Here is a 72,089-nt window from a genome sequence, read left to right as displayed (position 1 = left end):
GCTTTTTCTATGTGACCAGACAAACCATAGTTCAAGAGCGTCAAACTCATTTCATACAGAGCGCTGAAGTTAGCATTCATGGTGCTTTCTGAGGGCCGGAAGTGACATCATTAAGCAGAAAGTGATGTCATTAAACGGAAAGTGACATCATTAAGCAGTCGATGGCCAGAAACAAGCACTTTGTTCTCACACAGAAACTCATTTGCTGCAAATGACAGAAGAGAAAATGTGCAAATCTTGTTTTCAAGACATGAGAGAGCCCAATTATCATGCTGGGAGAGCCCAATTATAACAGGGGCGGATAAATTGCTTCCAGGGGCTGTGTTTGGCCCACGGGCCTTATGTTTGACACTCCTGCCATCATTCTGAGAAACTGCCAGGTTTTGTTTATACAGCAGCCATTTTCAGCCACTGTGCCGTGGCACACTGGTGTGCCGTGAGTGGTCCACAGGTGTGCCATAGGAATTTGTGAGGTCATTTATAAGTAGGGCCAATGGGAGATGTGAGCCTCCCATTGGCAGCATGGTGCGCCTTGTCAATTGTCAAAAACCTGATGGTGTGCCTTGACCATTTTAGTGCCTTGTCAGTGTGCCAGGAGATGAAAAAGGTTGAAAATCACTGCTATACAGCGATCACCTTTACAATGTCTGCCCACAGAGGGAGAACCTTAAGGCTTCACCTGGGTCATTCTTCCTCTCAGAGTAAAAACAGAACTGAGCAACAAGCGACCAGCCATTTTAGAACATGAACATAGATGTCCGTGTGCCCAGGTTCATTTACCTGCATGGGAAAGGCAGCAGCCCTTTCCTTAGCAGTGCAAAATATTTTGTCAGGGTGGAACCCTCAGTCACAGGGATTCAAAGAACGTCCCTTCAGGGCACCACACCCCAGCTTCACCTCAGACAAGTTACATGAAATGGCCCCTCAGTTTTCTGTGTGTGGGGACAGTGTCCTGTGTGAGGACAGTGAGGCCATTTGAGCACTTCAGTAACAAAGGGACTCTTCTTTTGCTTTCCTCAACTGAAGGACACTCAGCTCCCTAACTTCACACGCCACACTCTCTGCACTAAGTGCCTCCCTACTAGAGTGAAGGCAATGAAGCTACAGACTGTTTTAAGGAGCTTTTAGGAGTCAAAGGACCGGGCCAGAGAGAACTCCCCCAGAGATCCCACAGAGGGATCCTTTTCAGAGGGTCCTGGGAAATGTAGTTCCTTAGGGCCCAAACCTATCCAACCTTCTAGCTCCAGTGTAGCCACAATGCAGCCCCCTGGTAAGGGAACCCATGTTCCTATACCTTAATAAGGCCCCAGTGACTCTTCTCCACCACAGGATGCAGCGCAAACCCCACTGGCACAACTGCACCAGCCCTGGAAAATTGGATAGGACTGGGTCCTTAGGCTGCAATCCTAACCACACTTTCCTGAGATTAAGCCCCATTGAACAAAATAGGACTTACTTCTGAGTAGATCTGGTTAAGATTGTGCCCTTCAGGCCCAATTCTATCCAATTTTCCAGTGCTGGTGCAATTGTGCCAGTGGGGTGTGCGCTGCATCCTGTGGTCACTGGAGCCTTCTTAAGGTATAGGAACATGTGTTACCTTAGCACAGGGCTGCATTGTAGCTACACTGGAGCTGGAAAGTTGGATAGGATTGGGCCCTTAGTCTTCTTTCTGTAGCCCCGAAGCCACATTAGACAAATGAAGGGGGAGGACAGGGTGCCCAGATGTCATAACCACAAAAGCGGACAAGGCACCCTAAAATGTACGTCCAAGAAAAATGTAAGACATGACAAAATAAAAGCTCAAAAACACTTATCTATTGATTTCATGTGGTTAATTAAGACACTATATTACTTATTATTAAATTTAAAACTACCGTATATACTCGCCTATAGGTTGAAAAATTCATGCCCAAAAATGGAGCCTGAGATCCTGAGTCGACTTATACCTGGGTCAATGCAGCTTTGTTTGTTTATTATTTATTTATTTTTCACATTTTTATACTGCCCTTCCTCCAAAGAGCTCAGGACGGTTTACACAGCTGCTCCTCCCCTCCTTCTTGTCCTCACAACAACCCTGTGAGATAGGTCAGGCTGAGAGAAAGTGACTAGCCCAAGGTCACCTAGGAAGCTTTGTGGGGGATTTGAACCTGGATTATCCAGGTCTAAGTCCACCTCCCAAACCACTACACCACCTTTGTCTCCCTCCTGGTTTGGAGAAGAAGGGAAATGCCTCCTTTTCTTCTTTTGCTGCTGCCTCAGGACATTCCTGGCAAGTCATTTGCAAAGAATCCCCCCCCCCCCAAGTTTAGGGATCTGGTTTTTAAAACCCAGGATGGGATCCTCATTTCCATCTGAAACAAGGTTGCAGGCTGCAGTGCACCAGTACTTAAGAGTAACACCCATGGAAAGCAGTGGGTCTGCTTCTGAGTAAAGAGGGTCGCAACTGTGCACAGCTCAGTCCTTGTAGCTCATCTCCCTGCTGTGAACTGAACTGCACATTCTCAATTGCATGTTTTATGTTGCATGTTATATGTAGAGCCTCTGGCTTCACACACCAGGCACCTTAAATAAGGATTTGACTGATGGTTCTGCTGGTATGTTGTTTACAGGCACAACACTTACTGTGACAGTGTTTACACAAATGTTGTGAAGACCAGAATTTTAATGAACAAAAATGCATCTTATGATCTTTTATTGTATTTTTAATAAATTAGAAGCTGTACAGTTTTTAGGTAACAATTACTGGAAAGTTATTTTTCAACATCTGGCTTCAGGTAAAATCAGACAAAATTATAGTCAGACGCCCCCTACGTTTAACCCCCGACTTATCCGAGGGTCATAGAAAATCCCATGATTTGGGGCCCAAAACCTGACCTCGACTTATCTGTGAGATCGACTTATGGGCGAGTGCCTGCGGTATGTCACATGTAATTTATTACATACAATGTATTAATTATAAGAAGGCTATGCGCTGCCTTCTCATCTGAGAGATGAGATTTCATTTCCTTCTCATCTGAGAGAAGGAAAACTCTGATCCCAAACCTCCACGGCCTTGTGGCTACATCTAGTTATGGAAAAGGCTTCAGGGGTCAACCTCAAGGCAAAATCCAGAGCCGGAGTCCCTGAGGCCGTTCATGGCTGAACACAGTCACGTTCTGGCAACTCCTGCAACACCGCTGGAACCAACCGTATTGGCTTCTGCCTTTCCATTGGACCATTTCAGTGACGTGGAGAGGGGGGATTTGCTGCATGGGTAACAGTCTATCCTCCATATCTACTTTACCCAGGCTTCGCGCACTGGAGAGGACAATGTTCCAGAACGCTATTCAGAGCGTGATACCATAGTCTTCCGAGACTGAAGGATGCTAACAAGAAGAAGCGCTGCCTGCTCACAGGGAAACGGAGAACATTTAGGGCACAATCCTAACTAACTTTCTAGTACAGGCAATGCAACACCGAGGTGAGGGAACAAACATTGCCTTACCTTGAGGAGGCCCCCATAACTGCCCCCCAACTGCAGGATGCAGCACATGCCCCATTGGCACAGCTATGCCAGTGCTGGAAAGTTGGTTAGGATTGCGCCCTTAAGTTCTTTTCCTGGACACGAGGCTAAAAAAGAGGACATGTGTCTGGTCAACCTGGGGGAGGATAAACATTTTGCCTTGTTCACATTTGCAGCTGACACCCAGAACATCTTAAGGATTTAACTGCTGTTTGTGGCAATGGTTTCACATGTGTGATTGAACCCTTAGCTATTGAAGTGCTGATGAGTTAAGCCCAAAGAGGGCACAAGGGAGGGGGCAGTGTTTGCAACAGCTTGCAAATGACCTCTTTAGTGGAATAACTAAGGGTAATTTATTTTCTAAAGAATACCATTTGTTTGGAGTATGTCACCTGAAAGAATCACCCTTGGAGCATTTAAAAAGCCACTTCTTAAGCATTTCTGATGATGGAATTCAGAATTAGCCATGGTGACCAAGGAAGTGTAGAATCTTCTTTTCTTTCTTTTAAAATGGTAACTCCAAACATCCCCAGAACAATAGTCATAGCTGTTCTCTCTGGAATGTTCCACACCCTTTTGCAGAATATTCTTCTTCTTTGTTTTTTTAATTGTTCACCTTTCATCTGATGCCAAGCCTTGCACAGGACCAGCATGGAAGCCCCCTTCCCCAAGTGTCTTCTTGATGACTCATTGGGCACTACTGCTGGTAGAGAGCCAGATCAGGAGGAAAATATATTGGGTGTGAATCTTTGGGCAGTTCCTGACCTGAATGACCCCAACACCACTCCTGAAACTGCAAAACTGTGGTCCAAGGAGCATCAGGTTGCTAAGAATGCTAAGATGCTCCTGTTCTTTTAAGAAGGTTGAACTGTGTTGTGTCTGTCATTGCTAGAATAACAATTAATTGCTCATCATTGCTCATCTATCTTGAGAGGGCAGTCAGGTAAAAGAAACAGGGGAGGAGTACTGAATTTCACATATGATTTAAACCAAGTAACCTGTTTTTTGGATGCAGGCTTCTAGTAATAAAGAATTAATTTTAAGGAGGGAGCTGATCAGGAGTTTAGCTTCTACTGAAATCTGTGGAATGTAAAGTGCAAAACTTTGACTGGATCACATCCACCATAATTTTAGAAAGCACTTCCCCCTTTTTTACCATTAGAAAGTGTGCTTTCTGATTCTTTTGGCCTCAGGCAAGTTTCCATCTCAGTTTGAAACATCTGCTTTTAGCTGACCAGACTTTAAAGATTAAAGCAACCATACAAACTGTTCATTTTTCAGAGCTATTTTTTCTTAGAGTCTCTTCCCAAGATGGCATCTCCCTCATCACACACACACAAATCACATAAAATATATAGTAAAGCAGCCTCTTAACAGCTCTGAGACAGTTTAATTTTTGATTTCCCCCAAGCTTAACATCTGATCAGCCATATGTTTTGAGTCTTTTTAGCTCATAGAGATCACATAACAAGTCATAAACCTGCATGTTCTGGAGCAATGTGACTGGAGAAATCAGGAACACCAGAAAGTCATGGGTCAATGATCCATACAACAATAGAATAAGACATGTCCCACTGAAGTACAAATTTGTTAAAAGCCTGAGAAGTTCTGTGGAAGTTTCCCTCTGAGTAGAGAAACACAGTTTTAGTTGCCAGAAACATAAAGGATGGAATTATCAATAGAAGACAACAGAAGTAACAATAAGGGAAAAAGAGGAAGGGGTGTTACAAAGAAAATGTCAAAGCTTTCTAATGCTGATAATTACAACACAGTTATTGGAGTAATACACTTTAAAACTGTCAATTTTAAATTTTATTTTCTATAAAATTATATATTATGTGACTAGGATGGTGGCTTTTAGGGTTGCTTTACCTACATAGCTTTTTATCATTTTGGGCATGTATTTTAATGTTGTTAGCACCATCAACATATATGGTATTTATAGAGAGAGAAAGACAGATCCCTGCTCCAAGGACTCACACTCTAGTTATTGCACGAAAGACACCACCAAGGGAAGCAGATGGAGGCAGGGATAAACAGGGGAATTATATGCCATAATTTCAATTCTTTGTACTAAAACTTAGTGACAGTAGGCAAAGACAGCTTACAGACTCTTATTTGAAAAGGACGTTTCTTTAGGATCACTTTTAAATGACAAATAATTTCACAACAGGCAAGAAATTAAAAACATTCTGCAATTGTTCAGATCCTATAAGAAATAAAAGTATATTGTGTATTTGCTTAGAGAAGGCATTATGAAAAGATCTTCAAATTGTATTTCCATGTTTACTGACCTCAAAACCCAGCTTTTTTGACTGTCGTGTCCTGCAAACACTTATACAACTGAATAAGCTTACTCATGCAAATAGTTCCCCTGAAGTTAGTCAAGTGCATAAGCGTTTGTCAAATTGGGCCCTAAGAGAACTAAACACAGCTCCCACTGGACCCCACCAATACTGTTTGTGTATGTCAGCCAGAGGGAATTTCCCAGGAGTGATGCAAAACTCTCCTCTCCAGGGACTGAGCACACATTTTATGCAGCACTGAACTAACTCATGCCTGTTCAAGAAATTCAAGTCCTAAAGCCTGTGTTCTAAATGGCTAAGCAATTTTCAGGTTAACCTTGTTTTCCATTTTGGCTTTTCCTCCCCACTTTTCTTCCAGAATCACATTGCTTTTTCAGGAACCAATCCTCTCCAGTTTTCCAGTGCTGATGTAGCTGTGCCAATGGGGCATGTGCTGCATCCTGCAGTAGAGGGGCAGTCACTGAGGCCTCCTCAATGTATGGGAACATGTGTTCCCTTACCTTGGGGCTGCATTGTGGTTGCACCAGTGCAGGAAAGTTGGATAGGATTGGGCCCTCAGTCCCTTCCAACTATCAGCCAACTAGGCCTTTTTGACCATAATTTTGCAGCTCCAAGTAATGCATCATCAAAAAATGGCAATACAGGTGCAGCCACAGATTTTTTATCTGCAGATTTGTCTCAACGCAAATGGGGTGGGGTGCCGAATGTCACACACTCCTTTGCCCTGTGCACCTCTAGCTCCATTTCCAGGCAGCCCAAAACACTGCAAAAAGGCTCCACCTCACCCAGGCAGGTAATAGCCCTGGAAGAGGTTCCCCTTGCAAAGGAACAGTAACATTCCTGGAGCCCCTGAGCCAGCTAAGGCTGAAGGGGGGGGGCAAGAACCTCTGTAGCCAGAACACATGCATCAAGGTGGAGGTCTCTCACTCACTCACTCTCACACACGCGGGCAGAGGCAGGTGGGGATTGCTTTAGAAGAGAAGAGGGGATTGCTTTAAAGAACCTAGGGAGTGTTTGCCAAATTCCCCCCCCCCCCATGGTGCAGACTATCACAAAGCCTTCCCACCAAGCAAAGCATGTGATTTACAGCGCAATCCTCTCCACACTTTCCTGGGAGTAAGCCCCATTGACTGGAATGGGGCTTACTCCCATTCCATTGACTGGAATGGGGCTTACTTCCAAGTAGAAATGCATAGGGCTGGACTCTTAAAAGATCAGCATCCCACCTGTGAAAGAAGTGGGGCAGCTGGCAACAGGGAGGGCTCATGAGAGGGAGGAGAGGGGATTTCTTTAATAAACCCAGGGAGTGTTTGCCAAATTTCCCCCTCCCCCCCATGATGCAGGCTCTTAGGAAGCCTTGGAGAGACAGGTGAAGGTAAGCAGAGAGCAGGACTACAAGTCCCAGAATACTCCAGGGCGGAGGAGTTTCCATGATGGTGGTTGGGAGGGTTGCAGGAGCAGCAGCAGTGAGGAGGAGGACCTGCAGCGCTGTTGGGAGGCTGCCTGGGACACAGAGGCTCCCCAAGCAAGCTCACCATTCTAACTGTGAAAGAAGCAGGACAGCTGGCAACAGGAGGGCTGAGTACGGAGGGGAGGGGACTGAGAACAGCTGCCTTAGTTTCCTTCCAACTGGAAGTGTCAGGCTGCAGCCTATTTGCTCTATGGACTCAGCACAACGTGTTTTTTTGTTAATCGTGCTGAGTCACGGAATGGAACTAATGCGGATAAATAGGCTCTACCTGTACAGTATTTTTAAGAAATCCACAAATAAGAGAAAAATTCAAGTTTCACACTACATTCCCTCTCTTGACATAGCTTGATGTGCCAAGATCCCAAAGTACATGTCAGTAAGTTGGAAAATACTGTATTGTGTTTCTGTATTTGTATTCACAGATATCCAATGCACACACTAAATTCCAGGAGTAACATCAGGGGTCAACTGGGTCAGGCACTGGCCAAGAGCCCACTTGGCCAAGTCAACCTCTGAACTTCAGTAGTAGTGGTAGTATCCAATATACCAGTGTTATTCAAACTGTTAGACGTGGCTCTTTAGGGCAGTGCCAGGAACTCACAGGGGAGGCATGGGATGTCCTCTCGCAGCAATACAGTCACACCCCTGGGCAGAGTATGAGCCCATCTTCTTTTTTTCAAAGCAGAAGAAACAGGAGTTGCTCAGTTGCCAGAGTGGCTGCTGCCACCCCGCCCTCTTCTGAGCATGCTCAGCTTGCAGCCCGTAACCCTCGTTGATCCTTGTCTGGTTGGTTCCTAGTTCCCAGCCTGGGATTGCTTCTCATCAAAGTGAAATCTCTTTTCAACCTGTCCCTCTTCCACTCTGCCCTTTTGATCTCCAAACCTTCCGGCTTTCCTCCCCCTCCCCAAATAAAACACTTCCTATTTTACCAGTCACCAGGGGTCTTAAAGTGGCTTCCATGCAGTTGGCAAAGGGGGAGGGGAGAGACAAGCACACACTTTACTTGGCCAGGAGCAGAAAAAGGGTACTGTTTTTAAAGTGATTTATTAATCTTGTTGTTTGACTGAAGAGGAGAGGCTGTATTTTTAAAGTGATGAATCTTGCTATTTGAAGGGAATACTTATCAGTCATTGATGAAGTGATTGCCAGCCCAATCCTATCCACACTTTCCTGGGAGTAAGCCCCATTGACTCTAATGGGACTTACTTCTGAGTAGACATGCATAGGCTTGAGCTGTGCATCTCCTAGTATAGGAGACAAATCAGCTTCCTAACCAAACCCTTATCAGCTCTGATATATTTTCATGGTCTATTTCTGTTTTTCCTACCTGCTGCTGGAAAAATTTATTTCATTAAATTAATAAAGGGTTCAATCCTATCCAAGGTGAATGGGAGAAATGACTAGTTGGATTGGGGTCCACAGGGGTGTGCGAGTATAACATTGGTCAGACTGGTTGTTCACAAAGTTCATTTGATTAAACAATTCTATTAGTATGCTTACAAAGTTTTAAAAAATGAGTCCTCCTGGACCAGACAAAATCTCCCTACTCCAGCATCCTGTCTCCAACAGTGATAAGCAGCTGATCATTTATAAAGCATGTATATTGCTGTGTATTAATAATATATTTTTAAGATCTGCATTTAATTAATGATATGATTTTATATAATTAATATTAATATAGTTAATATATATTTAATATTTAATATTATATTATAACAAATATAATATTATAATATTATATTTAATATAGTTAATATTTCTGGCCACTTCCTGTTTAATGATGTCACTTCCAGCCCTCAGGAACATGATGGGGAGTCATGGCCAACAGCCACGGGGGTCAAGGGAGCCACTGGCCAGAAAAGTTTGAGTACCACTGCAATATACCATCAGCAGACATGTGAGGGAACCATGGGTGGGGACCAATGCAGGGCTTTGCTCAAAAGCCCCCAGCAATGTGATGCTAGCTCTGTTCAATTCTTACAAAATATTGGTTAAGTAAATAAAACTGGCTGTGCTGCCAGTGTGTGCTGCATCCTATGTTGGGGAGGAGGGGAAACCCTGGGCAGCTAAGAAATAATCTTTTTGACTTGCCTCTCTGTAGGCTGCCTGGCCACCAATGGGTCTCTTTGTAAGTCTGAGGAGACATAGGGGGCAGGTTAAGCTGAGAGAAGGGGATAGGATCATGGCACAAGCTAGTGCTGTCAAAATCTACCCTCTCCCACCCTTGAACTGCTCCTTTCCCAGATCTTCCCCCAAACCACTCTCAACATGCTGCCACTGACACATTATCTGCTACAGTGGGGCTTCTGCACATTGCTATCATGCATGCAGATCCTCTGGCTGTTTGCATCAGCAGTCCAGCAGCACACAACAGTGGCACACCTTTTATGATGTTCATCTGGGACTTGGGAGGCAATCCTATACACGCTTACCTATTGTGGGCTTTTGGCGGTTGATTTTGCAATCTACTCCTATGAATGGCATCATAAGAGGTGCAGGTTTGTGGAAGCATTCAAAACTGCCTGTCAACATATGTGCATGTAACAAGTGTGCAATCCATGAAAAAAGATTCCACATAGAAACAAGTGTGCAATCCATGAAAAAAGATTCCACATAGTGTCCAGTATAGTGTACTGATTATGCTTGGAAATATTAAAAAATTAAAAGACAAAGGGCGCAATCCAGCCCTTGCCTTGGGCCAGCGCAAGTCCCTTGTGCCGGCCCAGAAGGGTCACAAATGTGCCATAAGGCACGTTTGCGCCTTCTTGGGAGGAAGCTGGGCTGGCGCTCAGAGACGCACCAGACTGCAGAGACTGACGGAAGCCTCCACACCAGCTTACTCCAAGTGCCTTGCATGGGCATGGCTGTGCCAACGCAAGGCTCTGAGGTAGGTGAAGGGATGTGTTCCTGGGAGGGGGGATGGTGGGCAGCCTCGGAGGTGGGCAGGCAGGGAGTGGGAGGCAGGGCTGGGATCTGGCAATTATGCTGGATCCCAATCCCTGTTCCCGGGGAGAATGGAGTTGCTTCAAGCTGCTCCACTCTCCTCGGACTTGCACCACCTCTTGAGGTGGCACTAGTCTGAGAAGACCCATAGGGGCAAGTGGCCCTTACCCGGAGGTAAGAGGAAATGTTTCTCCTTGCCTCTGGCTGAGCCGCTTATGATCCCTATCCTGCGCTGGATACAGCGCAAGCCTCTTGGCTTGCCTATTCCAGCGCAGGATAGGATTTCGCCCCAAAACTAACCCAATCCTAGGGACTTCTCTCACTATCAGGAATACAAGGGAGGTTGAATTATTGCAGTGCTTTTGGCAAAATTTTTTGAAGATACTTGGTTAAACACTCCCAATGGATCCTCAAAGTAGCACAACTTCCTCGGTGACAGCAAAGGACCAAAGAAAAACAACATGATGCAAGAGGAAAGAGAAACTCTGTCACACTAAATTTCTGAGAAAAACAGACGATGAACACAGCAAAAGAATGAGGTGTGTCGACACACTACCAAAAGGAAATGGAAGCTGGAAACGGAACGCTTTTATAACAAGATGACTGCTGACAACACTACAGAAAGTGGATGACAGCATTTCAAAGTCAAGACATTCTACATCCTTGTTGATGTGTTTACAACACAGATGAAAGGAGAGTTGTGAGATTTCACAGAGAAATATCAGATGACACCTTTGACGTTGATAAAGTTATTAAAACATTTCCTTGGATAAAACCATCAAGGTAAACTTTATCATTTGCATACTCAATCTAGAGCAGTGGCTCATGGTCTTTTACCTTTCTGTTCTAATTCATATGACATTATATGGTATATTGAATTCTTTATTTTTGAAAAAATATTCCCATACCAACAGAGGTTTTCAATATAATATGCTGTCTGTTAGCGCCCTCAATCATAAGATTTTCTCCACCTGTACATATGATGATGCCCAAACTGAACCACAAATCATACTCCTGGATTTATTTCCTGAGGTCTAAATTTTGAAAAAGAAAAAAAAAACGCTATGGCCCCTACCTAATTTCAGAAGGAGAGTCAATAGCCAGCATATTTGCTGACCAGGAAATATTTCTGATCTTCTCTGGTGCTTTAAATCTTCCATAGGACAACTTCCTCTCCTTTGCTCCCTTGCTCCCTTTCTGGCAGCAAGGCCAGAAAACAGTACTTATCAAACTAGTTGACATGTAACTCCCCTTCCCTTTAAGTTCCTTCTGCCAGTAAAAGAAGACATGGGCACCTATGATTCTTGTGTGTTAAGAATACTGAATTTAACTGTCTTTGAGAGAGATCTTAAACCTTGAGTAAAATCTACTACCTGAAAATGGGACCCTTGTGTGGGGAGGGGGTGGAGTTGCTGGTCTCCAATCACTATGTAATATTATACAATTCTTTAGACTCTCTACCTTGTGCAGCATCTAAAATTAATCTCCAGTTTTGCCAGTGCTTCTTTATCTTAGCTTCTTCTTTTTGCCTCACAAGGGATCTGCACTTACTGCAGTAGATGGATCTGAGCAGCAGTAAGATTTTATACTGGGAGAATAGTCATTTTTGCTTCTTTGGTTCAGTAGTGCAAACCATAATCTATTTTGTGCCTAGCAGAGGCTAATCAAATTGAAGCTCCAGCCCTGAACATACTTATCTGGGGAGTAAATTTCATTAAAGAATAAGACTTCGTTCTCTGTAGACATGCATAGGATGGTTCCAAGTGTCTCTATAAAATCTGTTCCCTGCCGTTTTAAGACTCTTACCAACTGCAGACTTTGGATTCATCCACTACGCCCAGCTTTATCTATCCCCTGATCCTTGGTTTGTTTTGCTTAACATCTGACGTGAAAAAGTGTTCGGGAGAACTTAGATGCTTGCTCGCTGGCATTTTACTTGGTCCTCCAGGTTTACTTTCTGATTTTTTTTTCCTAATGGCCTGACATGGCTACCTATCTTTTTTCTACCATAGGTTTCCAACAAATGAGACCATGTAGAGAGACTGAGGGTTCAGTTCAATCCCCACAAGCCCATAGCACACACTACTGCTGATGGACCACATGTTGCATGGTATAGGGATGACCAGATAGCCAAGGAAAGGTGAAATTTTTCTTACTTACCCCTGCATAGGCTGCCAGACCTCAAATGAGTCTCCTTATACCTACACCAGCTATTTTGCTGATGTAAGTCCAAGGAAAATCAGGGGGTGGGAAAAAAAGGGATAGGATCTCAGTGTGTGCTGCCGCCGCCAAAGTCCTCTCCCTTCTACTCCCAAGCTGCCCCCTGCCTGGTCCACTCCCCAACCTGTCCCCCCAAGCTGCCCACAATCTTCCCCTGAACCACCAACAACAACCTACCTAGTCTGGTGGGGCGCCTTGGAGCCACGTTTGTGTGTACTGGGCCTCTGGCCATTTGTGCTGGTGGCCCCAAAGCACATGACAGCAGTACAGCTTTCCAACTACCAGCTTGGGGCTTATAGTGGTGGACTGCAAGATCCCTGGATAGGATTGGGCTGCCAGATTGCAAACCTCTGCAAAATTGCTTGGGAGTAAATTCTATAAATCCATTATGTTACACCAGCAATGCAAGAAGATTTCCCTGCAAATATTTAGGACCAAATTGCTCAAGTTTATGTCACCATAATTTCAGTAAAATAAATAACTAAATCTCATTTCTTTATCCATTACCATTTTTTAAACAGATGTAATACTGTCAACAGACGACTCCCTGCACACCTTGCAGGGAGATTGTAGAACCTAATTACAATGCACAATGATTTGAAAATGCAAATGTTATAAATGTGCTGCTTATATTATAAAGAAAATAAATGCTACCTTTGAAAACTGCATGTTCCAGATGTTTGTGTCTTGATATAAATTATTTAAATACTAGTAGTGAAAACTCTGAGAATATATACATGATTCATGTCACTTTTGATTACAGCTTTATTTGAAACATAAGGCCACCATGTAGCATTTTGTAACTTTGTTTGTATTTTTCCTTTGCTTATAGTTTTATTTCAAACTCTTCTTTTCTGTATGTGAACCAAGTGCCACAATGAACTGCAATAGACCTGTATCTGAAGTTTTCTTGCTTCCAAACTATGTGAATAAGAAAGTGGGAAGGATGAATGAGTCAGAGAACAATAAAGTCAGAGAACAATAAAGCCCAAATGAGCACAGAGGTTAATAAACAAAAGCCCTGAAGAAATTGTGAGTTATAGGCTAAAGATAAGGAACAGACAGGTCACATCACATCCCTGGAAACTCTTTATCGAAGTGATCAGGGCCAACCATGTTACCAAAAAGGGCTGTTTTGTATAGGGGAATAATTACACTGCCCTTATTGGAAACTTCAGGACCATAGGCTGGATAACAAGACGGTGTAATGCAGAGAAATTCCCTTTTAGCTTAAGGAGGAGAATGAAAGAAAGATAACTTTTAATAAAAGATTATATTTTTATTACAAAAACACACAGGTAAACATAATGCACATGAAAAATGATGAGTCTTGGTCCTAGTACTTGCATCTAGTGTACCTAGCTTTATGGTGGTTGCATGTGAAAAGTATTTGATGCATCCCAGGAAATTAGAAAGGGAACAGTTGTAGGGAAGGATTTTAGGGGTCCCTGGTCTGCCAAACCCAGTTGTTAACTAAAGATGGGGAGAGAAGGGGAGAAAAAAAGGGGGGGAAGAAAGGAAAAAGTCCCAGACGCGAGATAGTTACCTGACTTGTAGAGCAGTTGGATGGGGGGGGGAGAGTCCTGTGGAGGACCCTCTGACACGGAGGGAGAGCCAGAGAGAGAGCATATGGGCAGAAGCCCTCTCTTAAAAGGGGTTTTTTTCCAGACCTGGAGCTGACCTGGATGACCTGGATGTGACCTAGAGCTGACCTGGATGTGCTTGCTTACTACACACAGTGGGGTACTTGGAATATATAAAACATTGAAAGGATTATCAGCAAAATTCAATAGGGTCAAATGACTGTCTTCCTAGCTGGGGGAACTTACACAATACAGTAACCCAGGAAGGCAGTTCAAATTTGCATAGAGTACTTAAACGGTGATTGAGTTAAAACAATACAATGAATAGGAGACACTCAAACAATGATTTACTATGCCAGACTTCTTCCTAGAGAAGTGGAGGTTGTATCTTCCTAGAGAGGTGGAAGTTGTATCAGCTTGTGACTTGACCAGAGTTTTTGGAAATGTGTGCTGGGAGAGGTGTGGCCTGCATGATGTTTTAGTAACATAACCAGATATAAATCACAACTAAGGAAAAAGGGGATTTTCACGTAACAACCAGACCTCAGTTCTGATCAAGTGGTTATTGCATCAACATAAAGAAGAAAGAGGTTGTAGGGGACAAAAGGGCATCAAATTACAATATCTGAGGAGGATATAAGCTGCAAGATCCAGGAGGCACATGAGGATGTCTCTCTACAACAACTTCTAGAGCTGTTGTGTGTTCCAGGAACCTCCAGTTCTGCTCCCAGATTTCTCTGACTGGCCATCAGTAGCCAAGCAGGCAATTATTGCTAGCCATAACCAGTTTTACAGAGACTTGTGGTTTGAATGCATGCCTATCAATAGTGTAATCAATGAACATGGTGCTGTTCCTTATCCCCCAATGGTACCAATACTACCCAAATTTCAAATGCTGACGCAGCCATGTCAAGGGGGCATGTACTGCACAAGGGAGGGGGGAGAGTCATAGATTACCTCAGGTCTGCATTGTGGCTGCATCAGTTGGATAGGATTTGGACCTACTGGTAATTCCCACACTTGCATTTTAACCAGAAACATCCTGGATTAAAATTTTGTAGAAATTTTGTTAACAGTTTGTAGAAATGTCAGTGTTTTCCTCCAACTGGTGCGTTTCTTTCCTGCAAAAGGAATCTTCATTCCTTTCATGGAAAGGCACTTCACTAGGGCACCTGAACTGCTGCTACATACAGCACATAACATTTCACTTCAGTCAGAGTTATTAGCTGAAAAACTAACCATGAGAAATTATTTCATAGCAACAGCAACAATATTTAATCTTTTCAAACAATCTTTTCAAACAGAACATCAATGCAATGAAATTCAGATAGATTTGTAGGATGGAAAAGAAACTGTGTTGACCAACATACCAGAACATTCTACAAGAGTTAGATGCTGCCAGGGAGAAATATACAACAGAAAATCAATTTTTCAAATCATAAATGACTTTGCATAGTACATGCAAAGCAAACAAAACTACTTTTACGGGTACAAAGCACAATCTTCTGAACAAGATAGATAGTGGTTTAGAATCTTTGGGATTCCAGCCCAAAATATTCCATTATTGTGAGTCTCACAGTTAGGTTAATGAAAGCTGGGTAGAGATTATACATCACTAATAGCAAAATCTGTTATTTTGAGCTCCCTCCCCCAATGCTGTTTATAAACACCAATGGTATAATTTAGTCAAACTTAGGCACTTTTAAGCATATGCTTAATTCTCTTCCACTGAAATCAATGGGGCTTAAAAATATGTAAAGTTGTATTGCACCATAATTCTCTCTCTCTCAATCTCTCGCGTGCGCTTATAAGGGCTCCTAATGGCCCTTGATATTTGATCTTGTGTCTCTGTTTTCACAAAATTAAATACTGTGCCTGACTACTGTATGACACCAGCAGATATCCATTCCAATGGTCTTTACCATTATTGATACTATAAAGAAGGCAGGCCATATTGCATTATTGAATAGTGATCATAAAGTAGAATTCAAATTAATTGAAACTAAAGAATCACATTTCACAAAGGTGGTGCACTGGCACATCAGTCCTACAGAAGAGAGTGTTGCACAAAAGTACAGTATGTGGCATTAACAAGAGTGGGGAAAATATGGGAAAGGAAAAGATAGCTAATGGACAGCACTTGCATTATAGGGAAATAGTTAGGGATGCCCTCAATGAAAACTACAAGCCCCAAGCCCTGCCCCCAGTTTTACATAAAGCATAGTCTTCCTATAGCCTCCTGAAAGGAGTAACTAAGGAGTACATTAAAAAAAACTAAAAGCACTAGGATCCTTCTGCTCTTTCTGTAATTCAAGCAGTGCTAACGGTCTCACATGGTCCCACATGTGTTATCATAAGGACTACCTGAATACCATACCTTTGCCTGCATATTTGTTATTGCATAGCAAAGGATTCTTAGATCAGTGGAGCCATGGTGCTCTATATACCCCTTGTCAAGCTGAATGTGTTGCAGTAGCCCCAGTGCCCAAACCACTATTGGTATCGCTATAAGAAAAAAGGACACCCTAAGGAAAGAAAGAAATGTTCGTGTGACCCTGAAATGTCAAGCACTTTTTGAGAACATCACACAGGCAAATGATTTATTAATTGCCATTATAATATAACAGGTTCATTATTTGCTATTAGGGTACTTCATGTAATAAAAGTGCCATTGCAATCTCAACTACTGCTATATTTCTTTTTCCTTTTATATTTTGTGTTATTGATACTTCTGTGAATACAAAAGGTTCTTTGCCATTTTTCTTTTCTCTTTGGTTCCTGTAATCTATTGCCCCCACTTGCTTTTCTATTATTCTCTGAATTTCTATTTTCTAAATTCCACCCTCTCTTCTTTTATCTATAGGATAACCTTCAGCCTATATTCTAAGTAGGTGCAGAGGCTTCTGTAGTGGAGGGATTTAAGACAGACATGTCTCCTTGGGCAACAGAAGCAGAGACAGCAGGAGATTCAAGGAAAACATGCTGTTAGAATAATTCCCTTCAGAGAAATCACGATGCCAAACCATTCCTTCCAGCTACCTCTCTCACAGAGAGAATATTTATTCATTGGTAGATGAGGTTCAGGAGACAGTCCACATTAGAATTTGAATTTTTAGCTTCTGCTGAGGTTTCTGAGTTTCTTGGGAAAACAGTACTTAGATCAGTACAATAAGTGCCAAGAGTTTAATCTAACAGTTCAAGTACTCTTACATCCCAACCCTATGCAAAAGACACTCTGAGGGAACACATGTTCTATTGGCACATGTTCACAAAAGTGCAGTAAAGTACTCTGGGACAGCATTCTTAACCAGTGCACAAGCAGTAAGGCCAGAGCCTTCTTGCTGGCGCCAGCAGTCTTGGGGATGCTTGCCAGACCATATATATCCAGGGCAGTGGTGGACAGAGCAGAAGGAGGGTGGAGAGGAGTAGAGGGGTAAGCAGATCAGGTGGTGTGCACTGTATCCTTTTCCCCTTTTGGGGCCTGATCCGCCTGCACAGATCAGCTCGGATCTGCACCAGCAGTATAGTGCAGGTCCAAGTTGGCCCATAGTGGTGAATGGGGCTTACCCAGTGGTAAGGGGACAAATGTCCAGCAGCCAAAATTCCCCCCACAGGTTACAACATAGCCTGTGCCAGTGCTGCTGCATCACCTCACAGAAATTTAGTTCAAAGCATTTGCTATTTCAGCTGATCGCAGTCTTTGCATTTTTTTTGAACATTTTCCTCTACCAAACAACTTTACAGTCTCTTTGGGTACTGCCGTGAATCCAGTCAGTTTTGCATTGGCAAGCCACATACTGATATATATTCTCTGCTCTATTCCTCCTGCACTGTAGGTTGATTGCAGATCCCATGCATTTCAAAAATGCAGTTGAGTGTTTTTGTGTCTGGTGGTTTGTAAAATTGCAGTTCAAAAAACTGGCAATACTATATAACAAACTTAAATCCTTTGCTTATGACACGTTATATCAATCAGGTCAATTATCTGTTTGAAACGTATTTTTATTTAGATGTACCACCCTTCCTCTTTGTAGGTTACAATGCTGGGTAGGGACAATGCTACCATCATGGTTTGTGTAGCAAAGACAGCAGAAACAATCTGAAACAGCTCAAGCCATTTCTGCCCAAAGTTGCATACACACAACAGGGACCAAATGAGTACCCCTGTGGGTCAGGCAAAAATAAGGACTACGTATTATATCAAAAACTCTCTGGAAAATGTAGGCAAAAACTTAGACTGGTATGATCTAAAACAGGGGTGTCCAAAGTTTTTGGCAGGAGGGCCACATCATCTCTCTGACACTGTGTCAAAAAAAGAATTAATTTACATTTCATATTTGAATACATTTACATAAATTTACCTACATGAATATTTTAAAGATGAACTTATATGAATGAATGAAGGTCTTGCAATAGCTCAAGGTTTATAAAAGGCCTTGCACAAAGCAAGGCTGGTCTTTCCTTTGCTGCTGCTGCTGCATCCGAGATGTGAAACAGCAAGCAGTGGAGGGAGCCCTCATCCCACAGCTCACGCGAGAGGTCAAACAGTCGCCCTCACACTGAGAGCAGTTGCGTCGGGCCAGTGCAGGCTCCAACAAATCTGTTGAGGGCCAGAGGGAGACTGGGGGCTCCCTGCGGGCTGCATTGAGAGGCCTCGAGGGCCGCAAGTGGCCCCAGGGCCGGGGTTTGGGCACCCCTGATCTAAAACAAGCAGTTAATCCATATTTATTGATGAGTAAAAATGTTGCCTTGCAATGAGTCAGAAGGATCTATACAAAAATATGTAGACCAGTGGTTCTCAAACATTTAGCACCAGGACCCACTTTTTAGAATGAGAATCTGTCAGAATCCACAGGAAGTGATATCATGACTGGAAGTGCCATCATCAAGCAGGACTATTTTTAACAATCCTAGGCTGTAATCCTATCCACACCCAGGAGCGAGTCCCATTTACTATCATTGTTAAAAGAATATACATAGTAGCCTGTTAAAAGTACAGAAGTGAAACATTTCCCCAAATGCAGTCACATACCTGTTGAAAAGGTCAACAGGCATGTGGATGCGGGAGAACCTGTGGACATTATATATCTGGACTTTCAGAAGGCGTTTGACACGGTCCCCCACCAAAGGCTACTGAAAAAACTCCACAGTCAGGGAATTAGAGGACAGGTCCTCTCGTGGATTGAGAACTGGTTGGAGGCCAGGAAGCAGAGAGTGGGTGTCAATGGGCAATTTTCACAGTGGAGAGAGGTGAAAAGCGGTGTGCCCCAAGGATCTGTCCTGGGACCGGTGCTTTTCAACCTCTTCATAAATGACCTGGAGACAGGGTTGAGCAGTGAAGTGGCTAAGTTTGCAGACGACACCAAACTTTTCCGAGTGGTGAAGACCAGAAGTGATTGTGAGGAGCTGCAGAAGGATCTCTCCAGACTGGCAGAATGGGCAGCAAAGTGGCAGATGCGCTTCAATGTCAGTAAGTGTAAAGTCATGCACATTGGGGCAAAAAATCAAAACTTCACATATAGGCTGATGGGTTCTGAGCTGTCTGTGACAGATCAAGAGAGAGATCTTGGGGTGGTGGTGGACAGGTCGATGAAAGTGTCGACCCAATGTGTGGCGGCAGTGAAGAAGGCCAATTCTATGCTTGGGATCATTAGGAAGGGTATTGAGAACAAAACGGCTAGTATTATAATGCCGTTGTACAAATCGATGGTAAGGCCACACCTGGAGTATTGTGTCCAGTTCTGGTCGCCGCGTCTCAAAAAAGACATAGTGGAAATGGAAAAGGTGCAAAAGAGAGCGACTAAGATGATTACGGGGCTGGGGCACCTTCCTTACGAGGAAAGGCTACGGCGTTTGGGCCTCTTCAGCCTAGAAAAGAGACGCTTGAGGGGGGACATGATTGAGACATACAAAATTATGCAGGGGATGGACAGAGTGGATAGGGAGATGCTCTTTACACTCTCACATAATACCAGAACCAGGGGACATCCACTAAAATTGAGTGTTGGGCGGGTTAGGACAGACAAAAGAAAATATTTCTTTACTCAGCGTGTGGTCGGTCTGTGGAACTCCTTGCCACAGGATGTGGTGCTGGCGTCTAGCCTAGACGCCTTTAAAAGGGGATTGGACGAGTTTCTGGAGGAAAAATCCATTATGGGGTACAAGCCATGATGTGTATGCGCAACCTCCTGATTTTAGGAATGGGTTAAGTCAGAATGCCAGATGTAGGGGAGGGCACCAGGATGAGGTCTCTTGTTATCTGGTGTGCTCCCTGGGGCATTTGGTGGGCCGCTGTGAGATACAGGAAGCTGGACTAGATGGGCCTATGGCCTGATCCAGTGGGGCTGTTCTTATGTTCTTACCATAAGAGCATCAAGTCTGATATGTTCAAAATGAAATGAATGGGGACCCACCTGAAATTGACTTGCGACCCACCTGGTGGTTCCCAACCCACAGTTTGAGAAACATTGATCTAGACAGAAGCACAAGAACGTAAACACTGCTACCTCAGAGGAGGCTGGCTCACATTGCAGTTCCAGTGGTTCTGTTATAGTGGAGATACATCACTGCATAGGGGAAAAATACCACATGCAATAACATGTCTGCACAGCAAGCACAGCTGTTTGGATATCCAGCACAACAAACCCATTCGTGCATTGTTTGTTTGGCATGGTGAAAGAAGAGAGTTGATTCAGCTGCACAATATGTCTTCTTTACCTTCCAATCTATCAGTTAAGTAATCAGTTCAGGCCTCTCTTTTTCCACCCTGTTCCTCAAGAGCAGAGGTGCCCAAACCCCAGCCTGGGGGCCTTTTCCAGGCGTTGGGGACCCCCAAACTGGCCCGCAGGGAGCCCCCAGTCTTCATTGAGTCTCTGGCCCTCTGGAAGACTCGCTGGAGCCCACAGTGGCCCAACACGACTACTCTCAGCACGAGGGCCGACTGTTTGACCTCTCGTGCAAGCTGTGGGCCAAGGGCTCCCTCCGCTGCTTGCTGTTTCACACGTGTGAAATGGCAGCGGCAGCAAAGGAAAGGCTGGCCTTGCTTTACGCAATGTCGTTTATAGGCCTTGAGCTATCGAAAGGCCTTCATTCATATAAGTTCCATCTCTAACAGATTCATTTATGTAAATTTATTCAAATTTTAAATGTAAATTCATTCTCTCTTTTTTTTTCCTGACCCCCAATACTGTGTCAGAGAGATGATGTGGCCCTCCTGCCCTAAAGTATGGATACTCCTGCCAAGAGAGTTGAATTCCAGTGCCTTTTATTCTATCGAGGAAAAATAGCTAGAAAGGTGGGTATGGATCCTCTTCCCAACATCATTCACATATGTTGGCAAGAAGAAAGTGACAAATAAGGCCAAACAAGCTACGCATTTGTATCTGATGCATCTGGGCCCAGCATCAGCATGTGGCACCCTTGAGCAGCTTCTGAGGTCCAAGTGCTCCAGGGTACCCACTGCTAATGCCTACCCTGGCCTCCAGAGGATGATGGAGTCCAGCTGGTAGTCAGCAGCCACCAGCTAAGTGGAACCCTTCCTTTTACCATGGGTTAGGTATGACAAGTGACATGGAAAATACAAAGAAATGTTTTCCATCATGCCCATCCTTAAGATAAGGGAACATTTTGCCCCCTTATGCACAAAACAGCCCGAGTAGCATCTTTGAAGAATTATGATGGAGAATGCTAAAGGCAGGGAGAGACGGCTATGCTTCAGATATGGAGGGCCACTAGAACTTTATAGTTTTAAACTCCTTTTCCCTCTGACAAGACACAATTTCAATTCCAGCCAAAAAAAAATTTTTTTTTTTACTTGAAAAGGTTGAGAAAGCCAAGCAAATTAAAGCTCATAATATTCCAGGCTCAGCACCAATTCTAAACTAAATAAAGACTTAACTATAAAACTAAGAACTGTTTGTTTGAGAGAAGAAAGCCTGATTTACTTACAGCTGAACAGGCTCTCCGGCTGAATATTCCTCAGGAGGGCAGAAAGACAAGATTTCACAAGCAGCAGTTGCTTTGAAATTTCAGTTACATTTTGCATATTTTATTAAAATGTCATTTTAATAGATTTTTTCTTGCAATATTATTTATTACAAGGGTAAATATAAGCATATGTTTTGCAGTATGAAAACAGTATGATTTATGTACAGAGATGGTATATGCTGTATAATTGTAGGGAAATATTTGTATATTTGAAACTTGCCCTAGATTACATTCTTAATTGGATCAAGAAACACTATCCATATTTGGTGGGGGGGGGGGGTGAGATCAGGGGAACAAATCCAAAACTTTTAATTAGTTTGGATCTTTGAGTATGCAAAACCTCCTCTGTAACAGGCATTCATCATTACCCTAGCTATAGCTATCATGAATGCTATGCATAATAATTAAGGAATGGGAATCAATATATACTATAGATACTAAATTAGGAAAGAATACAGGTCCAGCCTATTTATACACAGATTTTCTATACACGGATTTGACTCAACACGAATGACCCCTGCAAATGAGAAAGAATGTGCTGATCCCTGGAGAAGGGGAAAAATGCATCCCTTTAAAATCAGTTTTAAAAACTGAACAGTCCTTTAACAACAGCCTCCTTAATGAGAGAGAGAGAGAGAGAGAGAGGGCAGCAGGCTAACAATCCATCAATCCTTCTCTCTCCTGTGGACGCCTCCCTTCCCCCAGCAAAGGAAAGAAAGAAAGACGATCATTTTGCATTGGTGAAGGGAGGGGCTGAGTGAAGTGCTGATGGATTGTCTTCTTAATGACTCTTATCTTAGAGCCAAAAAGTCAGCAAGGCTGTTTTTCAATCACTGGAGCAAAGAAACTTTGTTTTTTAAATTGATTTGCCATAGTGCTTTTTTCTTTTTTTTTAATCCACTGTGAGTGCTTGGAATGGAACCCACCGAATAATTAGTCTCAACCTGTAATTTAACACAGCTGTTGCATTTGAGGAAAAAATGGTTACTTACCTTAATTTTCCATCAAGACTATTAAAGGGACAGCAGACTTTAGGCCCTTATAAAAAAAATGTACCCTTTCTTCTTTCTCTTCTTTTTTTCTAATTGAGACCCCTTCAAAACAAGTATCGGTTAATACTTTAGAGGCCATTCTGCCCCTAGTGCTATCCAACATTAAAACAACTGCTAGAGTACAGGACTTCAAGGGAATAAAAGGGGGCATAAGATGGGACCAGGAGCTTTCTCTGATTCTGCAACCACAGAATCATTAGCACTTTTGAAACTGGAGAAAAGTAGGTATTATATAAAATACCTTCAGGGAGCAGCTTCAGAACACTAAGAGACAGTCCACAGGCAATTTTCAAAAAGAAAAGAAGCCCTGCCATAGTACTGTCCTCCTTTTTAATATTTTAAGCCCAATGCCTTGAGTGCTCTATGTATTACTTTTCCATTCAGTGTAAAAGTCTCGCCTTTGATGGGCTGCTTTTGTTTCATGGCCCTAATGCTGCTATCTGCTGCTGTGGGCACCATAACTGGTTGTTCTGCCTGCTGGGACTTCTGCACACCTTTCTCAGACTGTACAAATCAAGAGGGTGGGGGCAGGAGAGAAACATTGTTTTCTTTGTATATCGGTCTTTGTTCTTTCATGCTGGGGTATGAAGTAGTTTTCTTACGAATCGTTGGGCTTTGTTCTTTGCTGGTTGCTCTTTACAGCTGAAAGAATGGCAGATAAAGTGAAACAGCTACCGACACTACCTTTGTTGCTCCCTGCCACGTCTGTCTAATCAGTGTACAGAGGGCCTCACTCTTCCACCACCAGCCTCTTTAGTGTAAAAAAAAGAAGCAGTTCAGCTGATAACAGAAGAGTTGCTGAAGGAGAAATTCATACTTACAGGTTCCACAGGTTTTACAGTGGTGTGTAGCTGTCTTAAACAACTTTCACAGTGGATAAGGCAGTAATCCTCAAACAGCATGCCGAGGCACATGAATGCCATGAGAATAAAAGCTACAATCAGATACACACTTTCCTGGGAGTAAGCCCAACTGAACATAATGGAACCTACTTCTGAGTAGACACACATAGGATTGTACTCAAAGTTAAATGATTAAAAGCAACTTCAAACCAAAAATACACACTTACAGAAGATGCTGCTTCCTGTCTCTCTAAATGAATACCTGCCTTGTTGGGCTTTTTTCCAATCAATCTCTTCTAGGTGTTCTGCCTTTGGGTGTGTGTCAGATGTGACTGCTGGTATAGAGATACAGCAGAATTTCCAGTCTGCAAAGAAGACCCAGAATAGTAATTCACACAGAAACATAAGGAATGGACTCTTTTGAACAAGGGTGACTCCAGAAAATTAGTTTGGGGCGGGCAAAGGGATGCCAAAGACCAACATTAGTGGACTGGCACTATATAAGATCTTAATATAGTTGACTTATAGCTGGAGTAGTGGGAAATACCTGGAAAATATTGGGCAAGCATTTACCTGTATGAGAGTCATTCCAGCTCCTGAGGGCAGCTAATTCTTATTCTTGCACAACTAACTATTATCTTTTTGGTGTACAAGTGACTCCATCACTCCTTCTTCCCATCCCCCTTTGCAAAGGGGCCCAAAAGAAACTTTTATAAACCCTGATAAAACCCTGATAAAATTTCTCTCAGTGGTCCTGGTCTCTCCCTCCCGCCTCTATTTGGACCAGGAATACACTCTAGGAGTCTACCAAGGAATAAGGCCCCTGAAACAGTTTCGGATTCCTCTGGCTTCTCACTTGCCTCAGATACATCTATCTTCAAGTATTGTGAAAAAAGGGTTTTTTGACCCATATACACATGAAGATGTAGCTCTTTGCAGAAATCCAACTTTAAAAATTGGGGCAAAACTGTAATTCAGATCAAACTTGGAGTGTGGTCTATACTATACCTCAAGAATGAATGAGAGGAACTAATTTGCTTATGGATTTAGCTGCCAAATTTAGACTAAATCCAATAAAGACGCCAAGGCCAGAAGCATATAAATTTGTTAGAGACAGAATTTAAGCCAGATGCTTTTGCTACTTTAGAGACACTACCACTTATGAATATCCTGGCAGAGCTCAAAAAAATCAACACTTTTATATAACTACCTAAACGTTAGCAGGATTTCAAAAGTTTATGCACTAAGTGGAGTACAGAGTCTAGTGCATATGTCCTTACCAAACAATGGGAAGCAACTCTTTGACCAATTTTTTCTCCTTTGCTTTTGGTTTGAGATTAATCCAATTTAAAACTATACTGAACTCTCAACGTTTTGCTAACAGAGGGATAGTCAAACATGTTGCAGATGTCAACAATGACTCATGTTATGGAGTTTCTTTCTGGTTACATCTACCAATATTTGGCATTAAGTGACAACCTAATAAAATTCAATTTCTAGAAAATCTTTCACTTAAAATGGCAAATGGGCAATATTTAAACATCTTATGTACACAGGCAGCCTAACCTGAGGTCAATTGAAGTGCTTGCTTCAAGCAGTGGGCTGGAGAGGTGGCCAACTGGTAGGGGGACCACCAGGGATGGCCAGATTGGACCGTGCTAGTCCCTCCCCCCCCCAAAAAAAAACAGAGTTCCATAGCACCTTAAAGACTGGCAGCATCATCCATCAGAACTCCCTGCATGGTGATGCAGTGGTGCCCACTGCATCTCACAGGGGAGTTTCGGCCTCGTCTCCTTGAGGCAAGCGAACAAATGTTCCTTTGCCTTGTGCTAACCCGTTAGGTATACTCAGACTTGTGCCAGTGATATCACTAGTGCAAGTCCATGTGGACCTGGGCTGGGAGATTAAAGCTGGGAAGGAGCTTAGGTTTCAGTCCGTGCTTCTGCCACCAAAACGGCACTCTTCCTGGTACAAACCCACCCTCTTCCCCACAGACATTGCTTCCCCATTCTGCCCACCCCTCCCCTGTTCCACCCACCCCTTGCGTCCCTCCCACCCCTGCACAAACTTACTGGTGTTGGTGGGCGTTCATCGCCAGCTAGTGCACAGAGCTGGCTGCTTGCTGCTTGCAGAAACAGCCAGGACACGCACTCCGGCATGTTACATTTTGTGACAGCCGGAAAGCCCCTTATGCAACTGGAACACTTGTTCCATCTGTGTGAGGCCCTAATAGATTTGGGTCATAACAAACTTTCATAGCATAAACTTTCATAGATTACAGTCCACTCCATGCAATGCATGAAGGGAAATCCTCATTAGGCAAGTTTATATTACACACACATGTATAGAGATTTTCAAAAATTGAAAACAGAGTCAGTCTTTGCAAGAGGAAATGAAAAAGGCATGGTCTCATAACAAGCTTCAAAATATACAAGCTCAGTTTGCTGACAATTCACAACTTAGCATTGCTGAGTTAATTATCTCTGTAAAATTATTTTTAAAAATATTGTCTCAATTGAGACCTGTGCTGATATCAAACAATAAATTCTAATTCAGTCTATTGATTTTCTCTTCAAATCGATCTATTGAAAAATGGCTTAAAGGACTGCAACTCTCCTCCCCATTTTCTGCCCTCCAAGTTTCCTCTCCATGATTTCTCCCTCCAGTCCCCATGATCTTCCTCCAAGTTCTTTCTCCCTATAATTTCCTCTCCTCCTTCCCTTCCCTAACTGCTGCTGCCACCACTGGTCTTTTTACAGCCTTTTCTATTCCCTGTCTTGCAATTTTCAGAAAGTAGAGAGCAGGAGGAATGAAAGTGTGGAGAAGAAAAGTGGGTGGGCTTGACATAATTAGGTATGGGGGAGTGTTTTTAGGCCCCTGGCAGTTAATGACGAAATACAGGTTGTAGGCAGAAGGAGCCTCTCTCTCTCTCTCTCCCTCTCTCTGCATGTGACAAAATTTAGAAATTGTTAGTATCTAGTGATGTTAGAAAACTATTGCCCTGAGATTAATGAGAGCCGTAAGACACATTACATACATTATATGGATGGAAACTATTAAAAACTACCACTATATGACAATTTATCTCTGCTGTAACCATAATGCTAAACATTGAGGGCCCAATCCTAAACAGTGTGCGCCGGCTTACTGCTGGCGCATACTGTCACAAAAGTGCCATAAAGCACGTTTGTGAGCCCTTAGCGCCAGCCAGGTGCTGGAGCTAAGTACTGGGCTAGCGCCGGTGAAACATCGGTGCTCTGCTGCTCTGTGGTTGCCCATACCGCCAAATGGCAGAGAGGTAGGTAGGGCATGTGGGAAGGTGGGGAGAGGGCATTCTGGAGTGGGGAAAGACAGGGGAGGGCAGGGAGGTGGTGTGCCAGGGGAGGGAGTGGGACAGGAGGGAGGCAGGACCTGTGGAACTGAGCTCCACCCGATCCGGAGCTCCAAGAGCTGCCGCAGAATTGAGTAGCCCCATTGTGGGCTATTTCCCTTACCAGGAGGAAGGGGATGAATGTCCACTTCCCCCGAGAAGCTGCTGGTGGCTGCCCTGTGGTGTATAGGATGCCGCGGCAGCTGTTTTGGTGCCATGACAGTCCCGGTGCAACAAGCAGCTTAGGACTGGGTTATGAGTCATTCCAGACATCATTTCCAAGACGTGATAGCCTGGTATGTTGCTATTTCCCCATCAGTAGCCAAAATAATATGATAGTCAATGCCACACATTGAATCTGCAACAGGGGTAAGTCATCTCACAGAGGCTATTTCCAGTATTGTGTGTGATGATTCATATCATAACATGTCCTCTGTGCAAACTCTTTGCTTTCAGTCCAGTCACTTTACAACTAAGCATTTCCACAGAGGAAAAGTAGCTCACAATGAAGGTTTGACCATTGGCATCCATCACGTTTAGCAAAGGTCATTTGTCAGTGCAGGATTATAATGGCAGAACATCTAAATGCATGATTGTTGAATCTGATGTTATGTACATTCTCTATATATTATGCATTGGTTTGGACTGATAGGGGTTTTGTTTTGTTTTATCTGCAGGGATATTTTTGAATTTAGTCATATGAATCTACACCCACAGCCTGAAACTGCACAACCCATACACAGTTTTACTCCTTTACGAAGAACTGGGCTGTCCCTACTCAAACACTTATATTCCTTTAAATTCTAGTGACTAAGGGAGCAATCCTCTCTTGGGCCGGCCCGGGAGGGTAGCAAACTTGCCATAAAGCATGTTTGCGCCTCCTTATTAGGAAGTCACGTCGGTGCATCCAGATGTGCCATTGCACAGAGGCTGACATAAGCCTCCATGGCAGCTTCCCTGCCAAAGCTTGTCTCGGCCCAGCTGGGCCAACGCAAGAGTAAAAGGTAGGCGGGGAGGAGGAGGGAGGGAGGTGTTCCTGGGTGGGGGGAGGGCAGGTGGTGGGCGACCCCAGGGGCGGGCAGGCAGGGAGAGGAAGGTGGGGCTGTAATCCGGCAGTTATGCTGGATCCCAACCCCGGGGAGAACAGAGCGGCTTCAAGCCGTTCTGCTCTCCTCGGACTTGTGGCACCTCAAGAGATGGCGCAAGTCCAAGGAGACCCATTGGGGCCAGCAGCCCTTACCCAGGGGTAAGGGGAAATATTTCCCCTTGCCTCTGACTAAGCTGCTTCTGGCCACAATCCTGTGCTGGATACAGCACAAGCCTCCTGGCTTGCCTGTTTCAGCGCATCTTAGGATTGCACTCTTAGTTAGACATACCTGAAATGACTTCATTTCATTGGAATTTGGAATTTTGTGTTTTGGTCTGGAGGATGTTTTTGTGCTGTTGGGGGGGGGGGGAGAATGGATATCATACACTCTTCCCCTGTTATCTGTACATTTGTTATACAGATTTTCATTTATTTGTAAATGAAACACATAAAGACTACCCCTCTTTATCAGTACCAAGATTTACAGTATTACAGTCCTGGAAGTGGGTGTGTATGTTGCACTGCCTGATGGGTAACATGCTTTCAAGACACAGGTATTCAAGTGCATTGCATGCTCCCTTATACAGTGTATCGCTTTTTGTGCAGTGTTCCTACAAATTATTGTGAATATGGGTCCTAAAGACCAGAAGAAGATTTAAAAAATCATGGAAAAAGTGGAAAAACAGGTGAAATGTAAGAAAGTTGCTCATAATTTGCAACTAAAGCTTGAGGTGCTAAGCCTTATTATGTGACACTAGAACTTCTGAACCATTATCATTGTTGACTTTAGCACTTTATTAATGCTGTATAATGTTATTAACTGTTATTTATTCTATTTTATCTGCCTTATGCCTTTTGGTATTAGGCATTTAGAATGGTTTTTAGACATTTAGGGTGAACTAGGAATGGCTTTGAAACAAGTCAGAATGTTCCCATTTAAATTAGTAGTATAATAATTGTGCTCATTAAAAGCACTTCCACAATATGGCTGTTTTCAGGAACAAATTAGGTAACAAATAATGAGGAAAGAGTATATATCTGCGTCCTTTACCATAAACTGTTTCATCTTCCTAAATGTTGGTTTAAAGGCAAACAAAAGCAATTATATTCTGTTTTATTTTGTTTACATGCTTAGATTTGAAAATTAGGCCAGAGAGAGAGAGAGAGAGAGAGAGAGAGAGAGAGAGAGAGAGAGTGTTACAATATATTTTCTTAGTTATTGACATTTTCATTCTCTTACAATGCAATCCTATGCATATATATTCAGAAGTAAGTCCCACTGTGTTCAATAGGGCTTACTCTCAGGAAAATGGTTATAGGATTTCATTCTGAATCTACTTTCCAAAAAGTATCTCTGCCAAGTACCAAGGAGCCAAGGAGAATAGCAAAGAGATAATGAAAGGACAAAATATATTTCATCTTCTAGATAATGCATTGTTTCCATTACAACTCTATAACCTACAATTATGTACTCCTTAAATCTTTGTATTTTGTTACAGCTCTCATAATAACAAAGGCTTGATGTATAGATTCTCTCCCTTGGCCATTACCAATTGAGTGAAAAAATATGCATTTATGAAGCTTTATTAATAAGATGTGAATAATTCAAACAGGCTTCTACCATGAAGAAATAGGCAGTATCTTCTTATTTGCATATAAATGAAATGATGCTTTAGTGTCAGAGTTGAAAATTAAATAATATAAAATGTTACAGTGCAGACCTGACACTGTCATAAATATGAAGGTCATAAGTTTAGATTTTCTAACATCTCATCTTATCTTCTGTTGCAAAAGTGTGACTGAGAGGCCAAATCCTGCTTTGCCATATTTGTGTGAATTGTCACAGAGTCCAATGCATGAATTAACATGGATAGATGCTGCACCACATAAGATGGTGGAGGAGAAAGTGCCAGATGCTAATCCATGAAAATAAGAAGAAACTGAAGTTATGCATTGGAAGAAATGATAGGTTGAATAAGAAAAATGGAAGGGGGGGGCGGGGAATGACACATGACAAGTACTCTTAGAATTATGTAGGTTTGAATACTATTTTTTTTTTAAGTTGATGGAGATATAAAATGCATATGAAACATGAGTAAGTAAAGTCATGGTTTTTAACAACCACCAACATTGTACCCAGGCAGAGACCTAGGGAAGCAACAGCCTAACAGCCCAATTCTGAGCTGCCCGAAGCACTGGGGTGCCACTGTGCCAAAAAGGCTGCCATGGCATCCTGAGCACATCAGGCAGCCACCAGTGGCTCCTGATGGAACATTTGTGCCATTCCTCTGTATAAGGAAAGTAGCCCTGCAATGGGGCTACTTGACTCTGCACCAGCTATTTAACCGGCGCAGAGTAATGGAGTTCTGTGTTGGGCCAAGAGCCCCCCTTCTGAACTGCTCTCTCCCCTGCTACACCTTCCCCCACCCTTGAATTCCTTCCCCTTCCCCTCCCCCCACGCCCTCACTTACCTCTCCGCCACCCAGAACTCAGGGCGGTGGTCGCCCCTCCTCTGCCCAGCACTGGCTCAGCACAGGCTTGCGCTGAGCACTGGCTGGGCGGTACATGTTGCAGGCATGCTTTACAGTGAGTTTGTGACATTGTGTGCCGGCGCTGAGCCAGCACGTATGGGTCAGGATTGGGCCCTAAATAACAGAAATTACATATATTTGTAACTCTGTATCTGATCTCTGTTTCACCCAGACCACTAACCTGTCTTCATTCTTACAGGGCAAAAATGTGTGAAAAGTTTCACCTAAATGTAACATTGCTAGTTGGATGCACTCCAAAACTTGAAATTTCTGAGACAGATTCTGGTGATGTTACACAACTGCCAACTTTTGAAAAATGCAAATAAAATCTAGTACCAGAGCAGGTCTAGTGGCAGCCCCAAATGGCTTGAGGTTAATCTTTGCACCCATTTGCCTGAGAAAAACGCTGGTGAAGCAAACTGGCAACCCTAACTAAATGTCATTGCACCAATTTCACAAGCAAATTCCTATAACCAAGTTTTGGGTTAAGGGCTTAGTTGGAGTTAGTATGAAGCTGTGCTCTCTGGATCCCACACTGCTGTCAGCAGGATAGAGGGAGTTTGTAAAATTTCTGTGAACCCAGTATGTCAGGTTATATAGGATCCTCACTGATGCCAGTGAGGATCCTATATAACCTAACATACTGCCAGAAGCAATGACTCTGTTGGGCAGTAATAAACACATGAGTGTGGGAAGAGGGACAAGTATTTACTAAAGCAAGACATCAATAGAATACAAACAGTAAGTGATACATATAACTTTTCACTTGCTTGGACACCCTTTTCTTCAGCAACAGGTGAAACTCCAATGGCCAATAGGGCACGTAATGCCTTTCCTGTAGCCTATACTTATACTGACTTGTCCACACAATGAGTATCTCAGAGGGTTTACATATCTTAAGGCTATGTGCCTACTGTTACTATGCAAAATGGCATACCAATTAAGTTCTTACCGTGCATGCACCTCTCACCCTTAGGTGTCTGGCTTTGGACTGGTGCCCAGCAGTGGCGGACCTCCCATTCACTCAATGGGGCAAATGCCCCAGGCACAGAGCCTCACACACTTTTAGGACCTTGCGGAAGCCTCTCTGAGGCTCCTGACAGGGTCAGAAACTTCTGCAAACCAGAAGCATAGTTTAAAGCGTTGGGGAACCTTCAGGAGGCTTCCCTGAGACATCCTGGAGTTGTGCAAGGCACCATGCGCTCCGGGTAAGTGGAGGGGCAGATTTGCGAATGGGGGGATGGTGGCATCCCATGAGGGAGTGCCATCACGGAGCTTTACCCCAGAACGTGGGCCTGGGGAGGTCCATTACTGGTGCCCAGAACATTGCAAGATATGATAAACAGCAAAGGAAGCATTGTCTTGATAAGTTAACTGGTTTCAAAAAGCTAATAAGCATGAACTCAGGAACTCTATTTAATGACACAATTATATTGACCAAGCCCTGAAAAAGCAGAATGACCATTGGAAAGAACATACAGATACCTCCTACTCCTCAAGATACAATAGTCTTCTGAAATATGCTACTACATCTGTTACTTATTTCTTGGCAGAATAGTTAAGAGCTTGAGTAGATGCAGACAATTAAATCCAGAGGCATTAACATATGTGAATTAAATAAGCTTTTACTAGGAATTGGGTCATCAGTAAGAAATACAACAGAGAACATATTTCTCCCATTTTAAAAATATTTCTAGGCTATTTTAAAAGTACACAAGTTCCAAGCTAGGGGACAAAAGCCTCCCTTGGCATCCATGTCCATCAACACATATGATATTGTTCTGTACATGTGCGCCACTTCCACAACTGAAAGCAGAGGAAGCTTAAAGTGGAAGCTTACACTGCACGCTTACAGTGTCTTTGTAACTGCTTTATTTACACATTTAGAAGTTGTGCATTTGAAATGGAGTTACGTACTGTAGCACACTCCAGCAAGACGCCTGTCCCTTGGGGAGGGTGACAGGGGTAGCCACCCTGGGCAGTGCACTTGGAGGGGCCCCACAGTGTGCTGCACCTAATTTCTTATCTCCCCATGTCACTGCCACAAGCAAGCGCTGCAGCAAGAAACTGACTGCTTCAGAAGTGGCAAATGTTAGAAGTGCAGGAGAAGGCTGGGGCTGGTCTATGCCTGTTTCTGCAGCAGAGCACTGGAAGCTGGGTGGAATAAAAGAGAAGTGAGGGACAATTTTAGGCATGTCCACTCAGAAGTGAGCCCCAATTAATTCAACGGGACATATTCTCAGATAAGTGCGTATACGATTGAGCCTTAGGCAAGAAAGGCAGCAGACAGAGTTTTGCTCCATGTTAAAAATAATGATCTCCTAATCTGCCACCTCTTCTGCCCTCTACATATCAGTAGGCATCAAGGACTCCCACAGACTGAAGTCCTGCTGCATGCAGCCTCCTCTGATCTTACATTTACTGAGTGAGACAGAAATCTCTCCTAAGAGGCTAAACACAAATTTCTGCATTGGAGAGGATGCAGAATATTTCAGTTTCCTAGCTGTTGCAGAGATTTATGAAATTTGCTATATTTTGTATAAATCATATGGATGGTTCAGGAAACTTCCCATATCACAAGCTTCCCCCCCCCACACACACATTTTTCTACTTTGCTTCTTACAGTCCAATCCTATGCCAGCAGGATGAGCTCACACACTGTTACAAATGTGCTGTAAGGCATGTTGCAACTATGTGAAGGCCAGTCTCACCAGCCGAAAGACCTGCAACCGGCCTCCCATGGCCAGCACCCGCTGGAGAATGTGGGCACTCCACAAGGCAGGACAGCAGGAGGAGGGTGGAACAGGACAGGGGTGTAAGAGGACAGGGGGAGGGCAGATCAAGCTTGGGAGGGGGCAGGCACAGTGGAGGAGGCCTCTGCCATCTCCTGTCTCCCCTCGTGAGCCTGAAAGCCCAACACAGGGCAGCCCAGATTTGCACCAGCTTTCTCTCCTTGAAGTGTTTGCTATCTGCCTTTTCATAATGCAATACATATTTGATAAATATTTAAGAGAGAGACCCCTGCCCCTTTTTGGGAACAAGCTGAGCTTAATTTAGAGTGCTTTAATTGGCATTTTATATTTCAATTTTTAGTAGTTATTTTGTCTGTTTTATTAGCTGAGTGAGAGCCCGATCCTGAGGTCTGTGGTGCGGCTCCGCACCGCGGACCTCAGTTGCAAATGTGCCGTAAGGCACGTTTGTGGGGCTTACTGCTGGGCTCCCGCCGGAGCTAGCTCAGCACTGGCAGGATCTGGGCTGGCGCATGTGAGTCGCTGCTAAAGTTTGAGAATGGCTCCCTCTCTTGAGACTTTTCGGCGAGGCCTGAAGACCTTTTTGTTTAAACAAGCATTCTGAGTTCATGGCCTTTTTTAACATCTTTTTTATATCTTTTAGTATTTTTACAGGCCTGATTCCTCTATGATTTGCTGCGTTTTGCTCTTTTTATCTGACTTTTTATCTGACTACTGTTTTTATGGGTATCTGTTAATGTGTTTTTAATATGTTTTTATTTGCAGTTAAATTATGTTTTTAATCTGTTTTTAATATGTTGTAAGCTGCCCTGGGTCCCTTCGGGGAGAAGGGCGGGATATAAATAAAGTTGTTTATTATTATTATTATTATTATTATTATTATTATTAAAGTGAGTAGCCCCATTGCGGGGCTGCTTCCCTTACTTGGGGGAAGGGGACGAATCTCCTTCTCCCAAGGAGCCTCCCACGGTAGCGCAGGAGGCGCAGGATCCGGCGGGAGCCTGCCATGGAGCCGCCTAGCGTGGGCGCTGCGGGCAGCTCAGGATTGGGCTGCCTGAACCCAATCCTGGGCTTGGTACTGTGGCTTCTAATTAAATAGTTTAAATATTATTAACTAATTAGATAGTTAATAATAATTAATAATTAAGCTAAATATAATTAATTATAATTAAATATAAATAATAAAATCCTGATAATTAAACGTTAATTTATTAATAATCAATTACTTAAACCATAATTAAATGGTTAATAATTAATAAGCAAATAAATAATTAAACAAATAATTAAATAAGCAATCCAAATAATAATTTAATAATTGATAATTTACAGCCCAATCCTCTGCATGTCTACTCAGAAGTAACTCCCAGTAGAGTCAAAGGGTCTTATTCCCAGGAAAGTGTGGATAGGATTGCTGTACATTAATAATTAAAAATAATGTTTTTTTAATGCAAAGCCAACTGAGCTGCACTGTCAGCTCCTACACTGTGTATGGGGGGAGGCTGCCTCACACACAGCCTTTCCACCTGCTGGGGTCTCCTCCCCTGCAGCAGAGTCTGGAAAGTACTGGCAAATGAGAACAGACTAAGGGCAGGCGACTTCCTGTGCTGCAACTCCGCATGCTCCAATCACAATTCCATAATGAGACCACCGCGACGTGACTTGGCTTTCCCTCTGGGCGGCCGGAGGGGGCGGGGCGGTGGTGGTGATGAGGTCATCGCGTCCAGCCAATCGGCATCCCCGTTCTTTCTGCCGTCGCCTGGATTGGGCGGCTTCTCCACATCGAACGGCGATCGGGATTGGCCCGTGCGGGATCGGCGGCATCGTCAAGCGGACAGGCAGAGGCGAGGAGGAGAGCGCGCGGGAAAGGAAAGTTGCTCGAGGAGGGAGCGCGTGGGCTGCCTTCCCCCAGGTAGCTCCCCAGACCGCGAGGGTCCCGTCCCGTCGGCTCTTCGGGGAGGCGGCCGCACCAGCGCGGTCCTCTTCGTGCCCAGCGCTGGGGCGGCTTTACTGTTCCCGGCCATGGTCTCCCCTCAGGGTCCCGGCGGGGGCTCTCCCGGTCGCTCCCCGCCGCCCTCGGCCGGGCTGCTCCTCGCAGGGCCTCTTCTCCCTCAGCGGCACTGTCAGTAGGTGCAGCTGCAGGCGTCGGCGTAGCTGGGGGGCGGAGCACTCAGGCTCAGGAGGCTCCGAAGGGAGGGGCCGCTTGCCCACGTCGCTGCCAGCCTGAGTGTTCCCCCCTCCAGCTACGCCACCGCCAGGGCTGCGGGACCCCGCAGCAACCCGGCCAGCGTGAGGCTCGTCCCCCTGAGTCCGAGGGGGCTGGGGGCCTCCCTCCCCTAGACTCAGGGAGACCCAGGGAGGGAATGTCAAGTCTGGCTGGCCCTGGGGGCTCAGGGAATGGAGAGGGGGATGTTCTTTCCCTCCCACAGAACACCAGGGAACCTTCCCTCAAATGGAGTGTTGGAAATGTTAGGACAGAGACAAGAAAATATTTCTGTAGCCTGTGGAACTCCTTGCCACTGGATGATGCTGCCTGGCCCAGATACCTTTGTGACTGGGCTGTGGAACTCCTTGCCACTGGATGGTGCCGCCTGGCCCAGATGCCTTCATGGCTGGACTGTGGAACTCCTTGCTGCTGGATGCTGGCGTCTGGGCCAGATGCCTTTGTGACTGGGCTGTGGCCCTCCTTGCCACTGGATGCTGGCATCTGGCCCAGATGCCTTTATGACTGGGCTGTGAAACTCCTTGCTGTTGGATGCCGGCGTCTGGCCTAGATGCCTTTATGATTGGGCTGGGGTACCTTCCTTATGGGGAAAGGGTAGAGTGTTTGAGACTCTTCAGTCTAGATCAGGAGTGCCCAAACCCTGGCTGGCAGCTGTCTGCAGCCCCCAGGGACCCTCAGTCTGGCCCACAGGAAGCCCCCAGTCTCCAATGAGCCTCTGGCCCTCCAGAGACCTGCTGGAACCCACTCTGCTCCAATGCGACTACTCTCAGTGTTTGACCAACTGTTTGACCTCTGAGCTGTGGGCCGAGGGCTCCCTCCGCTGCTTGCTGTTTCACATCTGTAAAGCAGCAGCAGCAAAGGAAAGGCCAGCCTTGCTTTGCGGAAGATCTTTTATAGGCCTTGGGTATCTCAAATCTTCATTCATTCATATAAGTTCCATCTCTAATGTATTCATTTATGTAAATTCAAATTTTAAATGTAAATTCATTCTTTTTTCCCTGCCCCCAACACAGTGTCAGAGAGATGATGTGGCTCTCCTGCCAAAAAGTTTGGACACCCCTGGTCTAGATGAAAGAAGGTGCCTGAGGGGAGAAATGATTGAGATGTACAAAATTATGCAAGGGGTGGATAGAAGGATGTTCTTTTCTCTCTCATACAACACCAGCACCAGGGTGCATCTGCTAAAATTGAGTGTTGGGAGAATTAGGACTGACAAAAGAAAATATTCCTTTACCCAGTGTCTAATTGTGGAACTCCTTGCCACAGGATGTGGTGATGGTGTCTGGCCTAAAGGGAATTGGACAAATTCCTAGAAGAAAAGTCTATCACTGCCATGGTGGGTATGTGCAACCTCTTGGTTTTAGAAGTAGGCTACCTTAGAATGCCAGGTGCAACAGAGGGGCAGTGAGATGCAGGTCTCTTGTGTTTTTTGTGCTTCCTGAAGCATCTAGTGGGCCACTGTGAGTTACAGGAAGCTGAACTAGATGGGCCATTGGCCTAAACCAGCAGGACTCTTCTTATGTTCTTCTGGGGATATTCCTTCAAGGTTTTGGTGTGCACAAGCAGCTACCCCACCATCAGCATAGATGGGGGCTTCTTTAATGTGGCGTGTCCAATATTGGCTCATCTCCACACACTCATCCCTTTGCACTTTCTGTAGGCTGGGTTAGTTCAGTGGCTCCTTCACGATCAGAGGCCCAGAGCTGTTTGATTTATGGAATTTGCTGCTGCGGAATGTGGGTCATGTTTGCCAGAAGCTTAGATGATTTTGTCAGTGGATTAGGCACATCAGTGAGGAAGAAGCAAGGTGTCACTATGTAGTGATGAAAGTATTGGAGCCAAGTGCAGTTCCCTCTGTCAGCTGTGAAGCTCTCTGGATAACCTTGGACCAGGTATTAATCTCTCAGCCTAACCTGTCACAGGACTTGTATACTAATGAGGAACAGGGATCAATGTACTCTGTCCTGGGTTCCTTGGAAGAAGGATGAATTAAGTGCAGTAAATGAAAGATAAACAAGTAGAGGTGCTTGAAAATGTTATTTTACTCCAAAGTAATCCCATTGTATTCAGCCAAACTTGAGCTATAATCCTATCTTACTCACCAGAAACAAACACTTCTATCGCTAAGGTAACTATTGGTTATGTGGAATCTTCATGTTCAGAGGCAGTGTACCTTCAAATACAATCAGAAGTAGTTTGCAGACAGAAAAACATTAAATAAATGCACAGTATTATTATTGAGGCAATGACCATTAATTTGAAAGGAATTTATAGATGTAGTCTCAGTTAATGGGAGCACTTTAGGGTATCATTTCTTAACATTTGTTCTCCGCCGGACCACTTTGTACGGTCCACTTATTGGAAGTAACTGGTGATGCAGTTATGCCAGATGAGGTGCAACAAACACAGGTAAGAGGCTCAGGGCAGATGGGAGGGCTTTTTCAAGTGTGTGTAAAGTGCATGCTGGGGTTCTGCCTGCTGAACCAAGCCTCTTACCACTGGTTACTGCATTACTGGTCTTGCTGCCAGGGAAGAGGGGCTCCTGGGGGTCCTGCATGTACCACTGGACTCCACCTCATGTACCATTGATGGTACAAGTACCACTGGTTGAGAAGTGCTGCTCTAGGATTAATCAATAGGCACCATGCTTGGCATTTCTTTTGATCTTCTGGGCTTGTTCTTGATCAGTAAATTTAGTACAGAGATTCTCAACTAGTGGTACTCATACCGCCAGTGATACTTGAGGTGGTGTCTGGTGGTATTTGTGGAGCTCACAGACCCCCACCACTTGGCAGCAAGACCAGCAATGCAATGCAACAAGTAGCAGGCTAGGCACAGGTCCAACGTGCACTTTCTGTGTGCTCTATAAAGCCCTTCTGTCCACCCTGAGCCTCTTACTAGTGTTGTCTGGCCTCCCAATCTGAAAGTAACTGGTGATATCATCTACAGTTGCTTCTGGTGATACATCCAATATGTAGACCATGCAAAGTGGTACAGTGGGGACAAACATTGAAAAATGCTGGCTTAGTAGAAACTCCATGCTGTATACTGCATGAGACAGTATAGCAAGTTCCTGGGGAATTACATATGGTGGGAATGCTGTTTTTCTCTTCCACTTTTGTTTCTTTTACTGCCAGTGGCAAGGTGTGGGATTAAAATAGGTTTGTTTGACTTGAATTTGATTCTTAGAGAACAATTGAGTAACTGTTTGACATTTGATCCAGTTTGGGTAGGTTAGATATGGGATGTAGCTTGCATTGGGGATCCCCCCAGCAGGATAGACTACTTAATTTCTCTGTTGATTTAATAGCATGGGGGCTTGTTGCTGTTGGAGACTGATAGTTGGAATGGGTACCTGCTTACTAGTAAGGGTTTTATTTATGGTTTTCCTTTCTAACGCTTTCTCTCACCCAGCTGTTCGTTTGACCTGAGCTGATTACAGGATCACAGCCTTAAGTTGCCACACTTCTGTTTTTAATTGCAACTGAATAACATGGCTATCAGTTGAAATCTGTGTCTTATTTTTGGTTTTCTTTTGCTTTCAACTTGTATTGTGGTTATGCCTGTGCTAAGTTCAGTGTTTCTCCAACTTCTTGAACTGTGGCCCCACCCAACTTTGACCCTTGTGCTCTTACAGCACAATCCTATGCATGCCTGTTCACATAACACTGCTCTACTCATTTTTTTTGCATCCCCCCACATACTATCACTTTGTCTTTCTTTCAGGTTAGAGTCCTTTATACACTTACATGTGAGTAAATTACATTGGAATACATTGAATACAAAAGGTCTACTTTGAGTAAAAACACTCATAACAATTTCTCTGTGCCCACCACCTCACACATCAAACCCACCATGATCTTGCTCTCCCTCTCCTTCTGTACAGGCCATTTGACAACTTCTCCTCCTCTTCCTTTCTAGGCAGAATACATGCAGGAACTGTGGTATGCACCTGGTTGTGATGGCAGCAACAAGCAATGTTTGTTGTTTCTACAGTAGTGGCAGGCTGTTCATGCACTTACCTTGGCACAGTGCAGACAAGTGTGTTGGTTGTCTGATTGAGAAGGATGAGTCAGTGAGTGGCCATGCTGCGATGGTTCCTTTTTTCTCTTCCCACTCAGTATTGTTCTTCCAATCGAGGTCAGCTAGAAGGCAGAGAGTGTTGCAGCAACAGTTTGTACTCAACATTGAATGGCAAAAAGGGGCAGAACCAAGGTGAGGCAAGCCAGAGGAGGAGTAGTGCCATGGGAAGGGCAGGTGGTTGGTGAGAGGGAGACTAGGGGGCATCTGACGACTGGAGGAGGCCCGACCAAAGCCCCATCGAAGTCTCCAACAAGATTTACCCCATCTTGGGTCCCTAGTTGTGGCTACTATTCAAACTGCACAGGCTTGACTATCAAAACAAAATGGTGATGGCAGTATTGCTGTGACCCACCTGAGGTTGGGTTACAACCCTCTTATGGGTCCTGACCCCTTCTGTATTAGAGAAAAAGTATAAAAATATTCCATATAAACTTGTAGTTTCATATATTTGAAGATAATCAGATTGGGGGTTTGTCCTTAAAATATAAAGGATAAAGCTATAAACTAATTATCCACAGATTTTTCACCTGCAGTTTTATCTCAATGCAATGAAAAGTGCCGTTTCAATTAAAGGAAAAACTTCCCTTTACTCAGCTGTTTAAAAATAGCCTCACTTAACAATGTAATGTGGAAAAGCAGCAGCAGGCAATCAGCCTTTCTCTAGGGCAGGGGTGTCCAAATATTTTGGCAGGAGGGCCACATCATCTCTCTGACACTGTGTCAGGGACCAGGAAAAAATGAATTAATTTACATTTAAAATTTGAATAGATTTACATAAATGAATGTATTAGAAATGGAACTTGTATGAATGAATGAATGAAGGTCTTGCAATAGCTCATGGCCTATAAAAGGCCTTGCACAAAGCAAGGCTAACCTTTCCTTAGCTGCCACTGCTGCATCACAGATGTGAAACAGCAAGTATTGGAGGGAGCCCTCATCCCACAGCTCAGGTGAGAGGTTGAACAGTCGTCCTCATGCTGAGAGCAGTTGCATTGGGCCAGCATGGGTTCCAGCAAGTCGCTGGAGAGCCAGAGGCCTGAGGGCCAGATTGGAAGCCCCCGAAGGCTGCAAGTGGCCCCTGGCCTGGGGTTTGGGCACCCCTGCTCTAGGGGCTCAGAACAGCTTAGTTTCAGTTCACTCCGAGGCAAGCGACCCCTCCCTTCCTCCTGTAGCACACAAAATAATACAAAGCATTATCTAAGTCCCTGGAGAGAGATTGATTGACTGTCTACCTGCTGCTGCTATTCCACTTTACAATGGTAAGCAATTTTTAACATTGTTTATCAAAATGGATTTCATTTAACACTATTTTCATCATCCCTGGGGGTTCTTGGAATGGAACCCTTGCGGATGCTGAGACACAACCTGTACTTAAAAAAAAAAAATTAAATGGTGGATACTAGTCAAATTTGCAAATATTAATTTTCCTTCTTTCCAGTACAAACATTGTAGTTACTTAGAAAGAAACCAATATGAACTTTATGGTGTATATTTTATTTCCGTATATACATTTTGGGGTATATTTTAAATTGTGAATTGCTTACTTTACATTTTTTGGTTTTGGTCGTAGTTTGGGTCCTAGTGAACGAAACACAGCTACCCATTATTTTTATACACAGTATATAGATGTTTTTATGATTAATGGCTGAAGCAAAGTGAAATTAAAGTAAATACCGTATGCTTAGAGTTAGGAAGTACATTTGGAATAACTTACAGGAGAAAGGTTTTGCAGAAAGTATCTGGTATTCCGTATGCTGGATAGCATTCTGTTCTGTGCTTTTAGAAATAGTTTCACATCATGTACAAACTAAACGACTAAGTTTAAGGTAGCTTGTGCTTGGTTTTTTAATATTTATGCTTGCAGCCTTTTGGTTTAAATGCAGTGGAAACCTTGCATATGACCAGGAGTCTTGCTACAAGGAGCTACCTTGTAAAGTTAACCTGCTCTGACAAGCCCCAGATGTTGTTCTTCTCTCCAGACCAATGACTTGATGGAGCTCAAACAATGATCATGGAAGTATGATTTCCACATTTTGAGCTATAATGGATAGATTTGTCCAGCAATAGAAAATGAGAAAGTACATGAGCTCAACTGTGAATACTGAATTGTTCAAAAGATAGCAAAATTGTTCTTGAATCTCTAATCCCATGTACTGTATCACAACAATTTGAATTTTGATGCTGTCTCATTATAGCTTTATTCCACATTATAGCTATTTCCACTTATTCTCAAAGTTGATTCTCTTCCCTAGCATGTTTTGTACAGTATCTTGCAATTTTTTTTGCTGAATGCTCAATGGTTAGCAATTCTGAAAATTGTTTGCAATTCTGTTATCTGTAGTTACTTATTGGACGAACATGAAGAAATAAAATATCTCAAGGGTGCTAATCTTTGCAAGCCTTGAATGGACTGAAATTAAGATAGATGTTACTGGCCTTCATAAATTAGATGGTTAGTTGAAATTCCATCATATAAAATACATTTATTCCAGTCATTGGGTTTTGCCTTGGTCCTTGCTAAAGTAATCTTTTATCATGTCACTATGGTAATGATATCTCTCATTCCTGGTTGAGCTTTGTTAAATTAGGTTCCTTATCATGTTCTGCTTTACTTTCAAGTTTTCCAGTACTTTCTTCAGGCTTGTAATTAGTCACCTGCTTATTCACTTGAGATGAATAAAAATTGTTCCTAGGAGATTGGACACAACCCTGCTGTTGTCAGAGCACAGGCACAGCAGCCAGAGTTCTCATGGCCACAAACTCTTTTGCGCTCTTTCTTTTGTCCTGCCACCTTGTTTAAGGGAGACACAGCACCAGATGGGCGTAATCATAGTCTAACCAGCCCAGTGTTACCTATTTAGTATAGCGGTTCTCAAACTGTGCATTGTGAAGTGCTGAGCAGAGCTTCCAATGGAAACATGGGCTTTAAAACCACCATGCAAACCTCTGCTCAGTAGTCTTTGGCCCATTCTGGGCCAAGTTGGATTGTGTTCACACTCCGAAAACACACTCATCAGCAAGAATTTGTTGCAATCCCGCCCAGAGTGGACCAGAGACCACCATACAGGGGCGCATGTGGTGAGTTTAAAGCCCGTTGGCATAGCTCCGAGCAGAGGTATGGGTAGTGCTGTAAGGTGTGTTTCCATTGGTGGGCTTTGTTTAGCAGAGGCAGTTCAAATGGCAGAGGCAGTGTACTTTATAAAACTGAAATGTGTTTCCATTAGTCTTTTTCATCCTCCAGGTCAGTACAAAGTTCATTAGGACTGCCAGTCTTTTTACTGGCCCCGGTTCCTCAGAAGTTGGCCAGGCAGGGTACTGGTTGAGGGTTCACATTGATCACAGGGCTCCCCATTAGGGAGCAGGCAGGGGCACCATGGTGGTGCATTGCAGGGCTTGACTTCATTGTCCTCAGCAACCTGGCACCAAAACCTGTGCAATAAAAAGCTTCACTTGCTGATCTTTGCACACCCTCCTCATGTGAAAGGCATAAGAAGAGGTCAGGTAGCAACCCAGGAAGTCGCCTCTTCCAAAGTTTTCCTTTTGCTTCTCATTCTGCAGGTAACATTTCTGACATTCTGCCATTTCTCTCAGGTTGATGGTATTGAAAACTCTATGAAAACAATCATTGGCGTCTCTGCATTATGGATAGTTGGTTGGTAAAGAAGACACCGACGACAGTCGAAATACATGAAGATGAGCCTTCGACTAGTTCTAATCCACCAAAACAAAGAAAAGTGATGAGGAAATATGAGCCCAGATACTTAAAAATTGGATTTACATGGAATGGAGATGAAGAAGAACCACGGCCACAATGTGTTGTATGCTGCGAAGTGTTCGCAAATGAGAGCATGTGCCCAGACAAATTGCGTCAGCATATTGAGACAAAGCATCCCCATTTGCAAAACCAACCACTCAAATTTTTCAAAACAAAGCTGGATGAGTTAGAAGCGTCAAAAAGAAAGCTTCTGCGTATCACCAAGACCAACAAAAAAGCTCTGCACACCTCATACCTGATTAGTTTGCACATTGCAAAAGCTGGGAAACCGCATACTTTTGGACAGTCTTTAGCACTCCCAGCAATAAAAGACAAGGTTGGAATTATGTTTGGTGATAAGAGTTCAAAAGAAGTAGAAACAATTCCACTTTCAAACAACACCGTCACACGCCGAATCAATGAAATGTCCCTGTGGGTGGAAGATCTGCTGGTTCGAAGAGTTGGTGGAAGTAAATTCTTCTCGCTGCAACTGGACGAAACTACTGATGTAGGAGATTTGTGCCAGCTGCTTGTTTTTGTACGTTACATATGGAATAACGAACCCCATGAAGATATGTTGTGCTGTGAACCAATTCTTCAAGGTTCTAGCGAGGAAATATTCAACATCCTTGACACTTATGTAAAAAAGAAAGGTCTGGACTGGATAAAATGTGTTGGACTGTGTACGGACGGTGCCCGGGCTGTGTGTGGTAAAAAGAGCAGTGTCGTGACTCAAGTGCTTGAAGTTTGTCCAGATGCCTTATGGACTCACTGCAACATTCACAGGGAAGTTTTAGTATCAAAATCTATGCCAGATAATTTGAAAAATGTTTTGAATACTTCCATTAAAATAGTGAACTTCATAAAGACAAGACCGTCACAATCATGTTTATTTGAAAAGGTGTGTGAGGAGATGGGTAGTACCCATAAATCACTTCTCTTGCACACAGATTCACGTTGGCTTTCAAAGGGGAAAGTACTAACAAGGCTTGTGGAACTCCGTGAAGAAACTGCAATGTTTCTGGATGAGAAAAATGATTTAGCAGAATGGTTGCGCAACAAGGAATTTGTTTTACAGCTCACATATTTGGCAGATATATTTTCAAAACTTAATGAACTGAATCTGTATTTACAAAAAATTGAAGGAGCAGATATATTTGTAGTTCATGATGAAATTCAAGGTTTCATCAAAAAACTTGTTTTGTGGAAAAAGAGCATTGAGGACTACAAGTATGACTGTTTTGAAACATTTCAAACTTTTATAACTGAAAATGATGTGAAACCACCTGATGGAATAATTATGGAGATTTCAGCACATTTGAACGCATTGTCAGAGAATCTGGATTATTACTTTTTTGAGGGAATGAAAAACTGTCAGCAGAAGAACTGGATTGCAAACCCATTTCAGGATGACATGATGACTGGGATATCAGCAAAGGCTGATGAAGAACTCATTGATCTGTCTGAAAACACATTGTTGAAACTGAATTTTAACCGCAGACAATTGACTCAGTTCTGGCTGTCTGTCCAGCAAACATTTCCAACTCTGTCTACTGAAGCTTTGAAGGTATTGCTCCCTTTCTCATCTTCGTACACCTGTGAAGTTGGATTTTCAGCAATGATGGAATTAAAAAACAAATCTCGAAATAAGCAGCAATTGTCAAACTCCTTGCGCCTGAAAATAACCAACATCAATGTGGATGTCAATGCTGTGATAAATTCTAACAGGAAACAAGCACACCCTTCACACAGGCCTCGTTACAAGAAATAGATTGAGTTTTTGTAAATAAATAAAAATATTCTTGTCATTAAATACGTCAGTAAAAATATATCTTTTTAGAACTTTAAAAAAGTTTTGTAAAGCTAGGTAGGTTCTAACAATGTTATTTTAAAAAGTGAACCCTGATACTAAACCTTTTAGTATCCATTTGGGATACTAAATGGATTAGTTTGGGAACCATTGGTCTACTAGCTTTAATATAAGAAAATAGGAAAGGAACCTTTAACATTGCTGCTTTAGGACTGAGTTGTATTGTATTGTGACATGTCTCCTGAGGAAGTGGCGCAGAAGTCACAAGCAGGATGAAGGATGTGGGTAGCTCTCAAGCCTGTGGAGGGGAGTATGGACGAGCAACCTAAGGTGTACTTTGCCAGACTACTTTGCTTCTATGTATCTGCCCCATTTTAGAGCTTTTTTATCCTTCCTCTTTGCTGTTCTATATACACTCATGTACTATATATTTGCTTGGCTTTCCTTTCCTATCTTTGTACTGTCTGCCATATTGTTCCCTATGAGACTTGGAGATTTTCACTTTTTTTTTTCCTTCTTAGGGATTTAACTTAATTTTTTGATGCTTATAAAATAAGGTCACAGTTGAAGTATTATAATCTGATATTATGACAGTGTAATTCCATATATAGACTTTCCCTCATACAGAAAAGAATATACAGAATAAACCCAATTTAAAAACCATACAGAATAAACCCAATTTAAAAACTAGCTTAACTGTGTTATGTCGATTTGGTCTACTTTGAAATTGGTGGAAATAAACTTGGATTTTGGCTGAATGAGATGTGAATGTGGACATACTGTAATGTGGTTCCAGTGTGCATAGTATATCTAGTGTGATGTAGTGGTTGGACTTGAGGGAGGAAGACATGGGTTCAGATCCCTGCTCAGCGAGTTGCTGTCAGCATAACCAACCCAACTCACAGGGTTGTTGTAAGGACAAAATGTGAAAGTGTATAATGGATTAACACAATAAATATATAAATGTGAAAGTGTGTGTGATTTTTATATAAATAAAAATATCATTTATACTTTTATATCTTGTTTCTGGACTCAAGGGAAGTCATTTAGCTTCAAAGATAAGCTTGTGAAAGGTTACTTCTCCCTGTCCCTAGCTTACTTTTGCTATCTTTTGAGAATTAGGTTGACATTACACTTGCTTAGAGCCACAAAACTAGCACAGCTGAGCTCCTTCCATCTTTGTTTTTTTAATTAAAGGTAATGCTCCAAAGATAGTAGCATTTTCCTCATTGTCTAAAAGAGTAGATGTGTATGATATTTACTTCATTGAAAAATATGTAGGTAAATTCTAGAATAAGAAAGATTACTGAAGATTTTACTAAATACTTATTGGTTGACTAAATTGTAGTGACCGAACATAATCCATCAATCTTTTTTAAAATTGCAACCAGGTCAATGAAAGGAAACATCTGGAGAAATGGAGGATTCAGTGAAGTTTCTCTCATGGAATAACACTTGTAAAAAAAAAAAAAACCCATTGGAAAAAAATGGAGTTTGTGGTCAGCCTTCCTATGTAAACTGTCTTGATTCTATGAGACTAAAGTCTACAAGAAAGGCTGTATATAAATACTAAAATAAAATTGGGTTGTAGGAAATAGCCTAAAATATCTACCAGAGTCAGATTTGTTGATCACTTATTAATCTTTGAAGTGCGAGAAACCTGGCTTTAACCTCAAAAGAACTCTGAGTTTACTGTAAAACTTTGCCAGTATAGTCTTGTTTGAGCTGTTGGTCTTCTGTTAACTCATTTCAGGAGGCAAACTCTACACCATAAACCAGTTTAAGGACAGTTAAAATGTCCTTTATGATGTAATCACTTGACTGTCAGTGTCACAGCTGTGTTCATCAAATCATTGCACACAATCTTCCAGGATCCTCTTGGGTAGTGATACTTGCCAAATCATGATGGAATAGAATGGATCTGAATTATAGAATGCAAGGTGAAGGACTTTTTGTTTCATTATGTGTTTCGTGCAGATATGATAATCCTATCATGTGCTGGAACAGGCAGGCCAGGAGGCCTGTGCTGTATCCAACACAAGACTGGGGCCAGAAGTGGCTCAGCCAGAGGCAAGGGGAAGCTCTTCCTTGGGTAAGCCACCACAGCCCCAATGGGTCTTCTCGGACTTGTGCCACCTCAGGAGGTGGGGAGGAGGCAGGAGGGAGGCAGTTCCAGGGCGGGAGATGGCACAAGTCCTAGGAGAACAGAATGACTTTGAGCCACTCCATGCTGCTGGGGGGGAAAGGGTTGGGATCCTGCATAACGGCTGGGTCCCTGCCCTGCCCCCAGCAGTCTGATTATTTATTAACATGGATATGAAGTTCTTCAGTGTAGAAAAGGAATCCTTTAGCAATTCTATGCTGTTCCTTCAAAGTATATGAAATTAGCTGATCTCTCAGATAACAAGCTTGCTGTTTTCAAGTTCATTAATTTAAACCATATCTTTCTCCCTTGGATGCCTCACAGCCCTTTTCTAACTTGCACAGGCACAGCCAGGCTGCGTGCAGCACAGGTTAGGAGGCATCTGGAAATCATCTCGGGGTAAAGGGATATATTTCCTCTTTCCTCTAGTAATGCACCAGCCTGCCCTATGGCAGAACCACTGTTTAATCCTGGTTCCACATGATATCCCCTAACTTTGGGTGTACTCTCTCCTCTTCATGCATGGGGGGAGATAGGATCGATGGTGGAATCATGATCAGTAACTAACCAGAATTTGTGATGTAGCAAATTCTGTCTTAGAAGATTTGCAGATTAGAAGATCTTGAAGTGGTTTTCTTTGCACCCCCTCTCCCCCAGAAGGATAGAATTATCTGCTGTGGCAGAGAGTGCAATGTATACAATTTCTATGTCTAATTTTGTGCCAGACATAGTTCTTTGTGCCTCTTCCTGTTGCATTAAAGCCCAGTGATTTTTAAAACTGGTCAGGAAGAGATGTTCACCTCAGAGGGTTGGGGGGTTTCAGCACATTGAGGGTTGGAATAGGGAATAATCCCATATTGCTGCTTTCTCCTCCAACTGCAAGTTAGGACATTATGCATTGTTCAATGTGTTCCTCTCAGACCAAAGAACATCCGGTATAAAATACATGAATTGAACACCTGGATGTGAAGGTATGTAGTTATAGGCAAATTGTAGTTTTTCTATGGGAATCTAGAAACGCTGACTTCCTTAAAATCATGCTGCTTTCTATAAGTAATAATCATGGTAATCTTTCCTCAAGTGTTCTGCAGCATTTGTCCTTGATTTTGGAAAAATCAAGGACAACTTACATCTTTTATTGGAATGAGCAATTGAAAACCAGTGATGATGCTTATCTTTTCAGCCTCATTTTGTTCTAGATGTATTCATTTGCTCTGTTGAGTAGGTGGCACATATTACGCCATTTCTGGAAAAATGTTTTTCTTAAGATTTAAGCTGTGTTTAATAACAGGCCTACAAAACAGGGTCAGAAAAGTTTTTCCCAAGCTTTATGATGGTTTGATATGAATTTGGGGTACCGATTCCAAAAATGGCATCCGTTTTACCCTATCACGTCTAGTTTTGGAGATATAGTATAGCCTCATTAGTGAATGGTTCAAGCAGCTTCCTCATGAGGAAACCTACACCATGGCTTCCTCATGAGGAAGCTGCTTGAACCATTCACTAATGAGGCTATACTAGTACCTCTAAAACTAGACGTGATAGGGCAAAACGGATGCAGTTTTTGGAATCGGCACCCCAAAAATAGCCAGGAATTGGTGTAATGTCTAAGGAAGCAAAATGTGTGTTGGCCTGTGTAATCTGATTTCCCAAAAGATAATGGGATGGTAATTAAAAGCAGCTAAGTCTACCACTTCTCACTGGGTGAACAACTTCTGTCTTTTTCAGTAGCATTATCACAAGAGGATGTTCTTCTCCAGGAGCTGCTTCTCTCATCTCATTCTTTCTCTGCTTCAGAAGTCTAGATGCATTAGTAAGGCTGCAGAGTAACTAGCAGTAATAAGAATAATGTTATTTTACTAGTACCATGTCCTTTATGTGCTGCTCAACAATCTGCCTTTCTTTATCTCGTTCAGGAAGGCCTCTTTTCTACAGTATTGCACAGGCTTGTTTTATTAAAGCTGCAATCTTATGCAGACATTCTTTGCAGCAAGTGACATTGGAGTCGATGTCAGACTATATCAGGAGTGTCAAACTCATTTCATACCAAGGATTGAATAGCATTCATGATGCCTGCTGATGGCTGGTAGTGATATCATTAGGTACAAAGTGATGTCATTAAACAGGTCATAACCAAAAATAAGCCCTTTTTCTAAGGAATTCATTAACTGCAAATGATAGACGAGAAATATGCTAATCTTGATCATATTTCAAGATATGGGAGAACCCAATGTTTGTTGCCCTTTCAGCAGTACACCTCAGCACTGCTCAGCAGATGAGAGCCTGATTAAAAGCTTCCTTGGGCTGCAGCTGGCCCCCGGGCCTTATGTTTGACACCCCTAGACTATGTAGTATCAACTTTCCTACGTTTCACACAAATGCACTCTACTGGTATTATTTCCCAGACTTTTTTTTGTCATCAGACCCATGGATACTGTATATTTGGATTTTCAGAAGGAGTTTGACACAGTCCTGCACCAAAAGCTGCTGAGAAAATACCGCAGTTGGGGAATAGAAAGGCACATCTTCTTATGGATTAGGAACTGGTTGAGGGCCAGGAAACAGAGAATAGGTGTCAATGGGCAGTTTTCACAATGGAGAGAGGTGAAAAGCTGTGTGACCCAAGAACCTATCCTGGGACCAGTACTTTTCAACTTGTTCATAAAGGACCTGGAGACAGGGATAAGTGGTCATGTTTGTGGATGACACTGAACTTTTCTGGGTGGTGAACACGAAAAGGGATTGTGAAGAGCTCCAGAAGGATCTCTCCAAACTGAGAGAATGGACAGCAAAATGGCAGATGTGTTTCAATGTAAGTAAGTGTAAAGTAATGCACATTGAGGCAAAAAAAAAAATCAAAACTTCATGTAGAGGCTAATGGGTTCTGAGCAGTTTGTCATCGCTTAGGAGAGAGATCTTGGAGTACTGGTGGTCAGCTTGATGAGAGTGTCAACGCAGTGTGCAGTGGCAAGTGAAGAAGGCCAATTCCATGCTCAGGATCATTTATAAAGGGATTGAGACAGCCAATATAATATCATTATACAAATTTATGGTAAGCCCACATTGGAGTATTGTGTCCAGTTCTGGTCACTGCATCTCAAAAAGGACAAAGTGGAACTGGAAAAAGTGCAGAAGAGAGTGACCAAAGTGACTTATGGCCTGGGACACCTTCCTTATAAGGAAAGTCTAGAGCATTTGGGGCACTTCAGTATAGAAAAAAAGTGCTGGGGATGGAAATGATTGAGATGTACAAAATTATGCAGGGAATGGATAGAGGGATGTTCTTTTCCCTTTTACACAACATCAGAACCAGGGAGCATCCACTAAAATTGAGTGTTGGAAGAGTTAGAACAGGCAAAAGAAAATATTTATTTACCCAGTGTATAATTGTGGAACTCCTTGCCACAGGATGTGGTGATGGTGTCTGGCCTAGATGCCTTTAAAAGGGGATTGGACAGATTCCTAGAAGAAAAGTCCATCACAGGTTACAAGCCATGATGTATATGTGCAACTGCATGGTTTTAGAAGTAGGCTACCCCAGAATGCCAGATGTTAGGGATTGGCACCAGGATGCAGGTATCTTGTCTTGTGTGCTCCCTGAGGCATCTGGTGGGCCACTGAGATACAGGAAGCTGGACTAGATAGGCCTTTGACCTGATCCAGTGGGGCTTTTATGTTCTTATCTATATCACTGTCTTTTGTTGTTGAGAAAGGGGTGCAAATTTCTTTGGAAACTGACTTATCGGATTCTGAAGAGATCTTGAAACTCACTATTCTCACATCTTTGCTGTTTGCTTTCAGGTAGTCTTATGATGGAGGCAGTTCCTCAGAATGAACATCCTATGCATTGTGAAGACTCATCTCGAAGTAACAAGAAGCTGTCAGGTATGCATTTTTACACATCATGTTGCCCTCTAAACCCTTTCTATTCTGGCTCTTGGATCTTTTTAACATTGGCATTCAATCAAGCATAGTTTAGGCTGCAATCCTAACCAGACTTTCCTGAGAGTATCACCCATTGAACAAAATAGGACTTACTTCTGAGTAGACCTGGTTAGGATTGTGTCCTCAATCTTTTAAAAGGAATTTGTATAAACTTGATTAGAACTATGAAGTGATCTGATATTGGTACAGCACAGAGACCTCTGTTGGAGGAAGAAAAGTCAAGCATTTTAAAGGACTTGATCGTAATGCTGGTTTGGCAATCATTGCAAGTGCCACTGAAGTGTTACAGACAGTAAAGAAATGATGTGTGAGTTGTAAGATGCTATGGCTGGAATCCAAGTAATTGTTTGGGCATATACAAAGGCTCTGCTAGAATTTGACTTTTTCCCCCTTTAAACAGTTGAACACACATCTTGTTTTTGAAATGTCCTTCCAAAGCAGTTTGCCATGTAACATGAGTGTACAGCTGCCCACGAAATGTAAGTTTAAAGTCCTCTTGGGTTCACATAAGTTATGGCAGTGGTTCTCAAACTCTCTGGGAGAGTTTGTGAGCCACTAAGTTCTTGCGTGGGCGGGAGGGGAAGGCAGTGGCGTGATCCCAGGATCATGCCGCTGCCTCCTCCCTGCCTCCAGGCTGCCCCTGCCCCTTAAGGGGGCAGGGGCCAGGGCCCGCAGTCTGGGGCGTCACGACACCCCAGTTTGAAAAGCCCCAAGTTATGGTAATGTCTCACTCGTGCTTTTCTGGGTGGAATTTGTGAATTGCATTACAACTGTAATGTAATGTACATTACATGCCATGTCCTGAGGATGTAGTGTTTGTGGTTTTCTTTTGGATGGGGCAGGATTGTGTGCAGTGCATTCCAATCCAATATATCAGACCTTAGAATGGGAACAGCTGAGTTAGATGTGCAGCACTGGAGATTCTCCTTTTCTTTTTTTAAAAGTTTCTTTGGTCTGGTTAAATACAGCAGCAGATTATCAGGTTCTTGATAAATTGTTCATTATTGTGCAATATGAAGTGGCTTCGTTAGAGGTAGCCCAGATCACTTTTGACTGTAAATGTTTCTTTATATCAGCAATGTTCTTATTAAAACTTATCGATGTATCATTAACTGTTGTACCTAAAATAATATTAAACCAGTTTATGCAGTGTGCTTACAGTATTTTTGTAAGATTCAGATGAAAAATATGCGAGTCTTGTATCAAAAAAGTAGTTGGAAACGTAACTAGGGCCACTTGTGCTGCCTCAATTTTGCAGAAAAATGCAATACAGCATCCTTTCCATGCCACCTAGTGTTAGGAGTATGAAAAGCAGGAACTTTAAATTTTTAGGAAGAAGATTTTAATTTAGCTAGTTATCGTAAGCCTGCTATATTGCGTTTTTAAAGCTCTTTGTTTTGGGAATGAAAGAAAATCTTTACTAATTTACATTACCTAGCCCTTCACATCTTTTCTAGTTTATGTTGGAGAGACCAACTGTGGGGATGTTATTTAGTGTAATTACTCTCGCAATACAGTAGTGCCCCCTTATCTGCAGGGGTTCTGTTCTGGACCCCCCCCCCCCCCCCGCAGATAGCTGAAACTGGATACAGATGAACGCCTGTTTCCACAGCCTGGACCATCCAGAGGTGAGTGGAAGCCAGCTCCCCTCTCCTTCAAAGGGTCCTATGAGCTCAGCAGAGTCTGCGGCCTCTGCATGGCTCAAACTGCTCTCGGCAGTAGAAATAACGTAACTTCTGATTTCACAGAGAAACTGGAAGTGACATTTTTAGTGCCTTATAAGGCATTAAAGGCATCACTTCCGGTTTCACTGAGAAACTGGAAGTTGTATTATTTCTACTGCCGAGCTCAGACATCTGCATCCTCTGCTGAGTGTGGAGGACCCTTTGGAGGTAAGGGGAGCAGAGTGTGTATGGGGGGGGGGGTGGACCCAGTCCACAGATAACTGAATCCATGGGTATGGGGCCCCCCCTGTACTCTTTTTGTGTCCTATACTGCTTGGGCATTCTCACATGATTTTGACAGATTCCTTTTATGTGTGGCTTTTAAAGTTTGTATAGCAGTCTTTGGAATATAGACTTTTATATGACTGTGAAGTTTAACCCATGTCATACCCCAAACAAAGCACCTCTTTAAGTACTGATGTTGCAAATAATCAAACATTAAATAGTAGTTCTAAAGCTGGCATAGAAACTTTGCTACTCCTTGTGCTCGCTCCAGAGTCTCTTGTGGTTGTTGTTACACTTCAGAAATGAAAATAAATTTTAAAGGAATGGAAAAATATAGCTTGAATGTTTGCATAGACTGGGAGCAGATAGTATCCCCTCTATTATTATGCTGTTGTGCAGTCATATATTATCCTGCATAAAGTTTATATGATCTTACTTGCAGCATGCATAGAACTGGTTATAGCTGTAAGGCAGACAGGTAACCAAAATGGACGTAGCCAACGCATTTATAAGAAGTGAATATACTTTTTGAGAATTGCATAAGTGAGCACTGAGACTTGTTGACTTCAGTATCTTCTGAGTATCTTCAGTATCTCCCTTGCTAAGTGCAGCTCAGTCTTCATAAGGATAAATCCTATGTGAACTTACTTTGGAGTAAACTCCAGTGAACACAGTGGAATGTGTATGTAGTCATTTATGATGATGCTGTACAATAATACATAGTGCACTTCTTTCTGCTTGGAAAACTAGATTTCATGTTCTTGCAGCTCCCAGGAGGTTAGGAAGATGCAGTGTACACCTTTGGAAATGCTGTAGGGCAGGTCGGGCAACTCATTCCGCGAGCACCATAACATCTTAATTCTGCGTGAAGTATAGAACGAATACACACATGCAGTGGAAGTGTTGCAATCATTTTAGGTGAAATCTGTATATCCTTTGAATTCAGTGGCATATTTTACTGATTGTGGATTGTTCAGGACCAATGAAATTTGTGTGAATATTTTAAATTACACTAATTATTTTGCAAGAGTTCTATGTAATGTTCAGAGTTGGGAGGAGGTATTACTTTTTATTTTTTATTTTTATTTCTCAACAGGTACAAGTACAGATATTGAAAAGCTTTATGAAGCAGTGCCACAGCTTGCAAATGTGTTCAAAATTAAGGGGAAAATTGGCGAAGGTAAACTATGATTTTTACTTGGTTCCTAGGTGGGGAACATAAAGGTTTTTTAAAAATCCTTTTCAGTGTTTGGTATATGTAGTTGATTGGATTGTCTCACTCCACCCCCTCTTTGCAGGTTCTTGCAAAGAGGAGATGAAACGGCAAGCCTCCTGGGCTTTATTGCTTTAAACTGCAGATGGGGACTTGCATAATGGAATGCTCTTCCATACAAACACCGCCTGCATGTAGAATAGCGTAGAGAAGACTTAGGGCCCAATCCAACTTGCCAGCACCAATGCAGCTGCAATGCAACCCCAAGGTAAGGAAACATTTGTTCCCTTACCCCAGGGCTTTTCAAACTGGGGTGTCGCGACGCCCCAGCCTGTGGGCCCTGGCCCCTTAACAGGCAGTGGCAGCCTGGAGGCAGGGAGGAGGCAGCGGCGCGATCCCCAGGATTGCGCCGCTCGGGGGCTGCAGGGGCTTGGGTACATGTACCCAAGCCCCTGCAGCCTCCCGGGGGTGTGGGGAGCCCGGCGTGACCTGCAGCAGGGCTCCCCGCAGCAGTGAAAGTAGATGCAGCGCAATCGTGTTCCTCTTCCACTTTAGCGGAGGCAGGGCACAATCACTCCTCATCTACATTCACTGCTGCGGGGAGCCCTGCTGAAGGTCGCGCTGGGCTCCCCGCACCCCTGGGAGGCTGCAGGGGCTTGGGTACGCGTACCCAAGCCCCTGCAGCCCCCCCGAGCAGCGTGATCCTGGGGATCCTTAAGGGGACAGGGACCAGGGCCTGCAGGCTGGTGTGTCGCGATGCCCTAGTTTGAAAAGCCCTGCCTTACCCTGAGGCAGCCTCTCTGCCACCCAGCCACAAGATGCAGTGCATGCCCCATTGGCATGGCTGCATCAGTGCTGGAAAATTGTATAGAACTGAGCCCTTAGTCTAGCAACCGTTTTCCGAGATTTTTTTTCCTTGACCTTACTTGCAGCCTGAAGCAATACAGCTCAGACACAAGTTCACCACTTCATCTGTTGCTTGTGAAAATGGCTCCCCGTGGATACTGCGGGCCCACTGTATATCTCAATTTGAGAAGCATAACATAGTTGTATATGATCTGTTGTGCTAAAGGGGCTTAAAAGTATGTGCAATAACAGTTACTGCCCAATTCCTCCTTGGATCCTGGAGGCCACTGGATGTTCATGTTAGCACGTTAAAATCATTAGGGCAGTCAAGTGAATGTCTTAGCAGGGTTATACATGTGCATCTAGCTATTGAAAACCTCGCTATATTACCTTACTATATCTCCTGAAGCTGATTCTTTGAAGATTTGTATCAGACTTTTGTCCCCTTCAGAACCTCTTTCCATTTTAAATCAGATATAACAACAGATTTGTTGTTCATATAATTTTCAGGTTGTTTGCTTTTTTTAAAGACTGTCCTGAATTTGTGAAAAAGCTGTATTCCAAATATGACTACAGATGTGCCCTGGTATCTGTGGGGGTTCCATTCCGAAACCACCTCCCTGTAATTAACAAACTGTGGATAGCAGGGCACACCCTTCAGAGGCGAGGGGAGCTCCACTCCCCATGCCTCCAGAGGGTCTTCTGAGCGCAGAGGCTGCATATTCTTTTTTTAATCTGAGAAACCGAAAGTGACCTTTTTCATTCTAAGACACAGTCTGAGCCTGGCAGAGGTGACAGACATGCATGGCCTTTGCTGGGCTCAGAGGACCCTTCTGAGGTAAGGAAAGTGGAGCTCCCCTCGCTTCTGGAGGGGACGCAGGGGGACAGATCAGATCTATGGATAAGTGAATCCATGGATATGGGGGGCCCTATAGTCTACTCAAAACAGTACTCTATTTTTCCATCCTTGTTCCCCCAATAGTATGAAATTCATGAAGGCTTTGCTTTAAATACCATCACCCTCATGATTATTATTCCAATAATACCTTCATGACAGTGTAGAAGCTGAGCTGCTTTACAAAATATCAAATTGGCTATTTCTTGTAACTAGAGAATATTAAATGAAATTTCCCTCTTTACAGGTACGTTTAGTTCTGTTTACTTGGCCACCGGCCAGTTACGAGGAGGCCGTGAAGAAAAAGTAGCTTTGAAACACTTGATTCCTACTAGTCATCCTTTACGAATTGCTGCTGAACTTCAGTGTCTTACAGTCGCTGGGTAGGTCTTGAATGGAAATGTACAAAAGTTTTAGTCTAGTAGACTTAGGATTCTAGTTTAGCAATTGCTTTGATTTATGATTTAAATAGAATACCATATATGTACATTGTATAGACAGATTTTTTTAATGGGTGATGTCTAGTAGTACTCTGCTCTTAATTCTGTAACTATAGCATTCCATAAAACATCAATAGTATTGTGAACATAGGCAAACATATCAAGATATGGTTTGTGAGGTATTAAGTTGTCTATTGAAGTATGTTAATGTAACAGGACTGACTGGACAGAGCTGCACGTGCAAAGCTCCAAAATAAAAATGTGTGCCCAAGGAATCCAATTTCTGCACCACCAATGCTGACCGGATTTGTAGTCTGCATCTCTCTCTCTCTCTCATATGCACATTTTCAAGCCTTCTTAGTTTACTTATTTCATGCTGAAGTTTCTTCTATTTTACTTACTTCTTTCTGGTTCTGTTTCTGCTACTCATGATCAGGGACAAAGAACAATAGGGCACTGAAGACTCACCCAGCCACTTGATCGCATTTTTAGTCACCTCTCTGGCTTCTGAGATTTCAGAGACATCACACATTAAAGCCTAACTTACCTTTAACTTTTAAGCATATATCCTCCCTTTTGACTTTTAAAAACGTCTTCAGGACTAGAAACCTGCTTTTAAAAAGGTGACATTGATGCCTAGTACTACATTCTGTATGCTTCTGTTTTTTCATGGAATTATGGCATACCTGAAGCTCTCTTAGGAATATTATCTTTTTCTAAATATGCGTGGTTCTCTGCGTATCTGTAATGAACTGCTAATAGTTGAGCTGAGGCTTTTTAAGAGCAGAATGAAACATCTTGAGGAGGTGTATGGAGATAACAATCTTCACAATATTGAGAACATAGAGTTCATATGCGAGGTTAAACATTCACTTGTGGTGTTTTGTGTTTTCCTTTTAGGGGGCAAGATAATGTCATGGGAGTTCAATATTGTTTTAGAAAAAATGATCATGTGGTTATTGTTATGCCATACCTGGAACATGAATCCTTCCTGGTGAGTTTAAAACCTGTTTTGCTAAACTCACAACATATATTTACAAATTGTTGCACATTCATTTATTCTGGCATTCTTACAGGATTTCTTGAACTCTCTCTCCTTGGAAGAAGTAAGAGATTATATGTTTAATCTGCTCAAAGCTTTGAGACGTATTCATCATTTTGGTATTGTGCACCGTGATGTCAAGCCAAGTAACTTTCTATACAACAGGCAACTGAAAGAGTAAGTCTGCCTTGGTTTGACTGTGTTACGATCTCATACAGCAATACCTGTCTTAAGCATAGTAAACCTAGCCATGTTCTGCATCTAGCAGCACACTGTGAACCTAATCAATAAAGCTAAAATCAGAACTAGATGTTCAGTGGCAGGTATGAGGCTGTGACCTGGCTGCCAAAAAACTGCAAAGCAGCCAGTGGAAGGATTCTATTTAGAACCTGCCAACATTTTGCCCTGCACTTCCCTCCTTCCAGTTTGGTTCTTGGATCCATTTTTGCCACAGCTAGATGGTTTTAGAAGACAACAATAGCAGGTTTGAAACAGGGTTGCACTGTTGCCCAGTGCAAATTTCTGCTGCCCAGAATTTGTTGAGCATTGAGCACCAGGGATTTAGCATTTCCCCACCTCCCTTGGTTTATGGTGTTTGTAACTTTTGGTAGTGAGGGTCCCCAGCCTCATGTCTGCTTTCAAATTTCAGTTTGGTCCTAAAACTGGATAACTGGATATTTTTAAGCAAATCCCATTTGATACTGATCTCTTTGTGATAGTATAGACACTGGATATCTTCCAGTATAGAGCAGCAGTCTTCAAACTGTGGGACTGCTGTGTTTAGAAAAAACCTAAAGTGTGTTGTGTTGCGTTCTATGCTGTAGCATCTTTCCAGCCAATCTTCTCACAAACTTGCGCTGGGCAGCCGCTTCTGCTGCCTGTCATCTCAGCAGACTCTGCACCTTGATTTCCGGAGGGAAATGGCTGCCTGGCACGAGTTCGTGAGAAGATCAGCTGGGAAGATAAAATGGTGAGGCATGGAACACAAAGTGCCATTCAAGGAAGGCTTTGTCTACATGCTGAATCTGGCCCATGCTGAGGTTTGGCGCCATCTGGAATAGAGGATAACAGTACAGAGTCTGGAAACTACAGTATAAAATCATGTAAGGTATTTTGCCTTAACATCTTCAGTAACTGAGGTTCACCCAAAGTGAAGGAACAGTTACCTTTTGGTACAAGAGACCAAAAGGGTGCTATTTTATCCCCCCCCCCCCCCAAAAAAAAATATTTAGAGGATAGAAGTGCAAACCATCCCTTCTAAAAGTTCTGCTGCTGCTGCCCAAACAAACTCAACCATCATTCTGTCTTCAAGCTAACAGTTAAACTGCTTAAGGGCATAGGTTCTGATACAGCAAAAGTTCAGTTGAAGTATGTATTAAACTATTGACAATTTATGTCTTCTTTCTTAGGTATGCCCTAGTTGACTTTGGTTTGGCGCAAGGAACTCCAGACACACAAATAGAGCTTCTCAAAGTTATTCAGTCTGAAGCCCAGCAGGCATATAATAAGTCTCACGTACCTTTGGGAAGCCAGGTTTCTGTCACGTCTAGACAGCTGGTTCAACAGTCAGTGACAAAGACTGCTAATAAAAGACCCTGTTCCTTTTCACAAACACAGATTAAACAAGGACACAAAAGAAAGGTTCTGTGCTTCTTCCTTAATTTTGTAATGTGAATTTTATTTAATGCTTCATCCAACAGGGGGAGATGTAATACTAGAATATAATTTCAGTTTCTAGTTTCAGCATCCTCTTGCTTGGGATAACTCCTGAAACGTGTTCATAAAAATCATAGACATCACAAAACTGGAATTAGTTCTGTGCAAGAATTGTTCCTGTATAGCATTTGTATGAAAGCGTTTGCCAAGATACTGTGCTTCAGATGATTCTGCAACTATGAAATAAAAATCCTAAGGCTGATCTCTGTCAAAAACATTTATCATACTGAGGTGTACTGCTCATGCTTTGAGTTGAGTATACACTTATATGTGTAGTGCCTCGGGCAGCTGTAGAAGTATGTTTAACCACATAGACACATGAGAGAGTGGCAGTCATTGGCACTTTGGTGTGTAAAAGATTGGATGTATAAGCTTTACATATAGCAGTGCAACATCTACATTGAAGTGATCTCCTCCACAATGTTCAGTCAATAAAAATTAGAAGTATTACACTTTAATGTGCTTTAATATCCTCTTGTTCTTTCCGTCAGTGTGATTACTGCAGTACAATGGCAAACCCCTGATTTTTCCAGGGCATATTTCTTGGAATATCCTTGTTATTCAGATGAATTAATCTGAAATATTCTCAGATCTCACTGGTTATAATCCATTAAGGTCCAAATCCAATTAACCCTCACTACCTGCACTGGGTGTCGGAAATGTGCTGTAAGGCACACTTGCAGCGCTCGGAGAGGAGGGGCCGCAAGCACTGGACCAACACCAATCAGTGCTGAGCCTCAGTGCCATGTGGAGGGCTGCAGAGGTGCCCCTGCAGCACTGGCCGGTAGTGATTATTTTCAGGACGGGGGGGGGCCCTGCTCCACCGTATCCTCCTTGTCGGGCTACTATCTGGCGGAGTTGCCAGGGATAGGATTGGGCTGCCCATCCCTAACATGCAAATTAGTAGATAGGGACTGATATATCTATTTATTTATTTGCTCCAGTTGTCTCTTCTCTCCATTCCTGAAGTGACAGCAAGGAGGAAAATAAAGGCTTTATTTGTCAGCTCAGTAGATAAGGTGGAATAACAACAGGAAAGTCCAAGTTGTCTGTCTATACAGCTGCAAGCAAGTGTATTAGAAAATCAGTAAATGATGACCATTGGGTGTTCTGGGCATTTTAAGTGACTAAGCATAACCACTTAAAGAGATGAGATGATGTACATGCCAATAGGAAGTTTGTTTTATCCCCCAAATGAATTATTTCTTCCCTGGAAGGCTAATCATAGCACTGTGTCAGAGAAAATCTTTAGATGAATAGTATAGCTTAGTATCTCACTTGTTTCCAAATAGTGCATCTCTAATTGTCTCATTCATCCAGGTTGTCAAAATAAGCTGTTTCAGTATATCAGGGTTTTGAAAATATTCTTATCTATAAGGTTGCTTTGACATGCATCTATCTGTGGAGTATACTGAGAAGTTAGATGTGAAGGACTTTAACTTACAAGCTTATGAGGATGTTGTTGCATAACAGTGCAAGTGCCTGCTTTTTTTTCTGTCTAAAATCATTATTTGCTTTTTATGCATGTTTACTATTCAGTCTAGACTATGTTCTCATCTTGCTTAATAATTTTTTTTAAAAAGGATGGATTACAAGTGACACTGTTTTAAAGATGTAAACCTTACTGTCCTCTTTCTGACACCGTAGGAGGGATCTGACTGCCATTCTGTTCAGCGCTCTGTCTTTGGCGAAAGAAACTTCAATGTTCGAAGTGCTGCATTTCAAGAAAATTCCACCATCAAAGTAAGCATTGCTGGTTAACCAGTAGGTGGATAAATTGCATATTCATCATCACATTTAGTGTTTATTGTATTTTAAGTTTAGATAGGCCAAGTTCACTAGGTAGATGTAGAATGTGAGCTGCATTTTTAGTGTCCAAAACTTATTATGTATGATCATGGCAATGTTTTTCATCCAAGAAGATTGCAAAGTAGGTGATTTGCTTCCAGTATATCTGTCTCCTTGTCTGAACTTTCTGGTGACTCATCTGCTTTCATAACAGTGTACCAGTCTAGCTAAAACTTATGCCAAACTTTTGAAACTACTTTTGTCATTGCTGCTCTACCGGGGTGGGGGGGGGGGGGAGATCTAATCAAACTTTTGTACTATTCTCCTTTGCTAGACATGTCCCACTTATAAAGAGGCAGTTTCTCAGTTAAAATAAATTGAATAATTTGGTCAAATACTTCACTATGGAATTAGAACAGTCTAAAATAAGTCTATAAGCTACTATTCCACACTATGTTTTACTTGTTTACCTGTCAGTGGATCAACATTAATTTATTTAGTAATTTATTGCACATAGATAGAAAAACGGGTCTTAGGTAGTTGTAATTATTGTGCACAACTGGATATTGAAATATGTAGCATTAATAACATTGCCTGTGAATGATGGCTTTTAAATCAGGCTTGAAAATAAGAGATGTGTATGAATTGCTTTCAGGAAACTAGGCAGGGAACCTCTGTAAAATGGAACATTTTTCTTTTGGTTCTAGCTGTCAGTGTGCAACGAAAAACAACTAGTCTCCTATCAGGACAAAATTGGTCATGATTAAATCCCATTGAAATCAATGAGAAAAAGTAGCTGTGGCAAGAGGGAACTAGACATGTTGACAAACACTTGTTTGCCATTGAAAACCACAACCCCATGTCAAAGTCCCTTCTTTCCCTTAACATGTAGGTATAGAAATAAACAACGTGACATAATTAGTTCTGTGTAAGAATTGTTCCTGTGTAGCATCTGTATGAAAGTGTTTGCCAAGATAATGTGCTTCAGATGATTCTGCAACTATTAAATAAAAATCCTAAGGCTGATCTCTGTCAAAAACATTTATCTGGCTTTGCTGATGGCAGGCTTGAAACATGCAGTTTCGTGTGCTGCTAGCAGGCCATTTCCAACAGCTGAAAAAGTGCTTCCTGCCAATGGATGCTAGTTCTGACAGTCGGGAGGAGGGTTAGGATTGGGCTATGGGTCTCATTAATTTCAATGAGACTTACAGTGCAATCCTGTCTTGTGCTGGAACAGGCAGGCCAGGAGGGTTGCACTGTATCCAGTGCAAGATAGGTGCCCAAAGTGGCTCAGCCGAAGGTAAGGGGCCAAGGTAAGCCACTGCAGCCCCAGGTAAGCCACTGCAGCCCTAATGGGTTCTCCTTGAACTTGTGCCACCTCCAGAGATTCCATAACTGTTGGGTCCCAGCCCTGCCTCCCACTCCCCACCCACCCCAGGACCGTCCTCCCCCTGCCCCGGAATGCCCCCCTCCCGCCTCCCCACCCTTTACAGAGTCTTGCATTGGCCAGGCTCGACCAACGCAAGGCTCCTCCATGAAGTCAGCGCGGAGGCTGGACTCAGCCTCTGCGGGTTGGCGCATGTCCCTGCGCTGGCCCAGCTGACTCGCAAGGGGGCGCAAACATGCATTATGGCACATTTGCAACCCTCCTGGGCCGGCACAAGGGACTTGCACCAGCCCAAGAGCATCTTAGGATTGCGCCCTTAGTGGCTAAATATGTTTGAATTAAGGCTGCAAGGTTTACTCTGTGCCATTTTGTAATTTCATATTTATTTGCATATTAGCACTGTTACTAAATGTCTAATTTCTCTTGAATGTACTGGACTAAAAGTCTTGAAATACCTCAATATGTTTAATAGCCCTTAGGATGTATTGTTAGTAAGTTTTGTGAATTTGGCAAGCTGCCTTTATAAATGCTACTTACTACAACTTGTACTACTTTGAGAGTAGCTAGAGTCAAAGTTGTGTTTTTAAATATGTCTTGCATTAAAAATATAACTTTTACTGCAGCTCATAAAACAACCTAGGGTGACAGATATCGCATCTAGAAAACTGTCAACAAAGAAGAAAACTTCAGCCGTGACTAATGGTGTAGCCAAGAAAGCTGCCAGTGGTTATCCAGCAAACTTGACCTGTGACTGTTATGCAAAAGATAGAGTCTGCAGTGTTTGCCTTTCAAGGTAATTAGCTTTGATGCAGTAAAGCCAATCTCTTTGCTGTCAAGGAATGTTAACAACATAGATTAATTGGAAAAATGATTTCACCAGAGCAAGATAGTACTAGACCTATGAAATGCAATGTCAGAGAAGCACTAAAAGGCTCATTTAGTGCTCACAAATTCATAGAAGTGTTCACTTTTTAGTACAGATATTCTGACAATATTTTGATTAAGGGCCCAGTCCTTTCCAACTTTTCAGGGTTGATGTAGCCCCAAGGTAAGTGAACAAATGTTTCCTTACCTTGAGGAGACCTCCATGATTGCCCCATCACCACAGGAAGTAGAGTACACCTTATTGGCATAGATGCATTAACGCCAGAAGGTTAGATAGGATTGGGCCCTCAATGATTTTATACAGGTTTCTTTGTAATATCTGTAGCTATGCAAGCTACAGAAAACCACTTGTCCTCTCATTTAAGTACTAACTCCTGTAACTATGTCTGTGGAATATCTCAAACCAAAGGACATGCCATCATTAGGGCAATGTTATGATATTGAAGAAACAGACATTTAGCGTGCTGGGTTTCATGCTTTGGCCTGGTCTGAGTCATATAGCTGTGAAGTGTCAAAAATCTTGTTGACAACATGCAGCAGTGGTAGTACTGCTTTCAGTATTTTGGGCCTTGTTTGTTTCCTGAGATCTTTTGTATGGGATCAATGTACAGAACCAGTTCCTTGGTTGGAGTCTTCTACTTGCCAAAGAGAAATAGAAACTTTGTGCACATACAGTTTTCGGTCTCTACCATTCAAAGTCATTTGAGGCCTACCAGTGCAGGAATAGTTTAGAGGGCTGCAGCTTCCCAGGGCTGCAGAAGTTTAGAGAACTGAGGCAGTGGAAGTAAGAGTGGCTCTTTTTAGTTCTTAATCCAGAAAGGAAAGGTTGCAGCCCTGTTACCACTGTTCCCCAAGCTGTGTGGCCGTGTAGCTTGAAGCTGAACTCCACACAGCTTGGTTACCTGACGTGGATGTCATTATCAAATGCCAGGAGGCTCTACCTTGCCACTTTGCAGCAATGGAACAACTCTGTGTAATAGCAAGAATTGTTAGAAGGGAAAATGTTTGTTAGCCTACAGAATATTATCTTATGTACCACATAATGGCATATCTGAGAATACTTTGCTGACTAACCATGAAAAAACATAATATGTATTCTGTTACTCTTTAAATGTATGTTTTCTTGTTTTAACCCCCAAGACGTCAGCAGGTTGCCCCAAGGGCTGGTACACCTGGATTCAGAGCACCGGAGGTATTAACTAAGTGTCCTAATCAAACAACAGGTAAAGCACATCAGACCATAGCACATCTATCCATAGGTCTTCCAAGCTATATATGGGTCTGTTCTGTTGTTTAAAGAAACGCGTTGAGGATATGTGTTTGAGATCTATTCTCTTGTTTTGGGAGTTAGCAGCATTTCTTTTTTAAATGGAAGGTGGGAAACAGAAAGCACTTCGGGCTTGTATTAAATCAAGAATTTACTATTATTTGCACTTCAGAGATTTTGAGATATCATATCCACCACTTCATGTTCTTGCAGATATAATTAATATGCTTGCAATCAGATTCCTTCAAGGATTACAGGAAAAACTGGCATACAAATGTTTTACTCTTTAAGCAGATAGTCATCGGACACCTACAGATTCCTAGCATTAATAATAATGACATATGGTTATCCATGGAGTAGCTTTTATTTTCTGATGCTCATCCAATGTGAAAACACACACCAGAAAATCTTTTTCTTTCCCTCCCCACCACTTCACAGTTTGCTAGACTCTTGGACAGAGGCATTCAGGAGGGATTAAGGATTGGGTGGTGAGGTGATGATGATGGGCTAGAACTTTTCCTGTAAAAATTGCACCATTTAGGCATGCCAGAAATGGTGGACCTTTCAATGTTCACTATTTAGCTGGAATGGGGCAGCAACTTGGAATTGGAGGCTTGAACTAGGATATTAGGGAAAGACAGATACAGCATTTATAATAATGGAGGGCTTGGTCCAGTCATCAGTGGGCATGATCCATTCATCTGGAGCTGGTGAGGAGAGGAATACTGCCATCCGTTTCATCTTTGCTGTGGTATGCCCCAACCAAGACTGGTAATTAGAAACACCTCTGTGCAGAGGTGGTACAAGCTGCGTGCCAGGAGGGTCCTATTCCTCCCCATCCCACCACTTTATAAGAAGTGGCAAGGAAGGAAAGGCAGCGGCTCTTTTTCACAATGGCAAACCTCCCTTTCATATTGGGCACTCTCCAGACACGTGAGAAGAAGATGGGCTGAGCAGGCTCTTGTTGCAGGAAACCAGAACAATGAGACTTCATTCCACTAAGTACAGAGCGTGTCCCAAACCTGCAGCTGACAAGCAGTTCTGCATAGGCTCCAAACGTAGCCCCAAAACTCTTGAATGGATCTGTGAGATCCTTCTGAATACGAGAGGAACAATCTCATTCAGATTGCATTTTTTAACATATGTGATTAATGGAAATTTGACCATCAAGTGCCAATTTTGAGATCCTCAAAACATCTCTAATGTACTGGTCCCAGTGTATGCACACTGTATGAGCTTTCCCACTTCTGCATGAACAACTTTATCCATTTAGAGCTGTCCACTCCGCAGAAGAACATAGAAATGCATGCAGTCTTGATGTAGATATCTGGAGTTCTGGAAAGGAGAAATTGCTGGAGTTTTATGAAAACAGTATCAATAAACATGTTTTTTTTTTCCTAGTACCTTTGATGCATCAGTGGTAAGGCTCACAATTGCTCATGTAGTGTTACTAATTTCCACAGGCCCATTTTGAAAGTAAAGGCACTGTAATGCTAAGCAACAGGAAGGCCTAAAACTATACTGCATAAGATCAGCTACCACTGTTCGAACAAATGGAAATCAAAATGAGTTTTTGGTTTTCACCACTCAGTCTCATAATTCGTCATGCCCCCCCCCCCATTTAAAGTGTTACTAAAGATTTGTTTTTAATTGCAGCAATTGACATATGGTCTGCAGGAATCATATTCCTTTCTCTCTTGAGTGGTCGGTATCCATTTTACAAAGCGAGTGATGATTTAACAGCTTTGGCACAGATCATGACTATTCGTGGAGCCAAGGAAACCATTCAGGCTGCTAAAACATTTGGTATGCTAGCTTTTGCATTTTCTTTTGTAATTAAATGTATAATCAATCTGTGTGTAGTTATCTATAAAAAGACAGCAAACAGATACTTTGTGTTTATATTTTTAGAGACTTGTATAACTTCAGAAAAAAACAGCATTGGAATACATTGTTTTAAACATCAGGATCTGAATTTTAAGATAATTTTATGACTTCAAAACAATTTCCATAAAAACAGACTTCTATAAAATGCATTCAAAGTAAGGGCCTGCAACTTTGATGTGGCTGGTCCTTTCAAATCAATACAAATCAGGCCCCGCCAGTGGACCAGGAGGAATACACGGTCAGCTGCTGTGACGTGTTTGCGCAACATTTTGCAGATAAAATCAATCGTATTCGCTACGACTTGGATGCCACATTGACAATGTCTGATGATATCCCCCTGGCAACTGCTTGTCCAGTGTTGTGGGATTCTTTTCAGCTTATGCAGCCTGACGATGTGGACAGACTCCTTTGGAGTGTGAGGCCGTCTGCCTGCCTGTTTGACCCTTGCCCAGCTTGGCTGATAAGAGCTGCCCGGGGTGGACTGGCTGAGTGGACAGTGAGGGTGGTCAACTCTTCTTTGGGGGAGGGGACATTGCCGCTTGCTTTGAAGCGGGCGGTGGTTCGCCCCCTCCTGAAGAAGCCCTCCCTGGATTCCACTGTGTTGAACAACTATCGGCCAGTCTCCAACATCCCGTTTCTGGGCAAGGTAATTGAGCGGGTGGTGGCGGCCCAACTCCAGAGGGTCTTGGTTGAAGCGGATTATCTGGATCCTTTTCAATCTGGTTTCAGGCCAGGCTTTGGGACGGAAACTGCCTTGGTCACCTTGGTGGATGACCTACGCCGGGGACTGGACAGGGGGAGTGCGTCCCTGTTGGTCCTGCTGGACCTCTCGGCGGCTTTCGATACCATCGACCATGGTATCCTTCTGGGCCGATTGGCCGAGTTGGGAGTTGGAGGCACTGTTTTGCGGTGGTTCCGCTCCTACTTGGAAGGTTGGTCCCAGATGGTGGTGCTGGGGGATGCCTGTTCGACACCCTGGCCATTGAGGTGCGGGGTGCCGCAGGGCTCAATTCTGTCCGCCATGCTATTTAATATCTACATGAAACCGCTGGGAGAGGTCATCCGGGGGTTTGGAGTGGGGTGTCATCAATATGCTGATGACACCCAGCTTTATCTCTCCTTTCCTCCAGACGCCAGGGTGGCAGTTGAGGGCTTGGAGCGCTGTCTGGAAGCAGTGAGGATCTGGATGGGGGCTAACAAGCTGAAATTAAATCCGGATAAGACAGAGGCTCTCCTGGTTCGGAAATCTTCTATGCAGGTGCTGGATTATCAGCTTGCTCTGAATGGGGTTGCACTCCCTCTGAAGGAGCAGGTCTGCAGCTTGGGGGTCCACCTGGACTCGCAGCTGCTCCTGGATTCCCAGGTGGCGGCTGTGGCTAGGGGGGCCTTTGCTCAGCTTCGGCTGGTGCGCCAGCTGCGTCCGTACTTGGATCGTGCAGACCTGGCCACGTTGATCCATGCTACGGTGACATCGAGGTTAGATTATTGTAACGCGCTTTATGTGGGGCTGCCCCTGAAGACGGTTCGGAAACTGCAATTAGTGCAGAATGCGGCGGCCCGTGTGGTCACTGGAGCTAGGCGGTTTGACTCTGTCAGCCCGCTTCTCCGGGGGCTACATTGGCTGCCCATTCGTTTCCGGGCCCAATTCAAGGTGCTGGTTTTGACCTTTAAAGCCCTATACTGCTCTGGGCCAGGGTATCTTAGAGATCGCCTACTTCCGTACAATCCGGCTCGTCCTCTCAGGTCATCAGAGAAGGCCTTTTTACAAGTGCCGCCGCCTAAGGAGGTACGTGGGCGGCGGCAAGAAATAGGGCCTTCTCAGTAGTGGCACCAACGTTGTGGAACTCGAAGAGAGGGGAAGACCCTTGACTTGAGAATGGCTCCCTCCCTCGAGACCTTTCGGCGAGGCCTGAAGACCTTGTTGTTTAACCAAGCCTTCTGACATTATGGCCTTTTTAACATCTTTAATATATCTTTTAGTTGCTTTTTTACAGGCCCGATTCCTCTAAGAACTGCTGTTTTATGCTCTTTTATTCTGACTCTTCTGACTACTGTTTTTATGGGTTCTGCTAATGTGTTTTTTAATATGTTTTTATCTGTTTGTGAAATTATGTTTTAATCTGTTTTATATGCTGTTAGCCGCCCTGGGTCCCTTTTTGGGAGAAGGGCGGGATAAAAATAAAGTTTTATTATTATTATTATTATTATTATTAAAACTTTTAGCTCTACAGCTCCCATTTCCATTCTTTCCTCTCAAGTCCTTCTAACCTTCTCTTTCTTGTTCCTCTGTACCATTCCCTCCTTACATAAGTTATCTCCACTTTTTTAGCCCACTTGTCTTCCCAATGTAAGTCACCACCTTTTCTCAGCCGCTCCTTCTACCCCCTCATTTCCCAAACTCTTCTGCCTTCCCTAGGTCTCTGTGACAGTAAAGTAGTTCAACAAATCACAACCAGTGAATTCACTGTAATACCCACTCCCATCATAAAGAATTATTCCATGCTTCATAATATAAATATTCCTATAGAAGGTTAGTTCTGTTAAGTGACAAAGTAGATATATTATTTGGCGACTTTGAAGTACTTTTTAAAAATTACAGCTTGTGTTATGTGTCTTCTGAGAACCACCATTGCATACTGAAGAACAGACATTCTAACAACAGCACTTTTCACTCAGGAAAATCAATACTGTGCAGCAAAGAAATCCCAGCACAGGATTTAAGGAAGCTTTGTGAGAGACTGAGGGGGAAAAGTACCAACTCTGACATCTCAACCGGTGATGCACTGATCAGCGTTTCTCAAGAACCTGCTTTACCAGCTGAAATTGGAAATACTTTAGAATCTGTTCCCCACACGACCAAAAAACACTTTCAGTATCCAAGGAAAAGTTGTCATCAGGATGATGGCACAGATATTGGGACTGTGGCAAAAGCCACTGATCTGAAAGGATGGGACAATGTTCCTGATGAGGCATATGATCTTCTTGATAAGTTGCTCGACTTAAATCCCGCAACAAGAATAACTGCAAAGGATGCCCTGTTGCATCCTTTCTTCAGGATTATGAAGTCATGAAAAGACAGCCAGCTCAAAATGTGCTTGACTGTTTCTTGCAGATGTGAGGGACATGAAAAGCAATGGAATCTACTATCTGCATATCTTTAACCAAAAGGAGAATCCTGACAGGAATTTTTCCCCCATTTATTTGACTTCAGATGCGTTCGTATTGCTGTTACTATAGAATGTATCTGCCAGTAAATATGCTAGTTGTGAAAGTCTCGCAACAGATTTTGGAGCACGTTTTTTTTTCTATAATCACACACCTATGCTCCATTTCTAAATGTTTTTAATCTTGTTCACCAATACATCTTAAGGGCTATTATGGCGGGTCTGTGTATTGGTCCCTTCATGGGGGGGGGTATACTTTTTTAGCATGTTCAATATGTGCCGAATTATTCTAGATTCCTAGACCACCACTTCTTTCATCATGCCTGTTATTGCCAGTATAAATGTGCCTTAAATGAGTGACCAGTGAATTGTATCTGTTTGCACAAGGGGATGGGTGAGAAATCTTCCACATATTTTCCATTCTCCCTTTGCAGCCTCCCAAAACTTGTTCTTAGGAATTGTCACTGTCAAGAGCAGAGGGGGGAGGCCCACAGAACATTAGAGAGAAGAAAAAATTGTTGAAAATCTCCCCTCCCCATTGTTAAAAAAAGGGCTTTTTAAAATCATCCACTGTGTTAGATAAAGGGTGCCTGTGTCTTACTGTGACAGAGGATAGATTGAAATGTCTCTACTTTGTGTGTCACAAATATAAAAAATTGATTAGCAGAATAGATGCCATTGAAGACTGCATGCAAATAATGCTTTTGCACTTTCTTCAGTTGAAGAAACTAAAAATTCTAAAGTTTTAGTTTCACAGAACAGTGCTTAACAAAGTGGCTGCTTCATAATATACCTTTCAAACACACTCCCTGTGTGAACTAAGAACATGCCCTATATATTTCATTAATATCCAATTTCAAAGAGGTTGCTTTTGCAAGTTGTCCTTGTTCCCCCATCCTGTAACTCTTAAGGCTGAGATAAATTTCATGCTAATTTAACAGCCACTGACATGAGTAAGATTAGGGCATCCTGTAAAGGTTTGCCTTGCGTGAATTGGTGAAGTTGGTGTGGTTGAAAAATATATTGATGGTGATCCTGTAATCTCACCTGGAATGGGCACCATTATTCTATGTTGTAGTAATGTGTCTTCTCATATAGGGGCAACATGTGTATTTTGCCAATTTTTTTCCACTGGCTCATCTACAGGTCTTATTGTATAATCAGAATGATTTTGTTATAAACTTTGATGGTTTTTCTAGAATGGCCAAAATAAAAGTATCTTTTTATAAAGGTGAAAGTGGTTATATAAACACACCAAAATATTGATGGGAAATATTTTCTTCAGAGGAAATTTAAATACTTATATTGTTCTGTTATAGCACTGTTGTTATGTCCCCACTAGCCTTGTACTGCAGTCAAAAGGCCTCTGTTAACATTCAACTTTAGAACAAATTTTACAAGGAAGTAAGAGACTGCACTGTTGAGTAAGCTCCATTGAAATGGGTGAACTTTACATCTGTGCAATGCACAAGCTTGGGTTGCACATTAGTTGGAAAATGCTCCTGGTTCAAAAGTTCAATGTATTTTTTGTACCTGTAGTATCTCTGTGGAGGAAGTAATGTCTAATTTAGGCTAGATTCTGTTTTGATTGCAGTCTGGTCTTAATCCCTAAAAAATACCCCATGGGCACCAGGAGATTATGGTCCTGACAGGGGCTCACAGTCCAGTTTGGATCAGACCCTTATAGCAGTGAAGATTACAAAGGATGTTTACTGTGGCTTATGACGGCAATAAACCTTCTTTTGATTGCAATGCACAATTGAACTTAAGCGCAACTACCCCATGTCAGGCAACACACTGTAATTATTGAAAGTCATGGTTCCATTGAATTTGGAAAAAAATTCCATTGAATTTTTTTGTTTAATAAATTTTTGTATTTTGAACTGGTTTTATGCTATAATAGCATAGTACCTGTGCTTCACAAAGGTATTTGCAAAGAAAAGCAATGATACCCAGAACTACTATGCTGTCTGCCTTATAAGCCACATCAGGATCCTAGGCCATGCCTGAC

At 42.9% G+C, this 72,089-nt stretch overlaps 2 protein-coding genes across 2 annotated transcripts; both read left to right on the top strand.

The window, feature by feature from the left end:
- The first annotated feature begins 35,509 nt into the window (after positions 1–35,509).
- CDC7 (cell division cycle 7) lies at positions 35,510–71,278 on the top strand. The gene is made up of 12 exons (XM_066625285.1): positions 35,510–35,552; positions 51,456–51,539; positions 54,645–54,728; positions 56,750–56,885; positions 57,843–57,936; positions 58,019–58,161; positions 59,394–59,625; positions 61,348–61,443; positions 63,499–63,668; positions 64,901–64,983; positions 66,684–66,833; positions 69,591–71,278. Exons 2-12 carry the CDS (start codon positions 51,464–51,466, stop codon positions 69,983–69,985), a joined length of 1,659 nt encoding a protein of 552 aa, XP_066481382.1. The 5' UTR covers positions 35,510–35,552; positions 51,456–51,463; the 3' UTR covers positions 69,986–71,278.
- On the top strand, positions 43,589–45,971 carry LOC136648453 (zinc finger BED domain-containing protein 5-like). The gene is made up of 2 exons (XM_066624564.1): positions 43,589–44,103; positions 44,191–45,971. The coding sequence occupies exons 1-2, from the start codon at positions 43,589–43,591 to the stop codon at positions 45,470–45,472; spliced, it is 1,797 nt and encodes a 598-aa protein (XP_066480661.1). The 3' UTR covers positions 45,473–45,971.
- Positions 71,279–72,089: the final 811 nt, after the last annotated feature.

Source organism: Tiliqua scincoides, chromosome 4, assembly GCF_035046505.1.
Source record: "Tiliqua scincoides isolate rTilSci1 chromosome 4, rTilSci1.hap2, whole genome shotgun sequence".
In the NCBI taxonomy this organism is placed as follows: domain Eukaryota; kingdom Metazoa; phylum Chordata; class Lepidosauria; order Squamata; family Scincidae; genus Tiliqua; species Tiliqua scincoides.
The sequence above is the reverse complement of the archived record's forward strand: the minus strand, read 5'-3'. Positions and strand labels throughout refer to the sequence as shown.

What these genes read in the sequence shown, in the direction of transcription:
- LOC136648453 (XM_066624564.1), top strand. Translation starts at nt 43,589, where the DNA reads ATGGATAGTTGGTTGGTAAAGAAGACACCGACGACAGTCGAAATACAT. An exon ending in ATTCCACTTTCAAACAACAC is followed by an intron (nt 44,104 to 44,190) that starts CGTCACACGCCG and finishes CTTCTCGCTGCA; the next exon opens with ACTGGACGAAACTACTGATG.
- CDC7 (XM_066625285.1), top strand. Translation starts at nt 51,464, where the DNA reads ATGATGGAGGCAGTTCCTCAGAATGAACATCCTATGCATTGTGAAGAC. An exon ending in CAGTGTCTTACAGTCGCTGG is followed by an intron (nt 56,886 to 57,842) that starts GTAGGTCTTGAA and finishes TTTTCCTTTTAG; the next exon opens with GGGGCAAGATAATGTCATGG. An exon ending in TACAACAGGCAACTGAAAGA is followed by an intron (nt 58,162 to 59,393) that starts GTAAGTCTGCCT and finishes CTTCTTTCTTAG; the next exon opens with GTATGCCCTAGTTGACTTTG.